Source organism: Ochotona curzoniae, unplaced genomic scaffold (genome assembly GCF_017591425.1).
Source record: "Ochotona curzoniae isolate NIBS_2020 unplaced genomic scaffold, NIBS_Ocur_1.0 contig_3527, whole genome shotgun sequence".
Lineage (NCBI taxonomy): Eukaryota > Metazoa > Chordata > Mammalia > Lagomorpha > Ochotonidae > Ochotona > Ochotona curzoniae.
The window spans coordinates 1301946-1372317 of NW_024465897.1; the positions used below are offsets into that span (position 1 = coordinate 1301946).

The following is a 70372-nucleotide window of genomic DNA, read 5'->3' on the forward strand; positions in this document are numbered from 1 at the left end:
AACTCACTCGGTTGAATTCAGCAACTGAGTCAAGTCAGAGCAACATCTTGATACCCTCCAAAGGTTTCCTGTGGAGACAGGTGCTTCCATGATTATTTCTTTTATCCATGTTATCAAGTTTCATGATTTGGTATTAACAGTTTGCATATATAGATTTTAGTATATTTCAAAGTATTTCAGTGCTATATTGTCATTATGATATTGCAACCTTTATTACATTATGTTTACATTGCAGTAATAGATGGACCAGCTCAGTGACTTATTAGGCTAAACCTCTGCCTGAAGTGCTGACATCCCCTTTGGGAACTGGTTCAAGTCCTGGTTACTCCACTTTTGATACAGCTTTCTGACTATTGCCTGGGAAAGCAGCAGAGGATGGCTAAAGTCTTGGGACTTCGCCTCCGTGTAGGAGATCTGGAAGAAGCTCCTGGCTTTGGATCAGCTCAGCTTTGGCCATTCTGGTCACTTGGGAAATTAATCAGCAGATGGAGGATCTTGCTTTTTTATTTTCCTACCTCTCCTTCTCTCTGTAAATCTGTCTCTTAAATAAAAATGAATAAATCTTATGAGTTTCAAGTCTCTTGATTGAGTCTTTTGGTTCTCCTATGTAGAGAATCATGTCAACTGCAAACAGGGAAAACTAATTCCTCAGTTCCAATTTGAATTCCTTTAGTTTGTTTTTCTTGCCTAACAGCTCTGGCAAGGACTTCCAAAACTATATGGAACAGCAGTGGTGAAAGTAGACTTTCTTTTCTACTTCCAGGTACTAATGGAAAAGCTTCTAGTCTTTCCCCATTTAGTATGATGCTGGTATTTGGCTTTTCATATATTGCTTTATTGTGTTGTAGAATGTTCCTTCTAAAGTTTTTAGCTCTGTGAAGATGCTGGAAACTCTTTTTCATCAACCTGGCGTCTCACTGATACCTTTGCTATATGTTTGTCAACCTCGTGTGGATAAAAGTTTATTATTTTTTTTCCTTTTTTCTATTATGTTCTTTTTTTTTCTCCCCGTGATGAGCTGTACTCAAGGGACTGCATGGAAGTTTAGCAGAAATCAATATATTCATAGGTGGAAACAAACAGAAGTATGGCCTCATGCGTGCAATACAAGGATGGACTCACAGTGACACAGCTAATAATCTCCTACATTATCAGGAGACACTTCAGTGGCAGCATGATGGACTTGTGAAAATTCACAAAAGACGTCCATTTTAAGACTGGAGGGGAGAAGAGTGGAAAGGGGAGGGAACTTGGGAGAAGGAAGGAAGATCCCAGTGCATATCATACGGTGTCATAAAACAAAAGCAAGCAAAAAAAAAAATCAAGGGAAACAATATGCTCCGTATACAGAGCATATACACTCTTAGAGTGCACATATGTACTGATAATAAGAGGAAAGAGCTATGTAAGGAAAAAAAATGGATCAAGGACTAAATCTTCACCCAGAAACCATTACTATTAGAGGAAAATATCGGAAGCACTCTCCGAGATACAGGAATTGGGACAGACTTCTTAGAAAAGTTACCCAAAGCACGAACAGTCAAAGCCAGAGTAAACAAATGGAACTGTATCAAACTAAAAAGCTTCTGCATAGCAAAGAATATGATCAACAAAGTGAAAAAGTAGCCAACAGAAAACCCTTGAAAGCATATTACACAACCAATAGGGGACTGATATCCAGGGTTTACAAAGAGCTTCAGAAACTCAGTGACAGCAAAACAAACAAGCCTGTGAAGAAGTGGGCAAAGATAATGAACAAATGTTTTTCCAAACAAATTCAAATGACTCGAGCTATTAGGAAATACCAATGAAAGACATTGAGGCTCCCCCTAACTCCAGTGAGGTTGGCCTACATTCAAAACTCTACTAACAACACCTGCTGGTATGAACGTGGGCAGAAAGCTACCTCCTTCACTGCTGCTGGGAATGTAGCATACAACCGCTTTGGAGGCCAGTATGAGACCCTGCCAGGAGAACTGAAAATAGACCCGCTGTATGACCCAGTTATCCCACTTTTGGGAATATATCCAAAGGAAATGAAATCTGCATATGAGAAAGGGATCTGCAATCCTATGTTTACAGCAGCGCAATCTACAATGGATAAGATATGCAAACAACCCAGAAGAGGAGTGGATGAAGAAACAGTGGTAAGGAAGATCTAGGGAGATAGACTTGTCATAGAGCCAATTACAGCGTCTTTGGTGGGTGTGGGATCTGTCGGAAGGCTCCCTCCTGCCCTCCCCTTCCTTACCCTTTAACCTGGAACCTGTAACCTGTGAGCAAACAAAACAAAACAAAACAAAACAAAACAAAAGACAGAAAGAAACAATTTACTGCATGCAATACTACTTAGCCATTAAAAGGAATAAAATTCTACCATTTTCAACCAAATGATATCAACTAAAGACCATTATGCTCAGTGTAACAAGTCAATCCTAAAAGGACAAACATCTTATGTCCTGTCTGGTATTAACCAACCTTCATTCAAAATATGAGATCAATAGCCCTTTCAATACCATTTTGGCTACATCTCATAGGTTTTGATATTTTTGTTTTTATTTTTAATTCATTCAAAAAAAACTTTTGTTTTTCTTATTTATTCACTGACTCATAGATCACACAAGCATTGTTTGCTTCAGGGTAGTCTTTGATTTTCTTTTTCATTTCTTCAGGGACATATTGGTTATTCCGTAGGGTGTTATTTAACTTCATATTGTAGATTTTCTAATTTTCTCTCTGCTATTTTTGTTTTATGGATTTTCATTTAAGGGGTTGTACAGTATCTGAGTAGTAAGGCTGTCACATACAGACATGAAGATGCTATGCAGTGTGCATCTCTACTTCCATATCAAAGATGGACTCCCAATGAAGCTGTCGAGTGTATTTTGACAATAGGATGCTTGGACTATCTGCCATTGTCCATACCTACAATGTCAAGATACCCTTAAATAGCAGAGTAATGGACTTATGTCTGAGTGTGAAGGACTATACTATTGTAATAATATAGGGGAAATTAGTGGGGAGAATTGGATTTGGGATGGAGGGAAAGGAATTCCAGAGTCTATGGAACAGGATCATGCAATAACAAAATAAGTTTTAAAAAACAAATAAAATTTTAAAAAAACCTTAAAAATAGTTGAACTAATGCCACAAATGCTGAGATTACCTGAGACATTAATATCGCACAAAGTTCACAGATTATGCTACAGTTTACTCTATGGTGTGTGGAGTATGGATTAGGAAAAATGCATTTTGTGCTGTGCTAAACATTAGAGTATCCTGGAGAGAATAAAGCTCACTGCCTCAAATGTCATCTGTGTTCTGTTCCTTTCTCCTTCTTTCCATTGATGTCATCGTTGTTTCATGATCTTCAGGATATTTCCTGGTTTAATCAGATGTTTCAGGCTGTGTTGTCAGGCACCTGAGAAGTGCTACAGTGCTGGATTCAGGGATGTGACATTTCTTTCCCCAGAAGGATCACGAATTGAGACTTTTTGGCTTATTCCATGCTGAGTGAAAGGAAGATCAATGGCATCACCCAAAGTCATTACCAGGAAATTTCAGGAGACTGGACACAGGACCTGGTGGATTTCTAAGTGTCAGCCTTCACCTAGTATTGAGTCCGCTCCCTCAAAGAGCTCCTTATTGTGTACACACTAACACTCCTCCCAATAGTTCCATAGACTAGCACCCTGCTGTTAGCTGGGCCATTCTGTGTCCTGCTGTGACAACAAAATCATTTCTAAACTGCCCTCTTCAGGGCACACAGAATTGAGGACAAGTATGCCTTTTGGGGAATTACTACTACAGTGACTGAAAAAAAACAAGCCAGTAATCCCATGATACAATTTACAAATGTGGGAACTTTAAAAGCAGTAGGAAAATGTGGCCAAAGAGAACACATGAGCAGCTTAATAAAGTTTATTCTTTTTTTGAAGGGCTATTTATTTTTAGTTGAAAGGCAGATTTACAGAAAGAGAGAGTGAGAGTAAAGGAGAGAAAGAGCATGTGTGTGCAAGAGCGAGCCTCTATCTGCCGGTTCACTCTCTGAATGGCTGCTGCAGCTGGAGCTGAACTGATCCGTCAGAATTGCTTTCCAGTGGTGGTGGGCTGGATCCAATGCTTATTCCTAATCACCCCCAAGTCAGTGCTGACCTCATTGTAATCCTTCCTCAAAATGTGACCCAGACAGAGCCAGATGCATGAGGACAGAAAGCCATAGAATCCAAGAACACCACCAAAACTTTTAAGTTACACCGCTGTGCAAAGCCATGTATCCCTGAGGTTGACCAAATGGAGCGTATTTATTTCCTTAATATTTAGTTTAGTGAGAAGCAAATAACCATACTGGCTGAATGAAGTTTAAAATGCAATGTGAAAGAAACCATAGGAACTCTTGAAATTGAAAACCTGCTGAAGTGATTGTAACTCAGCATCCTTAAAACAAGAAAGAATCCAAGGAAGTCCACATTTCAGTTTTCATAACTTTTAGTTTGCACCTCAGAAAGATCTCATATGTAACAGTTTTCCATAATTAAAGTGACAGCTGAAACCTTGTGTTTCCTATGATTGTAAGATCTCATCTGTACTTATCACCATAGTAAAATTTAAAATCTCCTGTGTTTCACTTTTTCTGACACATACCTCTGATTTAAAAAATTCCATTTACATGATACACTAGTGGCTCAATCCTGGCCTTGCATTCGCCAGGATCCCATATGGGAGCTGGGGAGCTGGTTCATATGCCTGTGTGACTTGAGGGTTGTGTGTGTGTGTGTATGTGATTATCTTTAACTTACTGTCTTCTTTCTCATGCTTCTTTTCCTCTTTTTCATCTTAATCCTGATCTTCCCCATGCTTTACTCCTCCTTCTTCCTCAAGGTTCCAATAGCTTTATAACTTCTAAGTCTACAAGTGTAATCAAGGCCTCCAATGTGTAATACTGAAGTCTTTCTCTGGAAGGCAGGCTTTCCTTATGCATACACAAACTGTTCAGAAAGTTTTCAACTTACAAGTATCTCCCTTCCACTTAAGCTTTTTAAACCACTTAACACCGCATGTTATTTCAAGTTAACAAATATATCGTGTATACATGTCTGAATATTTTTCAGTGTTTTATTGGCCTGTTAGAGTTTTGTGTTCAGAGGATGCTGCCATTTGCTAGTGGCTACTGTATTAGGAGAGAAGTGTTGAACAATAAATTTGGTGTCATTTTTTCACTGATGTTGTTGGCTTGTTTTTTGTGCTCACACAGATGTGGATTTGGATCCTGAAGGCAATCTCAAGGTATTGGACCCCTTTGAGCAAAACACTGGTATCTTTGAACTTCCTGTGTAGAAACTGTCACTGGCAAAGCTCTGTGAGTTCTTTCTTCAACACTCTATTGAAATAAAAAGCTGGGCGCAGCTCCCGCTGGTGAGCATGAGAGCCTAGCTATTTTTGTGCCTGATAGAAGATTCAGAATGGGTGTGATACTGTCTATGGCAATTTAACACATCCTCCCATTCAGTTATCCATCCATCCATCTACCTAACCAAGCAATCACCACCCCGATGGTTAGCATTTGACTGTGGAACCTTTCTCACACTCTGGACTCTGTTCTGTGCACTTTGGATTCAATGTAGGAGCAGCTCAGCTCTGTCCTGCGCTTCTCTGGAGCTCACTTTCTTTGGAAGGGGCCAGAAAAAAAAAACAAAAAAAAAAACAAGCTTCTGAATAAACAAGTGATACAAGAAAATGGGAATTCCTTCAACGGTAACTAAAATGACAGGGAAATGTTGAGGAAATGATGCATGGCCTAATGAAGGGAGCTCTGGTAAATTAGCAATGGAAACCATTAGCAGGAGGTGTCTGCTGTGCTGCAGATGAGGTCTCTGAGTGCCAGTGCCATTCACCCAGTGTGTCTCATCACTGTGGACGCTCCTGGGGATTGTTGGGGGATTTCAGCAGGGACTGAAAGACATGCAGAAACTTCCAGTCCACATCTGTGAGACGGAGGCTGGGCCAAGTTGCTTCATCGGTTCCTGCAATGCCAGAAGTTCGGGCTTTGCACTTCAGCCCTGTGTTTCTCCTCTGGCATGGCCACACCATATCTCTTCTCGCTGAGGTCAGAAACACCTGCTGCTTTGGCTCTTGCACTTGCTTGTGATACTGTAACATGTGTGGTACTCTAACACTTGTCAGGAAATCTGATGATGAAAAAAATGGCTTCTCAGTCTGTCTGTTCCTGGATATTGATTGTGAACTTCAGCAGCAGCAAATGCCGAGTTCGTATTGAGTACTGAAGAGTTTATGAGTCGTGAGGAGGAGCTCATAGCCTTGGCTGTCCATCGGGTTTCACTCTCATCACTTCGCTGTGCTTCATGCTGTCAGGGGCCAAGCCCTGGAACAACATTCCGACTGATCCAGGCTTGCCTTGCACGTGTCCGTGGAAGCTGCCACAACTCCACCACTCCCTCATTATGCACAGTTGCAAATCTGCATCTTTGGATGTCACCATGACCTACCCCTAACAGGATTCACATTGTGTCTGCTTCATCCTTTGAACAGCAGCCTCTGAATACTTCGCTGGAAAATCTGGAACATTCCAGTAGTCCAAAGATTTGCCTAAGATTATTACAAAAGAATCTCCTCTCCAGTACACAGGCTTTATTTTTCGGTTTCCCCAATGTCACTGACATTGGAGAAGGAAATCTCTGCAGGAAAACAGAGGAGGTGTGGCTGGAGTCCTGGCCCTTGAATGACACATATGATCACAGTCAGTAGAGTGAAATGGGAATTCTGGACATGCATCTGGGCACTACTGCTTATCTGTTTTTTTTTTTAATGTGCTTGGGCCAGAGCAAGTTTAACCCTTTAAGCCTCTTTTCATCACAGCTGCTTACTGTCAGTACTCAGTGGGAATGTGAGAATGAAATGAGGTTAAGCACATAAAGGGTTGCTCTGGATAGGAGCTGGTCCTTGTGCTGCCACTGATCCAATCCTCTCCAAATTCTGCCTGAAGTTTGATGTTGTCTGAATGCCGGGTCTTTTCTGTGTGCAGGTTGGTTGCCAGTCATCAAGGCATGAGCAATTAGGACCAGCAATGACTATTTCTCTAGGCCTGTGACTTGTACTTATAAGGATTCTTCCCTGGGAAACTAAACTTTTTCACCTCTTAACTGTTCATGGGATTGTGATGTGAGGGGCTGTTGGAAGATTTCTGAAATATGTTCAGGGTCTTTCTTCCACTGAGTTGTTGAATAATATAAGATCCCCTATACTAACTGCATGAGTAAATAGTTTCTATGATGGATTATGTAGTGAATTGGCTTTGCCTTCTTTTACAGTTAGATTACAAATTTCTAAATCTTTATGCTGTATTGCTATTGCTCCTGATTTGAGGCTTTTAAGTATGTTAAACAAGCTTGGACACCATTTTCAAGTTCAGTTTCTTACCAAGTCTCAGATACAAGACTGGTGCGATGGCCTAGTGGCAAAAGTCCTTGCCTTTCATGTGCCAGGGTCCCACTGAGGCACCAGTTCTAATCCCAGTAGCGCTGCTTCCCACCCAGATCCGTGCTTGTGGCCTGGGAAAGCAGTTGAGGATGGCCCAAAGTCTTGGGTTCCAGCACCTGTGTGGGAGACCCAGATGAAGCTCCTGGCTCCTGGCTTCTGATTGGCTCAGCTCCAGCTATTGCGGTCACTTGGGGAGTGAATCTTCCATTTGGAAGATCTTCCTCTTTGTCTCTCCTCTCTGTATATCTGACTTTACAATAAAAATAAATAAAATCTTAAAAATCCAAAGTCTCAGATACAATAAGGGCAGGTTTTTCACTTTGACATAATAGGAATGGTCTTTAGTCCCAGTAGAATTCTCATTTCCATTAGGAACATTATAGGCTTTGTTGTCCACATTTCTGTCTGCATTATGATTTTCTAGCTCTTGGTATCATTCTTTGTTTTGGATTCTAAACTTTCTCTAGCCTACTTCTCAACACTCCTTCAAAAATTTTAGTAGACCAATGCCTGTAGTAATGACGCCAGTTCTCACCCAAATTGTCTATATTAGTTTTCCCTTAAAATATATAAGGGAAGTTCCTTAGGAAAAAATGAAGACTTCTTTCAGCTCAGGATTTGGAAATTGACAGTTCAAGATTAAGTGACTGGTTAGTCTGGTGTCTTATCTGGAATTAGGGGAGCGTCATGAAGGAACATTCACATCCCTGAACCAGGAAATGAGCTGAGATGGGATTAGTTTACAAAATCAACTCTTCTGAAAACAGTAACAGCAAAGATTTGCAGAATTTGCAGAGGTTTGGTCACACAATAATTCTCACCAGAGGTGCTGCTTGCCGGCCTTCCTTTTTCAGGTGTGTCCTGGCACCCTGTGCACACCCATGTGATGATGGGCCCACGTTTTTGTGGGTTTTCTGTTGTTAAACCTTGTGATTCTGCTTGACTTTGTTCTAACAGCTTTCTGATAGTCTTTAGGTTTTACCATGCACAGAACCATTTCAACTACAAACACAGATATTTTCATGTCATCCTTTCCAATTTTTGTGATATTTATGACTTTCTCTTCTCTAATTGCTCTTGCTAATACTACCAATGCCACGTTGAGTAAGATTAGTTACAGAGGACATCCCTGGCTTATTTTACTAAGGGTAAATTCTTCCGATTTTTCCCATTTGGTACAGTATTGACTCCTTGTTTGCCATATACAAGCTTTATCATTTTTGAGGTGGACTCCTTCTACATGTAATATGTTGATAATTTTTATAACAAATAGATGTGGCATCGCATCAAACTGTTTTTGCCAGTGTCTGTTCAGATAGTCATATTGCTTCTGCTCTTTATTCTGTTAATGTGATTTATAACATTTATTGTATGTATTTATATTTTTATTGCATTTATTTATAACATTTATTGTATCCCTGAAATAACTCCAACTTGGTCATGGCGTATGATTTTTTGGGTCTTTTTTTTTTTTTTGGTGTGGTTTTGTACCGTTAGATTTCCTATTTGTGGCTTTTCTGTATTTTTTAGTATTTATTTATTTTTATTGGAGAGGAAGGTTTACAGAGAGAAAAAGAGACAGAGAGGAAGATCTCCTATCCAATGGTTCACTACCCAAACTGTTGCAATAGCTGGAGCTGAGCCAATCTGGACCCAGGAGTTTCTTCCCAACCCTCCCATGTGGGTGCAGAGTCCCAAAGGCTTGTATCATCCTCCACAGTTTTCCCAGGCCACGAGCAGGAATCTGGATGAGAAGTTAAACAGATGTGACACAAACCAGCATTTGTATGGGGTATTTTCCACCCATTCTTTAAATTTTTTTAATATAAAGAACAGATATCATGTGTTTCATATATGCATTTTAATAATCACACTCCCCTCTTTATCTCCTCTAAATCCTCCCTCCTTTTCTTTTTTCCTTTAATTTATTTATATAAAGGAAAAAAATTTATGTATTTCATACATGCAATTTTTTAAGAGCATAAAAACACTTTGGACCCAACCCTACCTTTCTTCTTTCATTCACCTTCCTTTTCTCCTCCTTCCTTTTCTCCTATCTTAAAAAAAAAAAAAAACTTTTATAAGTCACAAGGCTAATGGTCCACTAAAGAATTCAAGAAGCCGTAAGCAGAAAAATCATTATTTCTAAAGTATACATAATAGAACCATAAACAATAATCAAGTCTCAAAATGTAAAATTTGCTCATTTATGTTACATTTTTCAGTTCAAACAAATCAGGGAAGATATACATATGTATATATCTATATATCTACATAGATGCCCCTACATACAAATGTGTGTATGTGTCTGGAACTGTCTTATTTAAGTAGTGGAATGGTTACAAGTTCTATCCATTTTGCTGTGAAAGACAGCATTTCATTTTTAATGGTTAAGTCACATTCCATCACATGTATATGCCATAAGTTCTTTCTCCAGTCGTCAGCGGATGAACACCTGGGTTTGATTCCATATCTCAGCTACTGTGACTGCTATAAACACAGGAGTACAGAAAATCTGCATTTCATATTAAGATTTCATGAAATACAATATTTCATATTGTAGAACAGTCTACATACTGTCTTCCATAACAATTGTACGAGTTCGCATTCATCTCAACAATATATTAGGGTGCCTTTTCCCCCATATCTTCACAAATGCTTGTTGCAGTTATATATTTTCATCTTACTTTATACTAACAGACTAGTGTACTTCTAACCATAATGTTCATAAAGTAAAAGGTAGAAAGACCATTGCTCCACAGGAATATGGGCAAGAGCTTGAAATAATAATCAACTCATAATATGTCAGTTTTTAAAATTTATTTTTATTTGAGAGGTACATTTTTACAGAGAGACAAGAAGAAACAGAGAGAGGGTCCTCCACCCACTGGTTCACTCCAAATGACCAGAGCCAAACTGATGTGAAGCTGGGAGCCAGAAACCTCGCTTGGGTCTTGGAGTCCTTAGGACCTGGGCCTTTCTCTGCTGCCTTCCCAGGTATAATTTTTAAAGTTACTGAGACTTGATTTGTCACCTAATGGAATGTCTATCCTAAAGAAAGAAATGTATCATGTGATAATGAGAATATATATTCTGTAGTTGTTGAGTGAGAGGATTTGTGCTGTTTATCTTCTTGTTGAATTGATTCTCTTATCAATGTATGGCAAATTTCTGTGTCTTTTTTTTTTTTAAAGATTTATTTATTTTTATTGCAAGGTCAGATACACAGAGAGGAGGAGAGAGAGAAGAATATCTTCTGTCTGATGATTCACTCCCCAAGTGGCCGCAATGGCCGGTGCTACACTGATCCGAAGCCAGGAGCAAGATACTTCCTCCTGGTCTCCCATGTGGGTGCAGGAATCCAAGGCTTTGGGCCGTCCTTGACTGCTTTCCCAGGCAACAAGCACGGAGCTGGATGGGAAGTGGAGCTGTCAGGATTAGAACCAGCACCCATCTGGGATCCTGGTGTGTTCAAGGTGAGGACATTAGCCGCTAGACCACTGTGCCAGACCCTCTGTGTCTTTTGAAGCTCTTGTCTCAAATTGTTTTTGTCTGATATAAATACAGCTACTTCAGTTAATTTTTGGTTTCCCTTTGCAAGACATGTCTTTTCAACTCTTCATTTTCAGTTTTTGTAGTGAATTTTTTTGCATGCAGCATACAGTTTTTTGATTTTTTTAAGTCCATTTTTTAAAGTCCATTCCCCATTGACCTGGGAATATAAATTAATACTCAAGCTTAATATTGATAGATAAGAAGTACCTATTATCGTGCTAATTGTTTACTTACTTTATCTATTCTGATAGTGAATTGTCACTGTTTTTTCATGGTTAGTTCTAAAGGAGTTCTTGGATTTTAGGAGAGAATTGAAGACAATGGACAGCCCAAATCCATGGCCATTAGAAGTCTTTGTTCCCTTAATTACAGAAAACTGTTAATATGAGAGGTTTTTCTCATATTAATCAAACATTTAAATGCAAAGCACACATTTAAGGAAAGTAGGGCCCAAGTGATCACTAAATCCTTCCCTTGCAAATATCAGGTTCCCATTTGTATGCCAATTTGTGTTCAGGCTGCTCCAGTTTCAATCCAGTTCCTTGCTTATGGCTTGGGAAACCAGTAGAGGGCAGCCCAAATCTTTGGGACCCTGAAACCACATGGGAGACCTGGGTGAAATACTGGTTCCTGGCTTTGGACTGGTTCAGCTCTGGCAGTTGTAGCCATTTGGGGAGTGAACCAGCAGATGGAAGATCTTTCTGTCTTTTCTTCTCTCCATCCATAATTTTTTTAATTTTTTTATTGTTATTAACATTGTATTATGTGGTACAGTTTTATAGGCACTGGGGATTCCCCCCACTCCTCCCATACCCCTCCCCCCATGGTGGATTCCTCCACCTTGCTGCATAACCACAGTTCAAGTTCAGTTGAGATTCCTTCCTTGCAAGCACATACCTAGCATAAAGTCCAGCGTCTTATTGTCCAGATAAGTTCAGTGGCCTCTTGGGGAGACCCTCTCTGGTCTGAAGATAGGGCTAACAGAGTAAAGATCCGGTCAGTTAAAAGCCCCAACAAAACCTCAGTATCAATATACAACATTATGGAATTAATTGACATAGTATTGGGTAAACAATATGTTAAAAATAATGCAAGTTCCATTCTTCGAAACATCTGGGTTGAGACAGTATCAATGACAGGTTCAAAAAATAACCAACAACCAAACAAAAATTACAAGTTAAATCAAGGCAAACATGTGGTATCTAACCTTTTGGGATTCGCTCATTTCCCTTAGCATTATAGTTTCCAGTTGGGCCCATTTAGCCACAAAGAACTGCATATTGTTTTTTTTAATAGCTGAGTAGTATTCCATGGAGTAGATGAACCAAAGCTTTCTTATCCAATCTTCTGCTGATGGGCATTTCGGTTGCTTCCATGTTTTTGCAATTACTGATTGTGCTGCAATGAACACAGGGATGCATGTTGGTTTGTCGTAAGACAGGTGTTTTGGATATATTCCTAGGAGTGCTATTGCTGGGTCATATGGTATGCAGATTTTGAGTTGTTTGAGTGTTCTCCAGACTGATTTCCATAAAGGCTGTACCAATTTGCAGCTCCACCAGCAGTGGAGTAGGGTTCCCTTTTCCCCGCATCCTCGCCAGCAAGCGTCGTTGGTGTTCTTGTTTATGTGGGCCAATCTTACTGGTGTTAGGTGGTACCTCATCGATGTTTTAATTTGGATTTCCCTTATTGCCAGGGAGCTGGAACATTTTTTCATATGTTTGTTTGCCATTTGGACTTGTTCCTTTGTGAAATGTTTGCCCATTTCCCGTGCCCATTTCTTGAGTGGCTTGTTTGTTTTGGTTTTTTGGTTGTTTTGAAGTTCTTTGTATATCCTGGAAATTAGCCCCCTATCACCTATGTAGTGTGCAAAGATCTTCTCCCACTCTGTGGGTTGCTTTTTTACTTTGTTGATTGTTTCCCTTGCTGTACAGAAGCTTCTTAGTTTGATGAGGTCCCATTTGTTTATTCTGTTCTCAACTGCTATTGCTTTTGGTGTCCTTCTTAGAAAGTCGGGACCTACTCCTAGGTCTTGCAGGGTATTTCCTACATTTTCTTGCAAGAGTTTGAAGGTTTCTGGATGTAGGTTTAGGTCTTTTATCCATGTAGATTGGATCTTAGTGTATGGTGATAGATGTGGGTCTATCTTTTTGTTTCTACAGGCTATCAGCCAGTTGTCCCAACAACATTTACTAAAGAGGCCTTCCCACTTGCTTGGACTGTCATTGGTCTTTTTGTCAAAGATTAATTGGCTGTATCTGTGTGGGTTCCCTTTTGGTGCTTCTATTCTATTCCATTGATCTTCCTTTCTGTCTTTGTGCCAGTACCAGGCTGTTTTGATAACCACTGCTCTATAGTATGTCCAGAGGTCCGGGATTGTGATTCCCCCTGCTAACTTCTTATTCTTCAGGATGGTTCTAGCTATTTGTGGTTTTTTGTGCTTTCAGATGAACTTTTGAATCATTGTATCACCATCCATAAATTTTATCTGCCTTTCCAATAAGAATAAGTCTTTAGAAGAAAAAAGAAATAAGAAAAACAAATTTTGTGGGAGTTATTTTGTTTCTTTGTTTCAGAGAATCATCTGAAAGATTCTAAATGAAAATCAGCTCATCAGTTTTTGAAAATTGGTAGGTTATTTGTTTTGCTTCTTTCTCTGGTTTATCTTGATTTCAAAGCCTTGTTCAATTCATTGTGGGTGTTCTCTGTTCTCTAAGATAATTTTTAAATGCATATGTCACCCTAAGTGAAATTCTGTTTTTGATAGAACTCAAGCTTTTGGGCCCAGTGCAATAGCTTAGTGGTTAAAGTCCTCGCTTGCATGCCCAGGGTTCCCATGCTCTGGTTTGTATCCCAGCTGCTATGCTTTTCTTCCCATTCATCTCCTTGCTTATGGCCTGGGAAAGTAGTCGAGGATGGCCCAAGATCTTGGGACTGTGCACCCAAGTGAGAGACCTGGAAAAATGTCCTGGCTCCTGGCTTTGGATCAGCTCAGCCCCGGCCATTGCGGCCACCTGGGGAGTGAATCAGAAGATGGAAGATCTTTCTCTCCCTCTCTCCTTTTCTCTGCAAATCTTTCCAATAAAAATAAATAAGTACTTTTTAAAAAGAGCTCAAACTCTCATTGCCTGAATGGTGCATTTGATTTTTGTGGCTTATTCTTTCCAGGTATCTAGTCACATCTGCTTCAGTGTGAGGTAGACGACAATGAGTTCGAAGCACTACAGGTGTGGCCCAGGGCACCTACCAACACGGCGATGGTCACGATGTGTGTGAGCCACCATCACTGGAAAGCACTTCTCCCTGAGAAAAAAAAGTTCTTTTTTTTTTTAATCTTTATACTTTTTCCATTTCTTTATGTATTTGTAAAAGCTTATATTTACTACCCAACATTGTATGTGCTTCCTCAAATGTTTTCAACTCATACATACCATACAACGTGGCACAAGTGTTAACACACTTATTTCTCAAACGAGGTACATGACTCTCCAGGGATGAGCCATTTACTAAAGACTCCAACACAAAAGATAGCAGAGCCACCTGGGCCAATCCTGTCCAAAGGTTCACTCTCCCTCATTGCTCAGTCAAGGAATCCGACTTAGAAAGATTCAGCCAGCTCTTCAGAATCCCCACAAAGCATGCAGCCACTCCATTGAGATTTTAATAGATAAATGTATTGAAACAGCGTGTGACACTCCAGACTCTTCTGCCATAAAAAGGAATGAAGTGTTGTTTGCAACAAAATGGATGTAGTCATGCATCCTTTGTGATATGTCGCGGTGTTCATTAAGCTGTAGTTGAAGAGTAGGTTGAAATCATGCTTGCAAAAAAAAAAAAATGGAAAGGAAGGGAGGAGTGAAAATCAGCAGAAGGAGGCAGAGGAGAGAAATAGGACGACCTTAGATTGTAACTGTGAAGTAAATGAAGTCTGCTCTCCATGTGGGTAAACAATTTTGAAAAATAAATAATATTGTGAGTGGTTGAACTGTACAATGCATGATTATGTTATAGCAATAATTTGGAAAAAAAAGATCATAAGCGGGATACAGGGAGGGAGATAAAAGAGGGAGGAGGAAACCCCCTATGCTTCTAAATCTGTAGTGTGGAAAATGTCTTTCTCTCAATATTTCCTTGTCTCTGTAAAACTGGCTTTCTAATAAAAACAAATACATTATGAAAAAGAGAGAGAGAGAGAGAGAGAGAGAGAGGTTCTGGCACGATGCCTTAGCGGCTAAATTCTCACCCTGCAGGCCCTGGGATCCCATATTCCAATAAAAATTAATTCAAGCAACAGTGAAATGTCATCATTTTATATAAATTTTAAAACAGTGATAAAAATGCAAGCCCAAAAGCCATAATGGCATATGTCTATTGATCTTTAAATTAAAAATTATTAAAGAAATTCTGCTTGGCACTTCATTGAATTTGGAGTTTGGTTTGTGAGTGAGCACATTTTCAAATGTTCTGTGGTTCCTGTGGAGGAAGGTAATGCATCTATGGTTCTCTTTTTTATTCATGTTTAAATTTCCCGATTGTGTATTAACAGTTCACATATACCCATTTAAATGTTTTTCAACATATATTTTTTTTTGCTAAAATTGTCATTGTGTCGTTGGGATCTTTTCTCCATTATGCAGTGTTCTGGTAATAGTTGAACCAATACCATTAGTTGGCGTTATAATGAGATGCAAATAACATCCAATGTTCACAGATTACACAACTTACAAAATGGTGTACAGTTTATGGGTTTACACACATGTGTCCTGACTTGTAGGTAACAGTTGGTCACCCTACAGAAGAAAGTTACTACCCCGAATGCCCTCTTATTCCATCCATGCGCCTTTCTCTGTCCTTCCCGTGGCATCCACTTACCATTTAAGTCTTCATTGTGTTGCCATTTCTGGGTGGGATCAATAACAGATTTCAGGTTTTTACCAAACATCTGAGAGGTATTCAGGTGCTAAAATGATTACTTTGAAAGGATCATTAACTAGGATTTTGTTGTTGTTGTTCATTCTATTCAGAGCAGGAGCAAAGTTCAGTGTCATAATCTTCACACTTCACAAGGTGTCTAGCCAGTTTTATTCCCATCATAGCCCCAAGACCCTCTAGCAGAAGCAATTTATGGTTCCATCTCATAGGAAATGCTGAGCACTGGACACAGTACCTGCCACCTTTCCTTGCCCGAGTAAAATTTGGAGCTAAGAGGTCTTTCCTAACGTGTAGTGTTGCACCAGGTTCAGAGTTTTCTGGGCAATTATATCCAGATTCTCCTTATTTATTGTAGGGTATGCATTCCCATGACATCCTAGAATATGTAGGACTTTCAGCTTGGGTCTGATTTTTCCACAAAAGGAATGTGTCTGTGAATTACAGTTCCACCTATATGTGGTGAGGAAAGAATTCTTCAGAAGCTTCTGCTCTGCCTGCTGCCATCATTTCCTAGTCTTGGTTTCAAATTGAGACTGAAAGTGTGAACCTCTGCAATGAGTCCATGTCACACTTAAAGAGGTTGACTAACTTGTGAAATTGGTGCAATCAGGTGGGGCAGTCAAAGTCACCGAAAGCAGTTTCTGTTTAGCTATACTTTCTAGCCATGCTTTGAGGTATCTGTGCCGGTCGGGTGGAAACGGAGAGAGAAACAGGAAAAGGCATTCAGACAAAGGGCAGAGATTTTTTTTTGGATCTGCTTTACCTTGGCTTCGTGGATCCTCTATCTCTGTGCTTCAGTTTTCAGAATGCATTTGTGATTGCATTGATAGAACAAAGATAGATCCTTAAACTCTCAAATGCAAATGTGAGATCAAGAGATAAATTAGAGGATGCTCCACTGCACACATTGGGTACAGAGCAGATTTCTCAAGCTGAAGTCCAGTGTACACAGAGACAGTAGTATAGTATATCAGCTTCCCCTAAGGGGGAAAAAAAAAAGACTAGAAGCCAGCCCTTGTGACTTGGTACCTGTCCCTGTGGGCAGGGCCAGAGAGACTCATGAGATACAAAGTGTGCTGGCCTCCGGGGCTCCACAGTTCCTGCCGTGTAGTAAGAACGCCCTTCTTTCTCTAAAGCTGAGAACTCAAAGAAAGATTCACCACTATGAGGCTGTCTGTGTCTCTCCTGTTGGTCCTTCTGGCCCTTTGCTGCTATGAGGGTGAGTATCACTTGTGATGAGTCTCAGAGCAGCTTTCTCTGCATGCCAGGTGGGATGGTGTCGGGGTCCAGCACTTCACAATATCCCTAAGTTATTCCTAAGCCTATTGTAATAACAGCCTCTTTACTGCAGCCAAAACACTCATTTTTTTTCAATTTAATTTCAATGGAATTTGACAAGAAAAATCCCTGCAGGAAATTTCAGGAGGCCATCCTGAGCCACACTCCTTAACTGACACCTGTGTGCTCAGCCCAGTGCAATGGCAGCGCACGCCAGTCTTGTGGCTCAGGGCCAAATCCTGATGCTCTTACAGTCTCTCTTCATCATTCCTGTTTATAGTCAGCATCTTGAAGAGCTGTGAGAGTGAAGTGAGATTATGTGTGTTAGTGGCAGCTGTCTACAGGAAGCTTCTATCTACAACGATCAGACTTTCTCAAGTGCCGATTGAGCTCTCAATGTCTTAGCTCATGAGTTGAACACAGGTCAAACTTCATATCTGGAAGGATATCTGTGGAGCTGCTAGTCCCCAAAGAGCTAGAATCTGAAATTTCTTAATTACAAACCTTACAATGAGTATTGCCAGTCTTGGAGGAATGCCAGCAATAGTGGTGGTAGAGCAGGTCTAACAGTCCAAGGATTTTTATTAAATTAGAACTGATTGTATCTTCTCTTTCAACAATGCGATATTTTGCATATTTCCCTGTTTGCAGGATGATCCAAGACTGTTTTAGACTTAGTTACTCCTTTTATGTTTCAGTCCTGTCCGTCGTTTCCTGTATTGCCTCTTATTCCACTGTCTCCAAATTCCAATGAAAGTTATGTCTGAATTCAGGGTCGCAGTACATCCTTGTGGGAGTCACTTTGGGCTATAGACTAGTTCCATGTCCTAGAAGAAAAGTGCATCGACATCAGGAGAAATAATTTCTCTAGGTGTTTCAAACCACTCCCAGTGTTGTTGGGGGAATGGGACACAGTCCCTCCTCCCAGTCTCTCTAAGGATTCTATATACCCCTCCACAGCAAAAGAGCCTAAAGCACACTGCCCAGGGTGTGTGGGGAGACTCGCTGTCTTTGAATTTTAGCCTCTGAATCTATGTGTATCCAATACCATTTTCTGAGTTTCTCCAAATTTGTCTCAAATGTCACCTCTAAACATCTTAACAAATCCACTGACTCTTCTCCATTTACTTCTCAAATATTGTGGGGTTCTCCCTGCCATTCCCCCAAATCTATTCTTCTCCAAAAATTATCCAAGACTGATTTTGTATCATGAAATTTACAGATAACCTGAGTTTGTTTAAGGTTACAAAGATTTCAATTAAAGGGAAAGTTTCAGAAAATACTGAATGCTCATTTTCATTAAAAATAAATAAATTTAAAAAAAAACTACAAAAGCTAACTTAATGATTCGGAATTTGTCTTTTAGTTTGCTACTTACTGTGTAATCTTGAGGAATTCAGAACCATCAAAATCTTTCAGTGTGGCCTACACACTGGTAGGATGGAAGCACGAAGCCCTGAAGATTCCTTGTAGCTTCTTAAAGAAAAAAATCTCTATTTTTCGCGATACAGTTTCTTATACTCAGGGAACTCCCCTTACCCCCCTCTCTTCCGCCCCCACTGTTTCCCCCTATATTATTATAATAGTTTAGTCCCTCATAAGTCCATCATTCTTCTATCTAAGTGTATCCTGACACTGTAGGTATAGACAGTGGTAGAAACCCAGCATTTTATTGTCAAGATATTTTAAAGTTTCATTGGGAGTCTATCTCTTATTCAGAAGTAGAGACACATACTGCAGTGTATCTCTACTTTGTGGAACATTTGTCTCCATTATGCAGTTCCTCTAGATAAATACATGTAAATGCATGTTTAGCTATATATCTATTGATCTTGTATTTTGCATAGTTGCCTATACCAGAGAGAACACATCATCTTTGTCCTATTCAGAAATAAGCCAATCCCATATAGTTTCACATGAGAAGGCCTTGGGGGAAAGCTTTCCTCGTGTAACTTGCCTTCTCTCTGCTGTAGGTGATGCAACGGTCTGCCCTGCTCTTCTTGCTGAAAATACAGGGTATTTATATTTGCCTGAAGATGCGTTTAGAGCACAACTGGCCACATTTGCACCACCAGAAGAAGCAGCTGAGGCACTGATAACAGTGAAGAAGTGCACTGATGAAATGTCATTCATTGAAAGGACCCGAATCGCAGAAGCACTGGTAATTTCTTTCTCTTCTGTTCAGCTACATAGCTTGGCATGAGGTCAGCTTGCCACTCAATCGGGTTCCAGTGTAGCGGGCAGTAGTTTGTTGATCACCTCATGCAGAGTGGCCCCAGGTCACAAGGTATGTGAGAGCTCCACTTCTGCTGATTTAAACTCAGGTGCACTGACATTTCTGATGAAATTCTTCCTCAGATCACTCACTTGCTTCCTTGTTGTGTCCTATGAAGGACATTTAGGCTACAGGTAACAATGCTGAAATACCAAACCCTTCTGCTTCCCCACCTGGAGCTTCCCGAAGGCAAGTCCACTCAGAGGGCATTGGGAGCGTAGATGGGGACAGGGAGTGTAGTGGGAAATACCCTCTGGAATGAAGAGACAAAGGGTCTCTAAATTGTGTCTGCAGATTTGGAGAGACAGAAATCCTGCAACTTTCCCCTTATTGCCTCTGGCTATTCTTGTAATGCAGGGTAAAATGTGCCTTGAGGATTTCTCTCCTGCAGCGCCATGCCTTGCTAGAGCATCTGTGTGGGTCTCTGCCATCTCTCTATCTATGTCTGAGTTCAAATGGTGAAATTCAGTTTCCAAGTCCATTGAAATTGGAATTCAGTGTTGAGATTTCCATGGACTGCAAGGCAGAACCCATTCCCTGGGAGGCTGAGTCTTCTGGACGCAGAGCCTCCCAGTATCCCATGTCTCTCAGCTGCGGGCTTCCCACTGCAAGTGACAGCAGATTACACTATACTGCAACATTACAGAGGAAAAAAAAATCTCATGGTTATTTGTGTCCATTTATTTATTCTCTCCTTCCAATACAGACCTAAACCAAACACATGGGCCGTCTTTTTTCCTACTCTTCCATGATCTTGCAAAATACTCTGGTATTTGACTTACTTAGGAATGCTGTTCTGTGATCTGAATGGTTTGTTGTAATTTGTCCAGGTTTATGCCATCATTTAAGAAAACGCAGCTTTCTACTAATTTTAACCCAACTATGCCTTTCAAAAGCAAAACTCCACTGATGTATTGGTTTGACTAGGCTGCTACCTGAGGAACAGTCATGCTTGGACTTACCTCTCATTCCTGCTTTCTTTCTGTGGTTCAATTTCAGGGAGAAGTGGTGGGAGAATGCCCAGTGCTTGCTGTATGAAGACTACTGGGTCCTGGTTTCCAGAGCCTGTCAAGGATATCATATTTCTGAATTTAGAATATCCAGGTTTCAATGTCTTGCTTTAATAAATCATTTCCCTAGCATTTCTCTGTGTATCCTTGCGCTGTCCTACAGTCAGCACACGGGATTTGAGGTGCTTCTAACAAGGAAGGCTCTTGGCATTGATAGTAGCCGTTTGCAGAGACCCGATGCTCAAAGGCAGCAGAAGTTTCAGGCATCACAAAAGCACGTGACTTCACAGACTTCTGATTTGCGCAATCGTGAAGAACAATGATGGGAACACCTGCACAGAAATGACAGCGTTTTTGATGGTCTTACATTGGGGGACCTTCCTGGTCTCACACTCCAATCACATGGTTCACATTTGAACAGCAGAAGTGTGACACCCTCATCTCCACTGCAACCCTCTCCCCTCCCTCTGGTTAAAACCTATGTCAGGCCCAGAATTGACTACTTGCAATTTTCTGCGATTTAAAGTGAATCTGAAGGAGAGGTTGGAGGTGGCAGAGCAACGTCTAACGACGCTAACTCAAGCTGGCTTGGGATACCAAAAGCAGAGAGGAAGGACAATGCTTGTAGGAGTTTCAGTGAAGCTTTGAAACTAAACCAAAACTAAAACAACAAAGAAGCCTCCAGGGGTAAAGAGGAGAGCGGTTAGAGACATTGCCACTCCAAGGTTGGAAGAAGTCACTGCCCGGTTTTAGCTGAGATTGAATTCCAGGTACCCCCTGATTTATACTTCACCCCAGAGCGCTGTGGTCGCAGCCCTGCAGGTTTGGAGCAGGGGACCCACGTTGTTTTCTTCTCCCTCCTTCCCCCGCCCACCCAGAACACCCTTCTGTTCTATTTTTTTTTTTTTTTATTGGAAAGGCAGATTTACAGAGAGAAGCAGAGACAGAACGATCTTGTGCCCACTGGTTCACTCTCCAAAGACCTCACTGGCCACAGCTCTCCAATTGGCCACAACGGCCAGAGCTGAGCTGATCCAAAACCAGAGAGACAATTATTTCTTCCAGGTCTCTCATGCAGGTGCAGAGTACCAAGGCTTTGGGCCATCCTTGACTGCTTTCTCAGGCCACAGGCAGGGAGCTGGAAGGCAAGTGGAGCAGCCAGTACATGTACAGGCACCCATATGGGATCCCGGTGCACGCAAGGCAAGGATTTAGCCACTGAGCCTAACATACCACACTGTTCTGCTCCTATTAGCATTGTAACCAGAGTCAGGGCGAGCAAAGACAGATCCTCTGCATCCTGCTGCTGTGGGATTTGGGGGATGTTAGCCCCAGAGCCATGCTGACCCACCCGATGTGAGCAGGTAACTTACCTTAGCTTCTGGAAACTAAAACCAGAAGGAGCCCATTCAAATGTTCTCTCTTACTCTGAGAGATCTGGGTGATACATTATATCACACATGACCAGGACTGAAACAGTTGATTCTAAATTTCTGGACGGCACTGAAACACCCCCAATGGATATAAAAACTTACCTGCATTTCACCATTCCAGGCACATAAGCTACAGAGTAAAACCTCTGGTATACCTTATAGTTCCCCTGTAGGACTGGAATAGGTTTAATTTCCTATCTCCTAGTCCAGGACTAGCACAGCACCAGCTGGACTCTCCTAGCAGAACCTGATGAAGAGTTCATCCTTATCACACAGTCCTAGAGCCATAATAATAATTTGAGCCACAAGCCCCACCATCACTCAGACTTGCCCATGATTCCCCGGTCACCAAAAACTAGTCCCTGGATGTCACATTTGCCAGGGAGAATGACACCAAAGTCCCTGTGGGATAAAGATACACACTCAAAGAAGTCTTTTTTCATTTCAAAGCCACACTTCTTTCCCTGTGATAGGGCCTGGCATGATAGCATATCTGCTGAAGCCCTCACCTTGAGCAGGCCAGGATCCCATATGGGCACCGGTTGTATCCCTGGGTCCAATTGCAAAGGAGACCTAGGGGAGGCTCCTGCCCTTGGATCTGCTCAGCTCCACACACTGTGGGAGTGCATCATTGGGCCCAAACCTCTTCCTCCGCCCCAAACCATTTATTGCAGTAATGTGAACAATTAAGCATTTATGTAAACTTGATTTTCTGAACTATTCTATATTGCCTCGCTTCAGACATATCAAAGCCTATATATTTCCAGATTCTATCCCTACACTAAAGAGGCAATTTGGAAACTGTCTCATTGGAGACAGAAGCCAATGATCTCAGATCCTACCCAATGCAAACTGACCAAATCTATTCCAGAAACCACTGTAAAACACACAATATGAATCAAAAGAAATAACTAAGATAAATGACAGAAACAAGTTCTTGCACCACTTCGCCCTTTCAACAACTTGACAACAGTGTAGCTTCTACAAACCACACTCACTTACCCGTTTCTAACCTTACTATGCTAACCTACATACAACCAAATTAATTCTACCTTTGGTAACGACAAAATATCAGTCTCCGAAGAGACTGTCAAAAATTGCCAATGCCGACTATATTTCAAGTCGTCACGGCGGGGTATTGGGAAAAGTTTTCAATTAGCAATAATCGCGCCTCGGATAAACCTCATTGGCTACGATACTGCCACTGCGCAAAGCTGATCTGGCCTAAGCCCCGCTAACGTCCCCAAGCATTCAAGTTCCCATTACAAAAAGGAGAGTTTGAGGCACAGAGAAAAACGTCTCAATTATTGTTTGCGTTAAAATAGAACGCATTTACGAATATATTCACCAAAGTACATTGGCAGTTTCTGGAAATTCTGGTTGTGATTCTATTTAAACAGTGTTCGGTGTGGGCTGAATCAAAGCATTATGGGAGAGAATATGCTAATAGCCAACTCAGAGGCGGCGGCGGGTGGAATGTGGGGGTGGGGTGAGGGAAGTGCTACAAATGGCTGCCTGGGCTCGTCTCCCTGGGCTCTGGGAGTGGCTTTTCAGCGTCACGGTCCTCCTCCCAGAGGTGTTTTCGTTTCTGGAGTGGTGTCTTTTTTTTTTTTTTTTTTTTATCCTGCACGTAGTTAAAACGTGTGTGAAATGGCCGTCACATGTACTTTCCACATATAAATGTTAGTTTAGGGACGTGGGATGCAGTCACAATTCCGCGTTCCCAGTTGGCAGGGGCGGAGCCCTGGACCCCTGCCCTGCTGCTTTGGTGGATGTCAAGCTGTGAGCTGGATGGGAAGTGCAGCAGGAAGCACTGGACCCCGGGCACCTGTGGGCTCCCAGTGCTGCGGGTGAACCGGCTGTTAACTTCACAATGAGATCACTAACAGATTTCTCCTTTCTGAATTCCCAAGTTTTTTTTTTTTTTCCAGTCCAGAATTAGGAAATTTCAGCAGTTGTTTTGTTTCGCCCTTGTAAAGTGTGTGTGTGTGTGTGTGGGGGGGTGAATCTGAAAACGTGGAACCTAAATTTGTGACCCAAAATTTGTGGTGCTAGGTCTGCCCCTCGCGGTGTGATTATCTCAAGTCTGGCACAGCCTAACGTTAGCATAGTTAGGACAGTGAAACTCCAACTCAAGGCAACTTGAGGAGCCCGAGTTTAACAAGCAGGGGAGGACACACATTCTTTACATAACTTGCATTCCTGCTTTGATGCTCCAGTGAACTGAGCCTATCCAAGCCATTTCTGAAGAACCCTAAGTCTTAATGACCACGGGAATTCCATTCCATTTATTACAGCTTTCTGGATATTGTGTCTCCAGATGCTGTTTGAAGTGAAATTGAAAGTGAGTGGATGAACGGGATTATACATTCCTTTGTGAAAAAACTTGCAATGGAGGAAATAAAAGAGAAACAGTAAAGTCTTATGCAAAACGACTTGAAAGTGAGGAATGAGTTCAGCTTGCTGTTTTCTGTGTTGTTGGTGGAGCGGGCACCTGCCTGGCTTTTATCCATGCAAAAGGCCATCAGTGAATACTGCAATGTGTACGGAAAACCAAAACCCTTAATAGAAAAGCAGAACCCCGCCTCCTGTCTCCCTTAGCACAAGCGGTGCTTGCTTGCCTTTTATCAAGAAGAATTCACTGATTTAAGGGAGTGATGCAGCTGGCCTTATAGGCTACTAATCAACTGACTCAAGGACTCATTTTCTTCTCCAACAGACAAGAATGGTGGCTGGTGTTGTGCTGGAGTGATTCCTGGAGAGGTCAGCACAGAATGTAGCAGCTGAATTCGCTATAACCTGGCGACCAACTGGAGCCCATGTGGCCAACATAAATTCCCTCAAGAGCATGATATGACCAATCAAAGGGAGGCCATGAGATCCACTGACCAACTATAACTTGGACACTAGCTGATCGTGCAGCTCTCAGCCCCAGTTCTAGTACATAGAGCCTTCATTCCAACTCTTCAGGGAGCCCAGGAATTCAGCAGGGGCTCCCTGGCTTGTTCCTCTGAGCTTTGCACTAACCACCCCATGTTAGTGATTGGCTTTCTGCACAGTGGGTTAACCAGTTTGGGGGCTCTACTGTGGTGGGGTAGGCAGCTAGCTCAGGATCATGGGCTTGGAAGCCACTCCCCTACCACCACGTAGGTGTTCCCTCCTGCCCACCTGTGATGTTTGAAGAACCTAGGTGTTTTCTACTTTTGTGGTTTCTGCCTTGCTTGCTTGGCTTGGGGCTGTGTGAACTCCAGGCCTGATAGTCTACGTGACACCTGGCAGGTCACGTAGGCAGAGCACTCATCGGGAAGCAGATCCCTGGTGTGCTTGTTAGATAAGTTGCTCATTGCCCTATAGCCCACCAGTCTGTACTTCTTGAAAGTTGCTTGCTTCAAATCCACCAATTGAAGCCTGCCAACTTGTTCTTTTTAAAGGTTAACAGTTAAACTGACCAATCACAACATTGTGTGGAACTTGCCTGAAATGTATAAAAGCCCTGTGCTGTTGAACCTCAGCCCCTTTTTCCTTCTGGCCCTGTGCTGCTGATGCTGATTCTGCTGTTACTGATGCCTTTCCTTCTGGGCGGAGGTGATGGCTGGGAGCCTAGGCCAGCCTGAATAAACGGCCCTTAGGTGTTGGCACCGACTTCAGACTCATGATGGTTTTCTGGGGATCCCAAACTTTGGGCACAACAATGTTCACCTATTATCATCTGGAACCTCAGAGGGGGTGGCATTGCATTGTTGCATCACTACTCCTCTCACAAGCCCCAATAAAGGCTCCTGATGAGGAGAGGCTGGAGCTCTTGGTCCTGTGCTGGACTCTGTGCTGGACCCCAGTCTGGACTCTTGGCCTCTGCAGTACCTCTGAGGACAGGTGTCCCCTGAGCATGGTCCCTGTGTGTCTGTATTCCTCACCCTATGTCTACTGCTTATGTAGGACAATGAGGGTAGCAATGTTGTTTCTGATTTGTGTGCTATCAGGAGTTCCAGGAGAGGTGAGGCCTAGCAGCAGTGGAATGTGGGCAGAGAAGCCAGGGAAAAGAGAACATTTTCAGCTTTGTAAGTGTGTCTAGGCTATTTGTAGCATGTCTCTTAGGATAACTTCTGTTGTTGGGGAAGCTGGCACATAGATCTTCAGCTTAATGGATGGACTTCAGGGTGATGACTATCTGTTCCTCTTGGGGTTGTGATTGACTGGATTGCCGTAAGGACTTGTGATTTGCTGTCTCTAGTGGGCCCTGTTATCACCAAGCTTAGTTAATAAAGACTCCTTAATAAACTGTAGACATGTCTGGCATGATCTTGCTCACACCCCACAACAGTTTCACCAGGGACCAGCTTAAGGTGTTGTTTGGCAACAAACTGCTGTATTATATTCAGGTGTACACCACATTCTAGGCAGTTCCCTCTCAGGTCACAGGATGGGACCTTCCCTATGGTTTTCTGAAAAAGAACAACCTGGCCACAGATAAGGATGTTGGTTTGCATACCTTGCTGCCTGAGAGCTTCCTGAATGTGCACTCAACCCACCTCATGAGTCATCCCTGTGTTATCTCCTGGGGAGAGTTGGGAGTATGCAACTGGGCACAGAAGTGAGGAAATTCCAGTGCATTTCCTGTGAGACTGAGGCTGCAACTGGTGAAGTTTCTTCTCCGGTGTCTTCATATCTATAAGCTAAGTAAAGCTCCACGTTTCACTCCTTTACTTGCCATTCTCATATTTCTGAGTCAGAAATACTTGCTTCTTTCACCCCAGGTGAGGCTCTTTTGGGGACTCCCCAACTAGACTGCTGGACTTAGGCATTGGCCAAAGAGAAAAATCACAGGATGTGTATTGGGATTGGGGTTGTTTGAGAGGATCCAGACGGCAATTAGGGTCTCTGGTCCCTGGTAAAGTTACCTTTTTAGATATAAAATTGAGCTTCTCCCCATTTCTTACCCTCCCAAGAACATGTTCTCCCTTGAGCAGTGTGTATCAATCACCATATCTTAGAGTTGTTGTCATAACAAAAGCAAGCAGACAGACCATACTAATTCCATCTATGGCTTCTTATTGCCAAAGAGATGATGCCTGAGTTTTCAGCTTATTATCAGAATGGGAGGAGGAAGCCACCAGTCCCACCCTTTCGATGTCCTTTGGTTCTGGACAAGGTGCTGTATCACTGCCCACTGGGAATGGTTTCCTCTCCGCCCTTTGTCCCCCTCCCTGAGATGGTGCATAAGACCCTTCCACCATTTCCTCGGGACTTTGCCTTCCTTGGAGCTCCTTCCTGTCACCATGGCAGGACATCTCTCCCTCTCTTAAATAAATCTTGCCTTGCACACTAACATTGGACAAGGAACAAGGCTGCTGTTGCTTTTTGTATTAGATTTCCTGCAACACCCTCAGTTATTGATACCTGTGCAGTGGGCAGCATGTCCAGATACATGAGGGACATGATGGCTAGCTTATCCAGGCTAGCAGGAGATGTCAACGGTCTCATCAGAGGATGGGCTGGGATAGCCCAGACAATAGAAAATGACCACAGCAAGGTTAGGTCTTCTGAAACATTTCTGGGTCATGTGCATAACCTGACGTTTGCCATAATGTTGGCTTCTTAGAAAGTCCTGAAATAGAACTGAGAGTGCTTTGTCAGTCTACCTCATCATTCCAGAATGAGGTTCTTTCTTTTACAGCTCAGGTAGTAAGAGGCAAGCTGATTGACCCAAGTAGTTCTCTGTAAACAGAATTGGAAAGTCCTGTTCGTTACTAGAGGTAGTATGCAACTCTTACTGATTGGATGGCTTAAAATATATGGTGTTTAAATTGGATATCTGTGCTATGCCACTACATTTAAATGGATCACTTGTATCGTGCGCTGATGTGAGCTTGGTTTATTGGATGATTTGCATCATGTGCCAATGCTCTCTTAGCTGTTTGGATGATCATTGCTTAAGAAAACCCTGAACATGGCTGATTGGGTCAGACAGCTTCAGTGTGAAAAAGCCAGATTTATTAGAGATATTAAAGATGGAAACCTATTGCAGCAGGAGGGGGTTTGGCTTCAAGAAAGACCCTCCATTCTCAGAGTCTGTCTGTGGAAAGCCATATAGCAAGCAGAATGGGGAGGCTGAGAGTGATGGATTCAGGCAAACAAGAGCACAAGCCTCACTCTATCACCGACTTTCAGGGGGTACTTGGGAGGGGAGTAGTTACACAACAAGTCAATATAATTTCTATCAAAGATTTTTCTTTCTTGTTTTCACCTAACAGGGCAAGTTCCTTTACCTTCCTTGATCTTGGCAAGTGTCATCTATCCTCAGGCTTCTTTAGCCTTCTTTAAATACTTTCAGCATTTGCTCTTGGATGTCGCTTTCCAGTTGTCTGATTTTTGACACTACACTTCCTGCTACTTATGAGACCACTACTCATCAGACAATTTTTTATTTTCTCCGAATATGAGAAATAGATAAAGTTGGGGTGTCTGGTCCCTGGTGAAACTGTTGTGGGGTGTGAGCAAGATCATGCCAGACATGTCTACAGTTTATTAAGGAGTCTTTATTAACTAAGCTTGGTGATAACAGGGCCCACTAGAGACAGCAAATCACAATTCCTTATGGCAATCCAGTCAATCACAACCCCAAGAGGAACAGATAGTCATCACCCCGAAGTCCATCCATTAAGCTGAAGATCTATGTGCCAGCTTCCCCAACAACAGAAGTTATCCTAAGAGACATGCTACAAATAGCCTAGACACACTTACAAAGCTGAAAATGTTCTCTTTTCCCTGGCTTCTCTGCCCACATTCCACTGCTGCTAGGCCTCACCTCTCCTGGAACTCCTGATAGCGCACAAATCAGAAACAACATTGCTATCTTCATTGTCCTACATAAGCAGTAGACATAGGGTGAGGAATACAGACACACAGGGACCATGCTCAGGGGACACCTGTCCTCAGGGGAGGCCAGAGGAAGGAAGTACAGAACCAGGTACAGGACCAAAAGAGCAAGGCCCTCCTTGCCAGGAGCCTTTATTGGGACTTGTGAGGGGAGTAGTGACACAACAATGCAATGCCACCCCTCTAGGATGACAGGTGACAGTCACAGGTAGGCAGGAGTGAACAACCAGGTGGTTGTGCAGGGAAGCTGATAAGGGCTTTTCCCTGTCAGCATGGAATTAACATTCCATTGGCTTTAGGCCCCACCTTCAGGACAGAGGGTGAGGGACACAGACAAATTCCATTTGCCCACTGTCAGTGGGTGCTGGCTATCACTAGCTGCACCCATAACAAAGTCACTTTATGAAAATATAAAATCTTTCTTCTTCCACAATGCTTTTATTCTTCCAAGGGAACATTCTAAGTCTGCTCCTTGAAGGAAAGCAAAGGGAGGAAATCAGAATATCAGTTTCCATCTCTGAGTTATTGTGATGACAAAAGCAAAGAGATGGTACCTGATTCCTTAGTTTCTTGTAAGAATGGGGAGGGGAAGGCCAGTCACACCCTTTCAGAGTGGCCTTTAGTCCCTCTCCTGGATGTTGTTTAAAAGACACCACTTCCACCATTTTCTCAGGTCTTTCCTCCCTTAGAGGCTCTTCCTGTCACTGTGACAGGAGACCTCTGTCTCTTAAGTAAATTTTGCTTTGCACACTGAAATTGCCTGAAAATTTCTCCTTTCACATGACATAAGAATTGAGTTTGCTCTTTTATTTTGCACCAAATTCCATGCAGTTTTCACTTGAAAAGCAGATTTATAGAGAGGAGAGACAGAAAGAATATCTTGCAACCAATGGTTCACTCCCCAAAGGGCCACAGCTGCTGGAGCTGGGCTGATCCAGAGCCAGTAGCCAAGAACCCTCTCTGGGTCTGAATGGGTTGTGTATTTCTGAGGTGTGACTGCTTCCCAGAGGTGGAGTTCGATATTACACCTTGCTCAGCTTTGATGAAAGCAATATTGCAATATTGATGGTTGTGTATGCAGGTTGTGGAGTTCTTTGTATTTTTGAAGAAGGTGTAAAAAAAAAAAAAAACAACCCAGAAGAATACAATGAAGAAGCAGCAGAGAAGAATCAAGAGAAACAAGTAGATGATGTCTGGATTGGAAACAATGGTGGAAGCACGAGATGCTACAGCTGACTGTAATCACGTGCATCTCTAGAGTCCCAGGGTTCTGTCGGAATAACTAAAGCCTGGGAGAACTTAAATGTTGATGTGGTGATGAACATCAGTGCCCATGATCATAGGGAACAAAAAGCTTCGTCTCTTACTTGAATTGCAGAAAGCTATTGAGAATGGGAAATCTTTCTGTTAGGAAACAGACCTTATAACCTTACGGAAAATGAAATATGTAATTTTTGTTTGCATGTTCATTTTTAGGCAGTCACCTTGTTGTAATTTGACAAAATCTGTCCAAGAAATGAGCCAGAGGCAGACCTGAGAAGCTCAAGTGTCTTTGTGGGGATGGCAGCCCCACAAGATGTTGACAGACACCACCCGGAACCTCCCAAGTGAAGGGTTTATAATGCACAAAGCACCTTCTGGGTAACCAGAAAAACCAGGTAAGGCAGTAAAGAACAGGACACTGTCAATCAGATAAGGGCACAGAGAGCGCAAGTGGGAGCTGTAAGCAATTTACAGAAGCAGAAACAAGCTGTGTGGGAGAGGAGTACAGCCCCACAAGCCAAAGACAGTCAAAAACAGTCTTTTAAGCAGAACAAACATGAGTCATTGGCCATATATCTGGGACTTGTGTTTCAGCTCTTGCTCAAGAGGATAGGGGCTTGGGTCACCAGGAAATTAAGATGGAGTCAGGTTGTCTGTAGTGTAGTAATGCCCTTGTTGGGGTAGGGCTTCAGGGAGGTGGGCTATTACAACCTTTTAGATACTAAGCAATATTTAGGTTGTTGTTGTTGTTTTTTTCCCCAGCTGAGATGCAAAACGTCATTCAATCAATGTGAGGGTTCTTGCCTCCCTAAAATTACTACTGAAATAGAAATATGTGTGCTTTGTTTCAGCATTCTCAGTGGTACTTTGTTTGTGCAGGGCTGAATGTGGTGGTTTTCCTGAATTTCATGACTGCTTGTCCTACCCGTGTGTCTGGTTTCTTCTGGGTCACAGTGTGAGGCGGTTTTGAAATGAGTTCCATGTACTTGAAGCGTGGCTTAGTCTGCCTGCAGACTTCAAGAATCACCAGGAATAAGAGGGGCTGGCTACCATCACTGGGAGGAAACTCTCCTTTTGGAATATCTTTAAGTTAATATCAGTTTCCATGCCTGCTGGTGTCTCCTGTTGGACTTGTCCACTTTGCTGTGTCTGCCAAGCAATGTTTGATTAAGTAGACTACTTGGTATTCTGGAAGTTTCTACAGAGTGAAAGAAATCTGCTGGGACAATGATAGATCGGGCAGAGCAGAAGTGACTCCACCATCCTAAGTGGATATTTCCATCCAGGAATGTATGGAATGGTGAATCACCCTAACCTTGCCGCTGTGCAGAAGGTCAGCACCCTTCATGATGAAGACCCTGCCCTACGCATCACACGCATGCACAAACCGAGGAGCTGCTGCCTTCTCCCATGCCCCATGCGTCAGATGTATAAAAGCCCAGGGCTGTGTGCCCTGGCTGGCCATTTCCTTCACGTGGTCACCCCTGCCATGGGGACGTGGTCCTCGGCCCTCTCCCCTGACTAATACAATTCTCTGCACTAAAAGCTCCTCTCTTTCCCTCACTTCATCACCTTCTAAAGCCAGCAATGCCTGCATCTCCCTGGAAATGATCACTGACTTCCTTGGTCATGTTCTTCGAGTGTCTCAAATACAGCCCATGTGATCAGTGAATATTCCATTGAGAGAGAGATGGATTTGAGCGTGACATCTTCACGTGCTGTAATGATTTCCGTGTAAAAGAAAGATGTCTCCATGATGCTCTCTTTTATCTGTGATATTCAGTTTCATGATTTTGTCCTAACAGTTGCATGCATTTCAACATATTTTGGTGATGGTATCCTTTTTGTCCCTGACTTTTAAAGAAGATCATTTTATTTCTGTAAAGTGAATGCATTTCGTGAATCAAACTTGTGGGTATGTGAAAGATGACAGCACATTCAGTTGTTGTGTCACACAAAAGAAGAATTTTCATTCTGACAACTTCAGTGTGCAAAGTGAGATCAATTTAAGAGACAGATCTACTGCCATAGTGACAGGAGGGGGTTCCAAGGGAGGAAAGACCCGAGAAAACAGTGGAAGTAATGTCTTACTTTTTTATTTAAAAGATCTACTTATTTTTATTGCAAAGTCAGCTATACAGAGAGGAGGAGAGACAGAGAGGAAGATCTTCCACCCGATGATTCACTCCCCAAGTGAGTGCAACAGCTGGTGCTGAACTGATCTGAAGCCAGGAGCTTCCTCCAGGTCTCCCACATGGGTGCAGGATCCCAAGGTTTTGGGTGGGCTGTCTTCAACTGCTTTCCCAGGCCACAATCAGGGAGCTGGATGGGAAGTGGAGCTGCTGGGATTAGAACCGGTGCCCATTTGGGATCCTGGCCCTTACAAGCCAAGGACTTTAGCCACTAGGCCATGGTGCCAGGCCCTGAAACGGTGTCTTTTAAGGACAATTCTGAGAGAATTGAGTCAATCACACAGTCAGGAGACAATTGGGGTCTTTATGGGACCTGCTTTCCTCTACTTGTGTATTCCTTCAGCTTCCTGGGTCCTCTAGCCCAATCCTACGATTCTCAAAATGCACTGATGACCTTACTTTTACAGCATAAAGATAACCAAAAGCTCACAAGTCATTTGAGGACCAGAGGGATCATTCAAGGACTCCTGAGTGCACACTGGCAATACAGGACAGAGTTGCCTCCGGCTGTTTTCATGTGTGGAGTGAGAGGATGTGAAGAGTGACACTGATGGCTGGCCAGAGGTCTAACTTCCCAAGAAAGGACATTTGGAAGCCGGATCTTTTGTCCTGGCACCTGCCACTGTGGGCAGGACTAAGGAGAAGTCAAGTACAAATTGACCTGGGATCCAGGGCTGCAAAGCACTGCAGTAGAGAACTGCTTGTACTCTGATTTGAACAACTCCAAGCAAAATTCACAATATGAGGCTGTCTGTGTCTCTCCTGCTGATCACTCTGGCCCTTTGCTGCCATGAGGGTGAGTTTCCTTGTGACATGTCGGGTAGGAACTTGGCTCTATACACCAGGTAATGTTATTGTGGTTGGGCATGGGCCTGGAAAAACCCAATATTCTAAAGATTTGTGCTAATGCTCCATCCTCAGGACCCATGCTTATTTTTCAATTCCCAATGACCAAGAAACTTGGCAGGAAAACCTCTGAAGAAGATTTTAGGAAGTGTGGCTTGAGCTCTGTGCTTTGACTGGCATGTATGTTTCCAGTGGTCAGAGGTGCGGTGGGAGACCCAGGCATGACTGCCCTGCCTCATCTGAGACTTTGATTCTTTGACTAAAATGCTGAGTCTCTTGTGACCTTTTCTAGTCACTGGTGTCTACAGCCAGCACCTTAAGGAACTGTGGGAATGAAATTAGATTAGATGCATTAAGAAACAGAGGTCAAGGGCCCAATCTGGTAGTATAGTGGTTAAAGTCCTTGCCTTGCTTCCCAGCATCCCATATGGGTGCTGGTTCTAATCCTGGTAGCTCCACTTCCCATCCAGCTCCCTGCTTGTGGCCTGGGAAAGCAGTTGAGGGTCGCCCATGGCTTTGGGACCCTGCACCTGCATGGGAGACCTGGAGGAAGCTCCTGGCTTCGGATTGGCTCAGCTCCAGCCATTGTGGCCACTTGGGGAGTGAATCATCAGGCGGAAGATCTTCCTCTCCGTCTCTGCTCCTGTCTTTATATCTGACTTTACAATATAAATAAATAAATCTTAAAAGAAAAAAAGAAACAGTAGTCCAAAGGACCACTTCTTATATTTGCAGTGTCTAGAGAGTCTCCTCCCCAGAAACTTTCTGGTACCCATTGAACCCTCAACTTCCTAAGTCATGAGTTGAAGCAGGTGAAACTTTATACAGGGGAGGCTGTCAGTGTAGCATGCAATCACAGAAGAATCAGCACTTTTGGAATCTTAGTTTTCAGCCTTCAGATGAGTATCATTGGTTTTGTAGAAGTGCCAGCAATGAGGGTGAGCCAACAGATCTAAAAGCAACAAGATTTTGTGAAATTAGGATTGATTGTATCTGCTCTTATCACAATGGAATGCTTTGTCTATCTGCCTGTCTGCAGGATGTCCCAGGATGTCTGAGACTTACTTGTCCTTTGATTTTCTTTACTCATCACTGGACCTGTATGCTGCCTCTGATTCTGTCATTTCCAAATTCCACCCTAAGCTTGAGGTCTTTTTTTGTTTTGAAGATTTATTTTTTGATTACAAAGTCAGATGTACAGAGAGGAGGAGAGTCAGAGACATAGAGGAAGATCTTCTGTCTGATGATTCACTTCCCCAAGTGACTGCAACGGCTGGAGCTGTGCCAATCTGAAGCCAGGAACCAGGAGCTTTTTATGGGTCTCCCACGCAGGTGCAGGGTAAAGGCTTTGGGCCGTCCTTGACTGCTTTCCCAGGCCACAAGCAGGAGCAGGGAGCTGGATTGGAAGAGAGCTTCTGGAATTAGAACTGGTGCCCATATGGGATCCTAGCATTTGCTCAAGGGGAAAACTTTAGTTGCTAAGCCACGGTGCCAGGCCCTTGATGTCTTAGGTTAAGGTCACAGTAGATCCTATTAGGATCATTTTTTGGGTACAGGATAGACCAAATCCTAGAAAACATCGAACACAATGCAAGGAAAATGCAAGGTTTTTGAAATCTCGCACTTGGATACTCTTTTGTCCCCAAGCCATTCTAAGGATTCTGGTTGCCCCTTCATAATGTAAGAGCCCTTCAAATTTTCCTATATGAGCTTCTTAGGGGTGGGGAGATTGATGCTCTCTTTTTGAGTTTTAGCTACTGTTTGCATCTAATGATTTGTATTGAATTCCCCCCAAATCTACCTGAGATCAAGTTCAAACATCTTAATAAAACCATTGTCTCTTCAGCAGATTGGCGTTCAGTTTTCAGATCTGTGGCAATTTCTTTTTTATCACTCCCTTTCTTTTTTTATATATATTATTTTGTTATAATCGTACTTAGTTGATTAGGGTACAAATGGTCAAGGGCTACAGGAAAGTGGGTAAGACCATTGTTTCCACACTAATATCATCATTTTTCCCCCTTTACTGGGGGTGAGGGGAGAAACAAAGGGAGAAGCCCCACCCAGCTTCCCACCCATCCCAGGTCCCCAAGGTGAAGCATGCTCTGAGGGTCCTGTTCAAGCAGTTTTGATAGTTCAACAGTTCTGAACTGCTGCCAATCTCTCTGTGCCAATCGTGATGAAATCTATTTAGAATCCACTGGCTGACATATTCTTTTCTTTGTTGGGGTTCTGAGATTAGCAGTTCAGTTGGAGGGACTCCAAAGAAACTTCATCTGAGGTGATCCCAAACCTGATTCTTGTATGTGCTTGCCAGTACAGGGCCCGGCACAGTCCGTGGCCACAATCAGCTTATGCACATGCATGTGGTTGCAATTGCTGGGTCAGTTCTGTTTCCACCCCTGTCGTTCATGCGAACCAATGGGTGTTGTAGTCCAGCTCGATTCTGCCCCCTTCAAACTTGGCCCTCTCGCAAACCAGTGTGAGCTGCAGCCTAGTTGGGTGACTCCCCATAACTCCCACCATGCCTGCCCTCTACCCTGGTTCCATGCCTGCCAGTATTTACCTCAGAGTTGTTCGGTCTATCCCACATCCCATTTAGCTCTTGTACTTGTCAATGGGCATTGAAGCCTAGTTCAACCCAACCAATCCTACTATCCAGCCTATACACATACTGATGGGGGAGACTTTCAGTCCAGTTATCTCTTCCTCTGTCCTGGTTTTCGTGTTCTCCAGTGGGAGTGGTAACCCAAGATGGAGGTGCCCACTATTTCCTTACTAGGCCACTCCCACTCCGGGTTATGCACTTTCCAGGTGGTTCTGGAGTTTAACTTGACAGATTAAGTCCCTAGTGCCAGCCTCTGCCAATTGATGGTGTGCAAAGCCCAACAATAACACTCAGCCACTCTAATTTTTACTTGCATCAGTCAGAACAGTGAGCCCATCCTGGGCTTTCTCTGATCTAGCTCACATGAGGCCCACATAATTGTTGTAGTCCTGCCTGATTTGCTCTGCCCCCACCCCAACTCATGCTCTCCAGTGAGAATGGTTGTCCAGCAGGGGAGCCCACTTCCCCCCTTTGGCTTTGCTGCTTCTCTCTCTGGTTTTTACATGTGCTGTTTGGGCACTGCAATCACATCTGATACTGCTTACCCCACCTTGGCATTCCTTAATGTGCACTAGTTTGTGTTGCAACCAAGCCTGACTTGTCCCACACGTTTTCTGGTGCTCAGATTTGACAGTGGTTGATGTGAATGGATTCAGCCTGGATTGCCCAATACAGATGCCAAATGTATGCTGGTTGGTGTCTTCCTCTGGCCTGGTCTGAGTTGCTCCATATCATAGTTCTTATGCTTACCTGTAGGGGCTGTGTTGTGACAGAGGAGTTTCCAAGCTCCTCCTTCAGAACCTCTCCCTATGCCAGGTCTTTTGCATATTGGTGGTTCCATGGGCCAGCCCTCCTTGCTGGCCTTCAATCCATTCCAGTTCTTACTGTTGGATGTTTCACCCCAGTCAAAGGTTATCCATATCCAGACACTGCTCACATATGGCTCAGTAGGGGCAGAGACCTAGCCTAGTCTGTCCTATAGCTACCCAGGTTCTCCAGAGTGCCAGATGGTGCTGGCGCCTAGTTGGGATTGGTGCGCCCAGCCCCAGTCCACACTTGTGCCAAGGTAAATTGCAACTATATCCACACCAGAATATAGCCCCCTACTCTGGCTCCCGCATTCTCCTGTGGGAACCCCAACCTAGCAAGGGTGTACTCTCACAGCTCCCCAACCAAGCCTATTCTCAGCTCTAGATTATGTGCATGGCAGTGGTTACTCTGACCCAGTTGGCTTAGCCCCTCACCTGTCTCAGTTTTTGGCTTTGATGCAGTGGCCTAGTATCCCTGGCTGATGCAGACCAGTTGGTGTAAGTACCTAGTTTGGCATGACCTGTGCTCCATCCTGATTTCAGTTCTTCCTTGTGAGTTGAGGTTTGCTTGGCCCTGTCCAGTCTGTCCCTTCCAGTTGCAGCTCAGCCCACCCCACATCCTATTTTAAGATGCCTTTTCGGGTGCTACTGTTTTGACCTGCTCAGACTGTTGTCAGTTCCTTTAAGCATAAGTGATGGCAGGTGCCATGGTCACACCTAGCTCAGCCCACCACCATCCCAGCTTGTGAGCTACCCAGTGGGACTTGTATTTCCACAGGCTTGAGCTCACATTTCCCTCACAGAATGTACCCCCAGACCTGGTTCTCTCACATGCTGGTTAGTGTCTTGACCCTGCCAAGTGTGACCAGTCCACTGTTCCACCACCCAGTTAGGTACTGGTACCTAGCCCTGTCGGACAGGACCCCATGTATAGCTTTGGTGTGGAGTGGTGTGTGGCAGTCAGTCATGCTCTGTGCTAACAGCCCATCTCAGGATTCCCATTTGGGCTGGTGAATCAGTCTAGCTCAAATAGGTCTTTTGGACTCTTCTCTCCAAACCACTAGTCTCAGTCCGCAAGCTTATCTGAAATTTTTATGACCATGTTACTGGGAATCACCCAGAATTCATCCCTGGCCTACACTGATGTTGAGAGCTAAGGAGTTGATTAGTATTTGTTAAGCTTAGCTCCTGTAGGAAATGGGATTGAGGCTAGTGGCACATGGTCTGTCAGACTGATTAGCACCCTATTGTTCTGCTAGGGGATTGGAGGGAAAACTATATATGGCTGAATAAAGGGAGGCCAGAGAGACCTCTTCCACCATTACTGGTCTCCTGTTGGTGTTTCATTCCCTGACCTTGCCGTGTCCATGTTACTGGCTCAGATGGCCGGTACACACTCACACTGGCCTTATCCATGGGTGTCCCTAGGAAGCAATTACATATTCTAAAAAGCCCAAATCTTGCCACTGGGCGGCCAGCAGGCAGAACCTGGCACCACTTAGTGTGCTGGCCGCCTGAAGCCTAAGACTTGCTCAGTACCTTTTGGCAGTGCCTGAGTCTCAAGCATGGGGCCGGCCTGGATGGCACACCCCCCGACAGCCGCCACACTGCAGTGAGCTGCTTTTTCCCAACCCCACGGCTCAAACCCCTCCTCTCTCACTCACTTTCAAACTGGGTTCTCCAGGTTGTATTTTTGTTCAATATCCATGTTGATCACATGTTGTAATTGACAGGGAAATTTAGTTTGTAAGGAGAGAAATTTCAGAAAGCAATTCATGTGAGTTTGAAAACACCCAGACACCAGTTGAGTGATTCAAAACCTCATTTGATGGGCAGGGTCCTTCACTTTGATCAGGACAATCCTATAGTGGATGCAGAAACCTTGATGATCTTGTCTAGACTTACCAAAAAGCCACAGGGGAAAGATTTGATTTGTTTGTATTATTTCTACTCTTCTGTTGTAGGCAATGCTGTCGTCTGCCCAGCTGTTCTTGCTGAACACACAGTATTTCTGCTGGGTACTCAAACCCAGTTCAGATTACTACTGGCTAAGTTCAATGCACCACCAGAGGCTTCTGAAGCAATGATAACAGTGAAGAAATGCACAGACAATATCAGCTATTTGAAAAGGGTGCTTGTTGAAGAAGCATTGGTAATTTCTTTGTCCTTTCTCTGGTAGCAGTGCCTGTTCAGCCATACAGACAAGTCCAGATGTGCATGAGGTCATGTTGCCACTCTCTGAGGCACAAGAGAGATGAGCACCTGTTTTGTTGCTCACCTCACATAAGGTGACCCAGGACAAAGTCTGGATGCTTCCAGGACACATGCTGGATTAAACTCAGGCACAGCCCTCTTCCTGAGCAAGCTCCCCCTCTGGTTATCTACTTGGTGGTCAAGCACTTTGGGTCCTGAAAGGGGAAGTCTGTGCTGCAAGTGGTGATGTTCAATGGTTCAGCTCTGCTGCTCTCCCACCCAGCAGATTCCTCAGGGCAAACTCCGTTCTCCTAGGATGTGTCAGTAACTGTTGTATCTCATGGGGTTTGGGACTAGATCATGGAGTCAGACAGGGTGTGGAAAGGGGCATGTCCTCTGCCAAAAATAGGTAGTGGCAATCTCAGTTTCTGCACTAGAGTGCAGAGACAGAAATCCACTTACAGTTCTTATTACCCAATTCCCCTCCTCCTGGCCTCTGAGTCTCTTCGTTGTCACATGAACAGAAGATATCCTTGGTGCTGTATCTCCTAGGGTGCCACACTGAGCATTTACATGGGTTTTGTATTGACAACTACTGATTGAGGAGGATCTTTCCACTCATGTACATCTGGGTTTAGACTGTGAAATTCAGTTACAATCCTATAAAAAATGGAGTCCACTGGTGAGAATTCCATGGCCAAGTGGTAGAATTGGTACCCTGGGAGACTGGAATCTCCTGAGTATAGCAACTCCCAAAATCCCATCCCAATTCTGCTCTAGGTTTCTCAGCTATGGATGTCCTGCTGGAGATAGAAAAGATTCAACTGTATCCAACTGTGGTTATAATTTAGGGCTGAGAACGCTGATCCCTTGAGTGGATTTATTTATTCTGTTCTATTACAGACCTGAACCACATACTTCTGCCATTCAGGATGCCAGAAGAATTTTCAAGTCATACTGTTAAAAAAATCATGATTTGAAAATTGTTCCAAAAGAACTTTATTTTATAATTGCATTACTGTGTGTGAACTGCAGGTTTGCTTGCTTACCTAAGAGTCAGAGTAATAAAGAAGAAAGGACAACCAGTATGTGGTGGGGGAGGGAATTGAGGTCAGAGAGAGAGAGAGAGAGAGAGAGAGAGAGAGATGGAATCAGAGAGAGGGAAAGAGAGAGAGAGAGAGAGAGGGAGAAAGAATGTTTCACCCATCCTTCATTTCCCAGATGGCTGCAGTAGGCAGGACTGTGCCAAGTTCAAGCTAGGGAACAGGTGCTTCATCTAGGCCTCCCACTTGGATGGAAGAGGTCAAATGTCTGGAATAGTGAAAACATGTAGCAGTACCCACTGGGAAGCCAGTGTCATAAACAGTGACTTTATATGGTAACACCCCGATGCTGACCCCTCTGTGAACTTGTTAAAGTCCTTTATTTATTTTGGAAGAATCATTTCCAAATCTTGCATGTTTTGCTGTAAGTTTTTCTTTTTCCAGTTTTCTAGCCTAGATTTCACCCTGTTATGATCTCCCATTTTTTGCCAACCAAGTAATTTTTTTTATAGACAAAACTCCAATTACACCCTTGGTTTTTTTTTAACCTGATACTTTCAGGGCAATTATCTGATCTTATGTATTTTTTTTTCTGTGTCTTTCTGTGCTTCAATTTCAGGGAGAAATTTTGTTACAGTGTCCTGTCTGAGATGTGAAAAATATCAGATCCTGGTTTTTCAGGGATACCCTGATCTTAAGTTCAGAACATGAAGGTTTCCATGTCTTGCTTCAATAAATCACTTTCCTTGCATTAAATTGTGTGTCTTTCTTTGTTTCACTTTCAAAAATAAGATTTATTTAGTTTTATTGGAAAGATAAATTCAGAGAGAAGGAGAGACAGAGAGAAAATATCTTCCATCTGCTGGTTCATTCCCCAAGTGGCCTCAACAGCCGGAAATGCCTACTCCAAGGTGAGGAGTTAGAAGCTTTCTAAAGGGCTCCCATGTGGGTGCAGGGTTCCAAGGCTTTGGCCACTCTCGACTGTTTTCCTAGGTCACAAGCAGGGAGCTGGATGGGAAGTGGAGCAGCCAGGACATAAAGTGGTGTCCATATGGGATCCTGGCTTGTTCAAGGTAGGGATAGCCACTTCACACTGGGCCCCTGTGTGTCTTTTTTTACTAATGTAAAGTCACTCCCTTTGGTTGGAGGTAGTTTTAATAAAGTTTACCCAATTCGTATTAATAACAGGCGATTGCTGAAACCCAATGTTCAAAGACAGCAGAAATCTCAGCCATCATACAAGCACATGTTTGGCCAGGAAATCTCCTGTGTTACTTCATAGACCACCCCTTCTTGTCCATACTGATGATAAAAGTCAACAGCAGTTTGAGCACTGCTGATGGCCTCATTGTCTAGCCAGTGTCATCATTCACATCTCGAGCAGCACGCATGTGATGTCCTCATTTCTACTGCAGTCAGTTAGTGCTTGCTCCTCCTCTAGTTTTCACCTATGTCATGAGCAGAATTAATTATTTACAGTTGTCTGCAACTTGCAATGAGCTCCCAAGTGCCACACTTTAATTCACTCTTTGGATTTCGATGATTTTACTTACACAAAGTGAACACATTTCACAGTACAGATTTCAGAGCACAGTGATTCTTTCCACCCTACCGTTTCTCTCATGCACCTGGACCCGCACGGAGCCTTCTTTTGTGCTTCCCTGATTTTTACAGTGGCATATTTTCCTTTTATCTCACAGTTATAGGGTTAGCACTCCATTGGGTAAATATATCTACACATAGCAAATACTGAAATAGTAAAATACTTTAAAATCCTGTTATTGCTTTGGGTTTAGACAAAGGCTGTAAACAACAATCAAATCAAGAATCTCAAACTTGCTCATACAGATTACCTTTATGAAAAGATAATTTTAAAAAAAGGTTTATTTATTTTTATTGGAGTGGCAGATTTTGTAGACAGACGAAGAGAGAGAGAGACAGATCTTCCATCTTTTGGCTCACTTCCCAAATGGCTGCAAAGACTGGAGTTGAGAAGATCTGGTACCAAGAGTCAGAAGTTTCTCTCAGGTCTCCCACATGAGTGAAGGGTCCTAAGGCATTGGGCTATGCTCTGCTAATTTCCTAGGCCACAAGCAGAGAGCAGGATGGGAAGTGGAACAGCTGGGACATGAACTGATATCCATCTGGGACCCATGCGGTTGGAGGTGGTTTATTAGCCAATGGAACCACTGTGCCCGGCCCAATAGAGATTATTGTTTTTGCAGTTTGTGTATTAGTTATTACAGATCAGGAAAAATGTATGATATTTGCCTTTTCTAGACTGGCTTATTTCACCAAGTGTAAGGTTTTCCAGTGTGTCTGTTCAGTTGCAGATGTCAAGTTTTCATTCAATTCTATGACCAAGTAGTATTCCATAAGTGTATATATAGCATATTTTCTTTTTTAAATGAAAGATTTCATTCTTTTTTATTGGAAAGTAGGTGTTTTTAGAGAGAAGGGTAGACTGAGAGAAAGATCTTTCATCCACTGATTCACTCCTCAAATGGTTGTAATGACTGGAGCTGAACCTATTAGAAGCCAGGAGCCAGGAGCCTCTACTAAGTCTCCCACATGGGTTCAGGGTCTCAAGGCTTTGGATTATCCTCCACTGCTTTACTGCGGCCACAAGAGGGAGCAAGAAAGGAAATGAAGCAGTCAGTACACAAATTGACACCTGAATGTGATGCTGGTGCTTGCAGGCCAGTGCTGCCACTATGCTTTCCCACCACATTATTAATTCAATCATTCTAATGTTCTGGGCTGCAGGGAGATGGACTACCTAGAGCAGAATTAGAGTTAATTTCAGATGTCCAAGTTGGCCTGTGTTCTCATCTACTGAGTATTCTTAATAGGTTTAAAGTTTAAATTGACAACTGCTTTCTACGTCAGGAATTCTACGGCTCTGGACAGCAGAGATGGTGGTCCAGCACACCAGAAGAACCAGACTGGGATAGGGAAGCATGAGGCTGTGTGGCAGAGATACAAACCCAAGGCCCCAGACAGAAAAATTCATTCTTCCCACCTCAGACAATTTAGAATAGTGTAATGCTAAAATACGGTGGGGAGACACGGAAAAATAGAACCCTGGAAGGTTTATTTGTACTCAACTTTATTGAAAGTTCAGTCCACTGGTCAGGGCATGGGGAGAAGCCCTTACCCCAAAGCAGCCCTGTGAAGCTGTGGCAGTGAAGCACAGTGGATGTCCATGGTGGGAATTCTGCTCTGTGGGTCATGAACTTCCCAGCACTGAACTCTAGCTTTTAAGGGAATTTGCAGCTGACTTCCCAATCTAAACCCAAGGACAAACAGAGTGAGAAATCCCTTTCAATGATCACATGTAAGCGTCACAGCCCCATGAACGCATGCAGGGGATACATCTGGAGGGAATTCTGACAGAGATCACATGAAAGGAAATAGGAGGCTTAGTGACTGGGAGTGAAATTCTGTATCCGTAGCCACTGGTGGAGGAGGTCAGCCAGGTACAATCCAGTCTCACAGAGAATAAGCTGGAGTTTCATAGCTCTGCTTTGTCTCTCTCAGGGTCTCCACAGGGATGATGAGGATTGGATGAGTGGTACTCAGCCCCAGGAAGTCACAGGCAGTGAGGCAGCAAGCGGTGCATCCCAGCATTCTGGTTTATGACCATTATCTTTGTTCTCAGCCTGCATAGGCACTGTGGATTTCTTTCCTGTGACCTGAGAGGGTCAGATTTGCCCAGTATGCTGTGTATGCCTAGTTGAAGTTATCAGATATACGCAGAAGCATGTATGCCCCTATGGCCTGGTATCACGCTGCTACAAGGACAGAACCAAGACAGGCACCTTGTCTCTCGAGCAGCACATAGGCTAGCAAACTGAACTGGTTTCTTATGGTTGAACCTAAGTATAGATAGAATGAAATTGTTTTTCTCATCATAAGTTTGTTCAATAAAATATCTGATTATATGTATTTGTTGTTTTGTTTTTACACCCAAAGCATTTGAATGTGGGGTAAGGTTTGAAAAGTTGTGGGAACTCGAAAGCAACTTCTCAGTTGTTAAGGCGCCGGAGTTGTATTTTCCCGTGGACTAATAGTGCTAATGGCCATTCAGACCTTCATCATGGTGATTTCCTTAAGATCATACTGCAAGAGGTAGGCCTAGGACCAGAAAATCAGTTTCTTGATCACTACTTCAGGTTCTGTGTGTTCTTCTTTCAGCCACCATTGTGCAGACAATGACTCCAACACGCTAGGTGTTAGCTTGGAAGGACATGAAGAGCCGTTGCAAGAATACCTTTTGAATGCTGAATTTGTGGCTGAGCCTATGAATGTATTTGTTTCTGTAGTGTGCGTGACCTTGGGAGTTATTAATAAATATCTGTTGTAACAACTTAGGGAACTGGAGGATCCTAAAATTCTCTGGTTTGTGAACTTTGAACTTTGGTCAAACTTCTGTCAAACTATGAAGTAGCAAATAAATTGTAGAAGTAACACAATCTTACAAATCTTTGGTTGTCTTCCTTCTGTAAATTCTGGTTCACAAAGAAGCCTTACTGTAGACTGAGTTGCTGATGTTTGATTCACCAGAGAATGACATAATTAGATGCCCTGACAAAATACGGAATTTAACACATATTTTTATTGTGACTCCTGTACCTTGTACAGAATATTTATTCAGATGAGTAAGAACCATCTGGAGGACCCTCTATTTGGACAAGTTCAAATTATTGAGGCAGAAGCCAGAACCACATCAAGTCCTAGGCAAGTGATGATTTTTCCTTTCAATACCAGAGACCACTATTTCCCTTAGAAGTAACATAACTCACCCATGTCTGCTGGGTAAGAATATATCCACAGAATGCATCCCTCTCTACTAACCACTTCCACAATCAAGGGTATTCTTAACGAGAACAACTTAGGTGCCAACTGAGTGGTTTAAAGTAATTCAGATAAAAGAGTATATTCTTGAGTAATTTGAAATGAATCCATGTCTTGACTCTCACATGCATTGACCTTTTCACTTTTCAAAACCTATGCAATTTGTTTTCCTTATTAACCTTATAAAGGTTAATACCTTTATCTTGGTCAAATGAACTTGGCTGTGATTTCCATTAGATGGAGCTGTTTTTTCCTCTGATGACATTAAGTGGCCACTTTTCTTTACTGTCCTTGACTTAGGCAAATGCCATCTACCCCCAGGCCTCTCTGAACACGATCCTTTGGCCTTAAACATTTCCTTGATTTACTCTTGGAGATAACCTTCCAGTCATCCAAGTCTCAGTTCTAATGGCACCCCATTCTCCTGCTTGCAACTGCTTACAGGACTGTGCTTAATAGGTGGACTCTAAGTTCTTCCTCATTTGTGACAATCATTATTCTTGCAGGTTTTACCCGTTTATGAAATATCTTATTTGTGAGTTTTATCTTAGCTTCTTCCAAAGAGAGTTATCTCTCAAAAATCATGGATCAGATCAAAGTTGTTGTAACATTGAATGCATGGCACTCATAAAGGGGTTCAGAAGACAAGGCAGACTCCACAATCCATGTTCAGCCTTGCACATTACTTGTTTTGATGGATGGATGGATGGGTGTGTTGAAATTCCATCAGTGAAGAATCTGTCATTTATGACAATAGTCCGATGGGCTACTTTATACAAGTTTAACTTACATGTATATGAAAACTCAGGATTAAACTATGTACATTTTACAAAGGAACACAGAAAGGTCAGACACACCTGCACCATGATTTGCCCAATACAAACTTGCCTCCAGGTTCCAAATTCACAACTGTATAAGCATAAAAGTCATCAAATTCAGGCTGAGTATTTTCTTTTTTAAAAAAGATTTATTTATTTTTATTGCAAAGTCAGATATACATAGAGGAAGATCTTCCTTCTGATGGTTCACTCCCCAAGTGAGTGCAATGGCTGGACCTGAGCCAACCAGAAGCCAGGAGCCAGGAGCTTCTTCTGGGTCTCCCATGAAGGTGTAGGGTCCCAAAGCTTTGGGCCATCTTTGACTGCTTTCCCAGGCCACAAGCAGGGAACTGGATGGGAAGCAGGACTGCCGACATTAGAACTGGTGTTCATATGGGATCCTGGCACGTTCAAGGCAAGGACTTTAGCTGTTACTCTGCCTTGCTTGACTGTGATATTTAATCTTCACTTGATCTTATCCAAAAGGCCGAGAAGTGATTGTGATGTAAAATCTTAAAGTAGTGTCATATGAATGAGCAGATAGAAAATCAAAAAATTGGGGAATAATGATGCTACTCATTACTAATATTACTATACTAATATTAAACAGTACAATGTGTGAGTCTATTTTTAATAATTTCTCATCATTGTTACATCATGTCTGTTTATTGTTTTACCACAAAAAAGGGCATATGAACCATTTTATATGGAGAACATTTTATATATCACAAAATACAAAATTTGCTTTTTCAAAGTCTATAGATGATTATATTCACAGTGTTGGCTTTACCAAGTTCAGGCAATACACAAAATACCTGACACCTTTCCTTGCCCAAGTGAAATTGGAGCTAGGAGATCTTTCCTAATGCATGGTATGGTACTTGTTCAGTGTGTCCTGAGCAGGGTGCCCGCAATCTCCATTCCCATCATGGGAATCTATGTTTGTGTTCTCCTGAGATGCACAGAACTTTCAGCTTAATTCTCATTTACTATAAAATAACTTTGTCTATGAATTATGTGTCCATTTGTACGTTTGGGAGGCGAGAAGCCTCCCACCAGGTCTGTTGATTTCACAGCCAGGTCTTCACCTAAGGAATGAATATGTGAACTTCAGTGATGAATCAATGTCACACTTGAAGAAAGAAGTTGACTGGATTGTGGTAGCAATAACAGCACATAGAGAACCTGAGTAACCCCCAAAAAGCTCTTCATTAACATTTCACCCATGGCACAAGATAACTACATTGGTCAGGTAAAAATGGAAAAAGAGGCAAAGAGAAGAAGTACAGGAAGCCATGCAGTTGGGGCAGATGGCATGGGGTGTAATGAACATGGTTCCAAAGGCTATGAAGAGTTTCTGGCTGTGTGGCAAGGCCTGGCAGAATGTCTCTCTAATCACATCATTGCTCCCTCATCATGTTATATGGACACTTGATTACCTCTCTGGTATTTCATGGAATTTTCTTGAGGGTGTTGTTTTTCTGCAAATATGAAATAATTTCTATAACTGATTTAATATCGGAATTTGATTGTATCAATCATGTTATGGTAAAAGGGTCTTTAGCAACTTAAGATAATGGGACACAGCTAAAAGCATATGGTAGCACAATTGAGCCTTATATTGTTCCCAAACGTCTTATTGTGTGCCAACTTTTGACCTGGAACTTAAAGATGCGTGATGTTCTCCATAAGAAATGGCTGATAACATCTTGAAACAGCTGGCAATCATGGAGGTACAAAGTTTGTTTACTGTGAATTCTCAAATTGTTACAACATATGAAATGACACATTTTGGATTCTCATCACAGAAAGCACAAAACACACGGGGCATCTTCTAAAGGGAGAAAAATGTTGTGATCCCCCAGAACAAAATGGTTTAAAACTTCTACCTTATATTGGCACTTATATTTAAGGAAAGAAAATAGTTTGAAAAGATAAAAAGAAGTTTTTATAAAGGCCCTCTGTTCATAAAAAGGCTGAGTTGCCTTGATGCTTTTCACTGCCCTTTAACAAAAGAATGAAAAACAATTGAATCAGTACAGGGTGAAGGTGATGGTAATTAGTGTGTGACTGGTTATAAGATTTAATAAAGAATTTATGATATATGCTTTTATAAACTCCTTTCATTTAATGGTTTCTTTTTAAATTTTGCTTTATTGATATTTTAAGTAATATAGGTTAGGTTTAGTGAAAGTTGAATTTGAATATAAGTAAACCACCTGTCACTATATAACCGCATAGTGCTGTCAACCAAGGAGTTCCTGGCTTCAGCCAGGCAACTGCAAGTTTGATTGAGTAATGGTTTGCTGAGAATGTTTTCTTTGAAGTAAAGTGATTGTAATGTTTTTAAAATTATCTTGGTAATTATTATTTTAGCCATGAAAAATGAAACAATTGATGTTGTGCAAAAGCTTGTGATGATTTCGGTATAAATAAAGAAAGCAGCTTTTCTGAGTTGTCCGTTATGAGCATCATGTCATAGTGGTCCACGTCTCTTCTTGACTTCTTTCCTGCTGATATACACAACCTTCCTGAACTCTGAACTTGGCTGGAGCTAGTCTCCAGCAAAGAATCATGCAGTGTAGACAGGTATTGTACAAGTGGAAGACTCCCTGTCTTCCACACAGGCAAGGAAGGACAGGGTCACTTCTTGTGGATGGGATTTCCCATAGCAAGCGTCTACTCTTTCGGCTTCCTATGTACCTGCACTCCTGTTCTTGCGAATACACAGTGGTTTTCCTTTGATGGAACGAAAACGTAATCAGTCATCATAATCTCAAAAAGCAAACAGAGGGTTATTGCTGGAATGCATGAGTGCACATCTGGAGTGCTGAGTAAAGATCACTCTGGCTGTGGCTTTGTTTATAGAAGAGGGGCTTAGGAATTAACGAACATGGAAGGAATCAGGCATTCGAGCGAAAGGAGTACTGGAATCCAGGACTGTGACCTGGCACCTGACTCTGTGGGCAGGACCAGACAGACTCATCGAGTATATAATTCGCAGGTTTCCAGGGCTCCAAGCTGCTTGGGTGGAGTACAAGCCTGACTTTGCTTCCTAAAGCTGATACCTAAAGCATAATTCACCACCATGAGGCTGTCTCTATGTCTCCTGATGGTCATTCTGGCCATTTGCTGCTATGAGAGTGAGTATCACTTGTGATGAATCTGGGAAGAGTCTTCTCTGAACAGCAGATGACCCTGCATGTGGTAAGATGGAATCTGGAACATTCCAGTAGTCCAAAGATTTGCCTAAGATTATTACAAAAGAATCTGCTCTCCAGTACACAGGCTTTATTTTTCGGTTTCCTCAATGTTACTGACACTGGAGAGGGAAATCTCTGCAGGAAAACGAAGGAGGTGTGGCTGGAGTCCTGGCCCTTGAATGACACATATGATCACAGTCAGTAGAGTGAAATGGGAATTCTAGAATGCATCTGGGCACTACTGCTTATCTGTTTTGTTTTGTTTTTTTTTTTAATGTGCTTGGGCCAGAGCAAGTTTAACCCTTTAAGCCTCTTTTCATCACAGCTGCTTACTGTCAGTACTCAGTGGGAATGTGAGAATGAAATGAGGTTAAGCACATAAAGGGTTGCTCTGGATAGGAGCTGGTCCTTGTGCTGCCACTGATCCAATCCTCTCCAAATTCTGCCTGAAGTTTGATGTTGTCTGAATGCCGGGTCTTTTCTGTGTGCAGGATGGTTGCCAGTCATCAAGGCATGGGGAATTAAGACCAGCAATGACTATTTCTCCAGGCCTCTGCATATCTCCTAGTGTGGTCCAGAATGGGGCACGGATTTCTTGTCTCAGTCCAAGGGTTCTGAATTTATCCACAGAGGGCAAGAGTTCATGAAGTGTCATGTACATGGTTCTCTCCTGGTTGGGGACTATTTCTGGAGGAAGCTTAGCTTGTAGCTGTTCATCATCCAGTGGTGTATGTTGGATTCCCAAATTTTGAGTAAAATGATCCTATTTAGCCATTCAAGAGCCTGCTGGCTCAAATCTGGGTTATCTTTCACATCTGAATTCTGTGGTAAGATTCTGACTCTTTCACTTCGTAATTGGTTCCATTAACCCTGGCTCAATGAATAAATCCTATCTTGCACTCTCTGGGATCCTGCATGGGTCCTGGTTCATATCCCAGCTACTCTACTTCCCATCTAGCTCTTTGCATGAGGCCTGTGAAAACAGTAGCGAATGGCCCCAAATTTTGGGAATCTTTTACCAATATGGAAGACCCAGAAGGAGTCTCTGGCTCCTGGCTTTGGATCAGCTCAGCTCTGGCCATTGTGGCAACCTGGGGAGTGAATCAGTGGATGAAAGATCTTTCTGGGGCCCGGCGCAGTGGTGCAAGTGGTTAAAGGTCCTCACCTTGCACGCCCGGGATCCCATATGGGCGCCGGTTCTAATCCCGGCAGCCCCGCTTCCCTTCCAGCTCCCTGCCTGTGGCCCGGGAAAGCAGTCGAGGACAGCCCAAAGCCTTGGGACCCTGTACCCGCGTGGGAGACCCAGAAGAGGCTCCTGGCTTCGGATCGGCATAGTATCGGCCCGTTGCGCTCATTTGGGGAGTGAATCATCGGACGGAAGATCTTCCTCTCTGTCTCTCCTCTCTGTATATCCGCCTTTCCAATAAAAAATAATAAAAATAAATCTTTAAAAAAAAAAAGAAAGATCTTTCTGTATATCCTTCTGTCTTTAAATCTGCCTTTCTGATAAAAATAAATAAATCTTTAAAAAAGAAAAACACCAAATTGATTGTTCATTTCCAACTTTCTGCACTAATCAGGTGTTCTGCAATTGTCAGAAAAAGAGTTTTTCTTAGAGTTAGAAATGGAAATTTCAGTCAAGGGGAGAATCTTAGGGAAAAAAAGTGGATGTAAAGAATCACATAGAATCTAAATGAATGATTGAGAAGCAGGTATTCTCATTCAGTTCTGCTGCTTCCTGTGAATACTCGACTCCTTGCATGGTCTTTCCCTTATAATCATCTCAGTCTTAGAATGAACACATAAAGCCCTGAGGATCTTAGGTGGATTCACAACTGAAATCTATGTAAGAAAGTATTTCGCTACTTAAATTGTGTCTTAATGTGTGTTCTAGGCAATGCAGCCGTCTGTCCATCTGTTCTCAGAACAAGCTTTAAATACCTTTTTGCTCCTAAGCCAATACTCAAACTTCACCTGCTGAAATATGGAGCACCTTCTGAAGCTTCAGATGCAATGGTGGAAGCGAAGGGATGCACAGATCAGATGTCCTTTCCGGACAGAATTCGCATTAAAAAAATACTGGTAAGTTCTCTTTTTCTTAAAAAAAAAAAAGATTTATTTTTCTTATTGGAAAGGTAAGTTAACAGAGAGAAGGAGATAGAGATAGAAAGATCTTCTATGCACTGGTTCACTCCTCAAGTGGCAGCAACGGTTGAAGCTGAGCTGATCTGAAACCAGGAGCCAGGAGCCTCCCCAGGGTGGCATAGGTTCCCAAGTCTTTGGGCCATCCTTTAATGCTTTTGGAGGCCACAAGCAGGGAAATGGATTGGAAGTGGAGGAGCCAGGACTCAGATTGGTGCTCATTTGGCTTCCTGGCATTCAAGGAGAGGATTTAACCACTATGCTATTGCATCAGGTGTAATTTCTTCTCTTTCATGTTATGGGCATTTGTTCAGTCATAGCACTAGGCATGAGGCCAACTTGCTACTCCATGGAGGGAAAAATCTGCCAGCATTCCACTTACCTTGCTTTTTCCCCCCAAAAGAGGTGGCCCGAGTTCATAGGGTGGATTCCGCCAGTCCATCTGTTGAATTAAACTCAGGGACACAGATCTACCCTGCACGTTCCTCCTTCTCAGGTCACTCATTTAGTTCCCACTGTCCTCATGGTGTCCAGAGTCGGAGTCACAGGGAGTGATGTTGAAAGAGCAGGTTCCTCAGGTCCACTCTCCCACTCTCCCACTGCTTAGTGTCAAGGGGAGTTTCTTGCTGTTGGACATGAGGTCAGAGGGAGGATAAAGTCAGGGGTAGGAGATTTCCTCTGCGAACTGGAGCCACTGGTTGATGGAATTTCTCTGTTGGCATTGACAAAGCCAGGAGACCAAAGCAGCACCTTAGGACCCATTTTCCCCTGCTTGACTCCAACCCTATTCCCTGTCACAATCATTGTAAGTTACTCTTGTTGCATGATCTTCTGTAGTGTTTATGGAGAAGGAGAAGTTACATGTTCCTTTGTCATGATATCTGATTATTTAGTTTAGAGGCCATTTTCAGCTGGGGTTAGAATACCACATCCGGGCACCTGCATCCATTAAGTTTTGGGTTTAATGCTGAGCATTATTGGACCATGAGATAAAATAATCCACCATCTTGTGCAACAAATGGGTGCTCAAATATCCTGAATGCAGAGCTTCAGATGGACCCTTTACAGTTATGTTTCAGGTCTCTCAAGCTTGATCCATTGCAGGTAGTCTGTTGTCCTTGGACATCAATGAAAACAACTCCCTGGCACCTGTGTCCACTTATTTACGCATCCTCTTCCATTAGAAACCTGAGCCACATATTTGTGAAATCTCAAAATGTCAGATATCAAATCATATGAACAAAAAATTATGCATGATTTTAATAATGTATATCCAAATTACACACACAGAGAAAGAGACACTGCAAGAGTGAGCTTGTTTCCACTTTCCAGAGGGCTGCAATAATCAGGGCTGGGCAAATCTGAAGCCAGAATCCAGGAGCTTTTTCTAGGTCTCCCACATGGCAGTAGGGGCCCAAATACTTGGGCCACTTGCTACTTTTTCAGGTCACGTAATAGGGATCCAGGGCAGAAGTAGAGTAGCTAAGGCATGAAGTGGTGCCCATACATGTTACCAGAATCACAGGCACTTCACTGTTTCCTGTCATCTATGGTTTGTTGTATTTTTTGCAGGTCTATGTCCTAATTTCATACACACCTATTTGTATTGCATTGTAACCTGAAGAAAGAATTTTCAAAGGCAAAACTCCACTGACTTCTGTTTTTTTTTTTTTTAACTAATTATCACCAGGATAATCATTACCTAATTTCTTTCTCTTTTTCAATTTCAGCTACAAATTGTAAAAGACTGTTAAGCTAGAGGTGAAAATTCAAGAGTACTTGATCCCGTTTTCGGCTTTCAAGGATACCTTAATTTTCAGTGCAAAATGTAATGGTTTCAATGTCTTGCTTTAATAAATCATTTTCTCCCGCACTTCTTTGCATGTCTTGTTATTAAACTACTGGGGCTGGGAGCAGGCCTAGCAGTGGAACTTGGGGAAATCCTCTGCTAGGTTGGAGTTCCCACTGAGGAACACAGTAGCTGGGGGTAGGGGTTAGGCCATGCAAGGTTGTAGCACCTGTAAGCAGGCATGTGGGCCTGTCTGGGGGTGAGCCAGGCTGGGCTTGACTGTAGCATCTGCTGGCAAGTGCTGGGAGTGAATGACAGTTGTTTTAGGCTATACTGCAGTACACCCTAGCAAACACAAGACCTGTGGTTGGGAGTGGTCCTGCTAAGAGAACTGTGGGCACTCTCTCGCTGGGCTGCAGTTCCTGCTGGTGAGCATGAAAGCTAAGGCTGGGGTCAGGCCAGGTTGGTCAAGGCAGCAGTAGCAGCTGTCTGCATGTGTGGGCTGGACCTGGGTGGGGGGTTAAACTGAGCTAAGCTGCAGTACCCCATGGGTATGCATCAAAGCCAGATGGATGCCGAACAGAGTGGATTAGACTGGAGCTCATGGTGGGCCTGGTGAGGGTTATGGGGGTTTCCCAGACTAGGCTGTAGTTCCTGCTAGTGTGCATGAAGACTGGGCCTGTGTGGGGCTGGACTGGTCTAGGCTGCAGCATCTGTCAGTTTGCATGAGAGATGGGCTTGGGGAGAAGCTGACCATGCAGCTGCATGTACAGACCTCACTTGGGGCAGGTGGGATTTAGACTCTGGTGACAGGGAAAAAACAAATGACAGTTTATGTGATCTGAACTTGGAGTGCATGTGTTGGTACTAGGCCTCCTCAGTTGCTCATGCCTGTGCTAGCCTGTGCAGTGGACAACATGTCCAGATACATACGGGGGACATGACAGCCAGCTCATCTAGGCTGACAGAGGACATGGGGTTCCTCATCAGAGGATGGGAAGCAGAACAGGTTGGACAACTTTCCTGGCCAAACTTTGTAGCATTTTCCTGGGTCTGTGGATTCACACTGAGGTGTACTTGATCTACTAAGAGACCTTGTAAAGATTTTCTCAACCCTGGTGCAATGAAGCTGACAATGACTCAGAATTATTTAGACCACTCAAGTAACACCCTCAGAATGCTCTTCCCCACATCAGGGTGTCTAAAGGACCATGCCCTATCTCTGATGCTCCCCTCACCCCTGCAGACTAGGAGAGTAAAAAAAAAATTATCCTGCATATCTCAACTCTACCCACCCTAATTGGAGACCCACATGGGTGTACATCCCTCTCAGTTATAGAAATAATACTAAAAAATAAAAATGAAACATTAAAAAAATACCTCATTGAAGGAAGCAAACAAGAAAAGATTTGAATGTCAGAGATTCTTGATTGGTTTAATCTAACTTTCTACTTCCCGATTCAAGGAGCTCTGGCTATACTGTGGGTTGAGCTGTTATAAACATGGCAATGCTGATTTCATTCCCTTTGGATACAATAGCTGGAGCATATGGTTAATCTAATTTTAGCTGTTTGAGGAATCTCCATTACTGTCTTTCATAATAGTTGTACAATTTTGCATTCCCACAAAGTGTGTTAGGATCCATTTTTATCTACACATCTATTTTTTTTTAATTTGCATGATAGCTATTCTGTCAACACACAAAAGTCAGTAGTGTTCTTATAAGCCAATAACATTTTGAGAACAAAACTCAGAAGATCTGTCACATTCACAATAGCTACAAGCAAAATTTAATTACTTGGGATAAACTTAACGAGGAGTAGGAGAGTGCTCTGCAATGAAAGGTGCAACACATTATGGAGAACATTAGAAGAAGACACACATGAAAAATAGAACAACTTTCCATATTAATGGAAGAATTGGCATAGTCAATATGTTCATAACACCAAACAAACTTACAGGTTCAATGCAATCCCAATAAAAATATTAAAAATATTCTTCCCAGAAGTTGAGGAAAAAAAGTCTTCAAATTTATGTGGGAAAGGATAAATATTCCAAACAGCCAAAGTGATTTTAAACAGTAATAACAGAGCTGGAAGCATCACAGTACCAGATATCCTGCAGGAGTATTGTAACAAATTAGTAGATTAAAGTAGAATTAAGTAGACAGATGAACAGAATAGAAACCGTGGAACTAAGTCCTTACATAAGCAATCAACTAATACTTGACAGACGGGTGAAAATATGCCCTGGGGAAAGGAGAGCTTCATCGACAAATGGTACTGGAAAAACTGTATTTAGGCAGAAGTTTGAAGCAAGGCACCTACTGTAAGCTCGATGCAGTAAAATGAATTTGTGATAGATGAAGTATCTAAACATAAGATTTGAAATTACTAGGGAGGAAACAAGAGAAATGCTGCAACACATTGCTCCGTGTGAGGAGTTGTTGGCTGACTCCAGAAATGCAGGAAACAAAAAGTAAAACCTAGACAAATGGGATTACTTCAAGCTAAGAAACTTAGATGCAGCATAAGTGACAACAAAGTGGGGGCTGGCTCAGTGGCACAGAAGGCTAAGCCTCTACCCAGTGGCATGTGCATCCCATGCAGAGCCAGTTTGTGTTTCAGCTGCTCTGCTTCCTCCCTAGCTTCCTGCTAACGACCTGGCAAAGCAGCAAGGGATGACTCACATACGTAGAACCCTGTACCCAGGTGGAGTTCCCAGCTTCAGATCAGCAGAGCTCTGGCCCTGGTGGCGACTGAGGAGTGAATCAGTAGATGGAAGACTTCTTTCTGTCTCTTCTTCTCTCTCTGTGAAATCTACTGTTCAAATAAGAAAATTAGCAAGAATGTGAAGAGGCACTGCAAAACAGGTGATAAAATATTTGCAAACTTTGTACCCAATAAAGTATTAATAATTTTCACTGGGAGATTTGCTATTGTTTCCTACCTTTATCATCATTTGCAAATTAAAATAGTGAAAACTATCAAAAATTGGAAAAGAGGATTGAACTGGAAGGAAAAAAAATGTGGTCAAGGGCAGCAATTTCCAAGAAAGATATTAAAATCCTACAAGTATCGTCAGGTCAAGTTTTAATCTACCATGTGTTAACTCTACAAGTTGTTTTATTTTGTTGAGAAATATCATTATGCTCTTAAAATCATATATATGAATTTTGTTCCCTTTCCATAAAATAAAATTGATACAAAGCAAAGCAATGATTTTTATGATTTCATAATTTTCATAATTATCAACTTTAATGATAAGAAATAGAAATGATAAAGCTGTAATGTATATCACCAAAATGAGGCTTTTCCATGAAAAGAAAAAAATTTTTAAAGATTTATTTTACTTTTATTGGAAAGACCGATTTACAGAGAGAAGGAAAGATAGAAAGATCTTCCGTCCACTGGTTCACTTCCCAAGTGGCTGCAATGGCTGGAGCTGAGCTGATCCAAAGCCAGGAGCCAGAAACTTCTTTCCTGGTCTCCCATGAGGATATAGGATCCCAAGGCTTTGGGTCATAAACCACTGCTTTCCACAAGCAGACAGCTGGATGGGAACTGGAGCAGCCAGAATTATAACAGGAGCTCATATGGGACCCTGGCCAAGGTGAGAACTTTAGCCACCAGGCGATTGGGCTGGGTCCTGAAAATAAATTCTTATTTAGATTCATAGTGAACTACATTCCCATGAAGGATATGTTCAATCAGAGTGGAAGACCAGGAAGATGAGCCTGCAAGGCAGGTGCAGTCAATGTCCTCCAGGTGTGTCTAGTAGCATGGTGGGTAACTGCATGTGAGGCTGAGTTCAGCATAGAGTAAGATCACAACGTCCATTTTTTGGCCCATCTTTCTTTTGTGAATGCCACAGCCAGTTAACTAGCTAGACTCAACCTTGGGAGCAGAGGCATTAAGGGTGGATGTTTTTTCATAGTAGGAGGTGAACTTTTGTACCATGTTTAGCAACATCCTAAATTTCTATCCATGGATACCAGGGCACACCCATCTTCTTTTGTTGTGACAACAAAACTATGCTTATATCCTCAATATTGGCAGCACCGTAATGTAAATGTCTTTTTTTTTTCAGATTTATTTATTTTTATTACAAAGTCAGATATACAGAGAGGAGGAGAGACAGAGAGGAAGATTTGCGTTCGATGATTCACCCCCCAAGTGACTGCAATGGTCAGTGCTGCGCCGATCCAAAGTCTCCCACACAGGTGCAGGGTCCCAAAACTTTGGGTTGTCCTCGACTGCTTTCCCAGGCCACAAGCAGGGAGTTGGATGGGAAGTGGAGTGCTGGGATTAGAACTGATGCCCATATGGGATCCTGGCACGTCCAGGGCGAGGACTTTAGCCGGTAGGCCACAGTGCCGGCCCGTAGATGTGTCTTTGTTGAAAATTAATTCCCCAACAGTTGAAAAAAGAAAAAAACCACTCAAGTTCTCTATAACTCACATAGATGTTTCACAAGTGTGAGAATCTTTTTAAAAATAATTCTCTCCATATTCACAGACTTAATTTGTCACTAATTATAATAGGCAACAAATCAGAAGTAAAAAGACCTTGCATTCCTGTAGCATGTGGAGATATTTAAAATTAGTTAAAAAACACACACACACACACATGGCTAAGGAAAGGAGATAACATCATGAAATCTGTTCTTGATGAAGTGAATCAGATGTCACACAGAACAGGGTTAAGCTTTTAACCACACATTGTAGGAAAATGTCAAGTTCAGTAAAGTTCAGTGTTTCCGTGAAGAACCCGACAATGAGCTGGAGTCTGACCTTGACCCGTGTTCTGATGCCAAGTTCAATTCCTGACTCATTAGATACATCTGAATTAGATCATGCTGTGGTAACAGTCACCTGTGGAGGAGACAGAGCTAGAGCCCCTGGACTTCCTAACTGCTTTTTCTCTCCATTCTGAAATCCGAACTCCTAACTCAGGTTGTAAAAGGTGGTTTCAGTGACCAGCAGGTCATGGTGATGCCTAGTTTTAGAGGCTGATTTCATCTCTACCTTCATTAAAATGTAAAATTCCATGACCTTTTTTCTTGACAGACACAGAATAAAACATGTAATATGGTGGAAATGTACAGCAATCAATGCGACTATCACATTTAATTTAAAGGGGCATTTATAGAGACTATCGCAGAGGTCTGTAAGCAATCCAAGTAGTCCTATGAGTTTAGTAAGGGAATTCTGTCAGTGCCCATCATATGAGACTCTGTAACACCTGCTCTCCCTTCTCTGGCATGGTTCTCACACTTGTTCTTTCTTTGTCCTCCCAAATGTGCTTCTCCTTTTGCATATTCAAAAGTGCTCCAGCCTGGAGGACATCACCTCCTATGCCTCTGGTTGGTATAAAAAGTACACCTAAATTTACTTGTTTGCTTTTATTTGTTGAACATTTTCTCAGTCCTGCTGAGTGGTTATCTTTGTTTGATATCTTGTATTGGCTCTTTGTTCTTGACTGCTTGCTTCGTTTCTTCTTCTTCTTGGGAGCTGGAATGACTTAGTTGTTGAGTTTTCACTTCCATTTACAGTTACTTCACTGACAATCAGTGCAAAGGAAATCCCACAGATCCACTAGAAAAGCAAAATAATTAAATAAAAAATGTATGTAATTTTATTGGAAAGCCAGATTTACAGAGAGAAAGAGAGACAGAAAAACCTTCATCTGCTGGTTTACCCCTCACCAAGTGACTGCAACAGCCAGAGCTGCACCAATCCAGAGCCAGGAGAATGGAGCCTCTCCCAGGTCTCCCACCTGGGTGTAGTGTCCCAAGGCTTTTGGCCATTCTCAACTGCTTTCCCAGGCCACAAGCAGAGAGCTGGATGGGAAGTGGGGATGCAGGGATAAGAACTGTGCCCATATAGGATCCTGGCACTTGCAAGGTGAGGACTTTAGTCACTAGGCTACTGTGCTGAGCCCCAAAATCAAATATTTAGGAACAAATGTAACCAAAGAAGTGAAAGATGTCTATAATGAAAATTATTCATCACAAAAAGTTGAGTAACATTCCTTGCTCATGAATCAGAAGAATCAATATCATTAAAGTCCCTAAACTACCTAGAGGAATCTACAGATTCAATTCAATTCCTATCAAGAAACTAATGACAGTTTATAGAATTAAAAAAATCCCAAAATCCATATGGAATCACAAAGGACAAAGAATATGTAAAGTCATCCCGAACAAGTAAAGTCAAGCTGAAGGCATCTCAGTACCTGACTTCAAAGCATGCTGAAGTCTACAGGAATTCACACAGCATGATATTGGCATAAAACTGATCAGTAGAATGGAATAGAGAGCACATAAATTAGCTCACATACATGCAGCTTATGGATTTGTGAACAAAGTGCTCACACCATCTAATGCACTAAGGCTAATGTAGTGAATAAACCATGCTGGCCAAACTGTATGTGTATATATAGAAGAATAAAATTGATCCTTGCCTCTTATCATATACAAACTCAAAATGGATCAAAGACCTAAATTTAAGACTTGAGACTATTAAGTTGCTGGAAGAAAAAGCTGGGAAAACCACTCTAAAACACTGATGAAGGGGATGGTTTCCTGTAGAAGATCTACCCAAAACTCAGGCAGCAAAAGTAAATGGAAATACTATGCAAAACTTGAAAGTGTTGCACAACAAGGAAAATGCCCAACGGAATGAAGGAACATCCTCCATAATGGGGAAAAAAACTTACAAATCACCCATCTATTGAAGGATTGATAGCCCAAATATATCAGCTACTTAAAGAGCTGAACAATTACAATGAAAACAATGCAGTTGAGACACATGAAAAGGACTTTGATAAATAGTTTTCCAAGAAGGTAATACAGTGAATAAATGCATAAAGAAATATTCAGCATCAGTAACCCTCAAGGAAATGCAAATTAAATACACAATCAGATATCACCTCAACTCTGTCCGAGTGGCTAAAATCCAAAATGCAGAGAGTAAGAAATGCTGGTGAGCGGGTGGCACAATGGCTCAACTAACGAATTCTGCTTTGCAGTGCCAGCATCCCGTATGGGCCCCAGTTCACGTCCTGGCTGCTCCACACTTCCCACCCAGCTCTCTGCTTATGGCCTGGGAAAGTAGCAGAGGATAACTCAACTCCTTGGGACCCTGCACCCACATGCGAGATTGGGAAGAAGCTCTGGGCTTGTGGCTTCAGATTGGCTCAGCTCTGGTCATTAAGGCCACTAGAGGAGTAAATCAGCAGATGAATGATCTTTCTCTTCATATGTCCTTCTTTCTGTGTATCTGCCTTTCCAATGAAAATACATTTTTAAATAAGAAATACATCTTTAAAAAAAGAGAAATGCTGATAAGAATGTGAGAAACATGAACACTTAAACTTTAAAAAAATTTTTAAATTATTTTATTATTGTTTTATGATACAGTTCCATAGGCTCTAGGATTGTCCATCCTGCTCCCCAAGTTCCCTCCTCCCTTCCTGATAGATCTCGCCTCTAGTACTACCATGGGTGGTCCTTCATGAACAGTCTTATATCCTCTATTGGAACAGTTTTATGGGAATGTAAATTAATGCAGGCACTGAGGAAAACAATGTGGAATTTAGTTAAAACAAAAAAAGCAAACCTAGAAAAATGACTTATCACATGATCCAGAAATTCCACTGCTAGGTACATACCCAAAAAACTTGAATGCAACCTTTTTTGGAAATTGGTATTATCCTTAATTTTCAGTATATGGATTTATCTCATGGATATATGTCATCTTTCTTTTCATTTTATGCTTTCTTGTCATGCATTTGATAATTAAAGCCTTGATTAGCTCATTAATTGAGTAAAATGTATCTCACATCAGGCTTACTAGATCTTAATTCCAATCAACATTGTAACTTCTTCCTATAAAGTTTTACTCTGTTGTGCTCATACTTTTTTTTTTTGCTCTTTTTCTCATATCCTGACATTTTATTTCATTTCTGTCTTCCAAAGTGTTTATTATTTGATTCAGCAGAGAATAGTCACCGCAAGTTATTCTGATAAAACATGGAGATTTTATAATGACCATCAGGGGAAATGTGTGGTTTTTTTTTTTTTCCGGATGAATTAGGCAAGTGCATAAGGATTTGCACATGTGGCACATCCTCCTTAAGTTCCGGCAAGGAAACTACATGTCTTTACATTCACAAAAGCATTTAGTGTCTTGGCATTGAAAGGGGTCATCCAAGGAGAGCTATATGAAGGTATCTGCATAAGCAGCCATCACTTCCTTTCTGACTGCTTCCAAAATCAAGTGTGACCTCTATAAAGGTCAGCCTATGCTCCATTAATGTATACTAAGATAGGTAATCCCAACGTCAAACAATTTCTTCATGAGTAATTAGGAATTAATTTCTCTGGCTCTCATAGATATTCCTCTTTATTTAGCACATAAGGCGGCTTTGTTTTTGTATTTTCCCACACAATTAACTTAATCCCTAAGTAAACTTGGCTGGCATTTCTATCTTGTGTGGTTGAGGTTTTCCTCTCTTGATCCCCTATGGCTACTTTCTCTGCCTTGCATGACAGTGGCAATTCTGCTAGTATCATAGATGATAGCATTATAAGCTATGCCAAAACACCATGAAGTTGTGTGTTTCCTGCCGGTCACTTGGCCTTTGTTGCTACGTGAGTATCATTAGTGATTAATATGTTAAAATCCATCTCTGCATGCCATGTAATCCTATTTGATCACAGTTTCAAAATTGTCTCTTAACTTAGTAGCACAACTCCTAATAATTCATAGTAATACCTAGCAATTTTGACAAGAAAGCCATCATAGGCAATTTCAGGAGAGTAACTAGAGCATCACTCCTTGACTGGCATGGGAGTTCTTGCAGCAGTAGTGGGCAGTCTGGGTACTAGTCTAAGCTATGTCACACTTCAGCTTCTTTGAAGATGTGCAAATGTCCAACTTCTTACAGCCCCTCTTATCCTTCCTGTAGTTAAGAATGAGTGAAAATTAGTGATATTAAGAATGTCAGGAGTCCAGTGGAGAGTAAGCTTCTAAATTGTTCTCATATAGGCAGATCCATGACATCTGAATACAGGAAAGATCTCTGTAGGACATCCACTCCAACAACAGCCAATCATTTCTGGTTTTTTAAGATCTACTTCCCATCCAGCTCCCTGCTTGTGGCCTGGGGAAGCAGTAGAGAATGGCCCAAGGCCTTGGGACCCTGCACCTACATGGGGGATCCGAAAGAAGCTCCTTGCTCCTTTAGATAAGCTTAGCTCTGGCTTTTGTGAACACTTGGAGAGTGGAACCAGTGGACAGAAAATCTTTCCCTGTGTCTCTCCTCTCTCTGTAAATCTGACTTTCTAATACAAAATTAATTAAAAATAAAATCCCTCAAGGGGATGGTTAAAATTAGTAAGTTCTCCCTAAAGCTAAGCATTTTCTGGATTGGTTGTGTATGTGTGAAGGATATCTATCTCCCAGAAGAACAGGTCAGTATTATGCTATGTTCAGCTCTGAATATTTCAGGACAAATAGACATACAGATTGTGAAGCTATTTGCACCCTGAAATAAATGGAGGAGAGAAGCAAGGAGAACAGTTACGATGAAAAAGAAGCAAAAGTAAGAAGAGATGATGCTAATGACAATGAATAAACAAGGGTGACAAGCTCACACTGCTATGTTTGGTGTGTGTCTTCGGTATGTGCAGACTCACATCCTGCATATCTCCATTTCATGGTTGTAACTTGAACTGCCTGATACCCAAACCACTGACCATCTTGGGAGAATCAATAGGAAAAAATGTTCCCAACTGAATAACAATACTTTAGCAGAGGAAATAATTCCATCATGTCCCCCGGGTAACTTTTCAAGAGTTCTCAAAAGTGTGTGTTTTCATGCATCGGTGGCTACAGTAAATAGAAAAGTGCTGACACTGAGGTGGAAAAAAAAGATTCCCAATTCACCTAGTTTAATCTTCCAACCATGTTCTCCTGAAGAGTCCAGTAGGAGTTGGCTGGGAAGTTTGACTGCAATGTGAAACTCAGGGCCAAAGACTGAGCCTTGTTATATGTGTCTATCATTTCATTACATGAAAGAATACATAAACCATTTTATATGGGTAAAAGTTTATATATCACATTTGTTTTTATTGAAGTCTGTAGATTACTGTATTCACAATCAGTGCTCTGCATCATCACATTCATGTGCTGGGCAAAGGCCTGACACCTTTCCTTGCCTGAGTGAAGCAATGAGGTAGGTTTCTGTGCTATATGCTATTCCATTCCTTTAGGGTATCCAGTGCGAGGACTGCTAGATTCTCCCTACTTAATTGTGGGGAATCTTCTGGGTGCACAAAACCTTCAACTTGACTCTGTGTCTGTGAATTATGTCTCCATCCATGTGTCTGGAGGGTAGGAGTCTCATATTTCTTTTGACCACACCAGGCTTTCACCTGAAAGGACTGAAGATGGGAACCTCTGTGATGTATATCCATGTTGCATTGAAAGAAAGAAGTTGACTGGGCTGTGTGGTCAGTAAGCACAGTTGGAGAAAGGCTATTTCTCAAAAGAAGTTCTTCAGTAAGGTTTTTCACCTAGGTTCAAGGTAACCATGTCAGTTAGGCAAAAATGGAAGGGGAGGCAAGGAGAGGAACCATGCTGTTCAGATGGGTTGTTTGTGCATGTGGAAGACTCCCGGTCAGATACCACACAGACAAAGGGGGTCATGGTCGACTCCTTAGCTTCCTGTGTACCTATATCCTGTTCTCAGAACACATAATGGTTCTCCTTAAGAGAACAAGATGCAATTAAGCAGCAAAATATCAAAAGCTACCTGACGTTCAGAGGTCATTTCCGGGAAGCCTGATCACTCCAGCTATGCTTATGTTTACAGAGTGGAAGTGTGGAATTTGGCACTGAATGTTGGCACCAGCCCTCCAAGAAAAAGGAGTTCTGAAGACAGGACTATGACCTGGCACCTGACTCTGTGGGCAGGGCCAGACAGACTCATCGAGTATATAATTCGCAGGTTTCCAGGGCTCCAAGCTGCTTGGGTGGAGTACAAGCCTGACTTTGCTTCCTAAAGCTGATACCTAAAGCATAATTCACCACCATGAGGCTGTCTCTATGTCTCCTGATGGTCATTCTGGCCATTTGCTGCTATGAGAGTGAGTATCACTTGTGATGAATCTGGGAAGAGTCTTTGAACAGCAGATGACCCTGCGTGTGGTAAGATGGAATCTGGAACATTCCAGTAGTCCAAAGATTTGCCTAAGATTATTACAAAAGAATCTCCTCTCCAGTACACAGGCTTTATTTTTCGGTTTCCCCAATGTCACTGAAATTGGAGAGGGAAATCTCTGCAGGAAAACAGAGGAGGTGTGGCTGGAGTCCTGGCCCTTGAATGACACATATGATCACAGTCAGTAGAGTGAAATGGGAATTCTGGACATGAGGGATCTTCCATTCATTTGTTCACTCTTAAATTCTCACAAATGCAAGGGGCGAGCCAGGATAAACCGGAAGTTGGGAAGTTCATCAGTCTCTCCTGTGGTTGAGCAGAGTCCTAATTACTTGGAGCATCATCCACCACATTCCCTGGTCGTAAAGGAACCATCACAGGACTCCAGTGAAAGATTAGCGTGTCATGGGCATCAGCTTGTGCAGCCAACACTGGCCCACCCTCATCATTCAGTTCATAAATTCAACTACTTGGAATGCCCATACATAGCAAGAACTCTGTAGAGTTCCTAATCCAAAAAGAGAGTGTATTTTAATGTTTAATAACAAACTCTCAAATGACTATGATGAGGATGAGAACTGCTGCCAATAATGGCAGAACTAGATCAATGTGACCAAGACTTTTGCTGAATTAGAGTCCATTCTAACTGCTATTTCAACACACTATTTTGTATATCTCTGTTTCTGGAGGAAGCTTAGCTTGTAGCTGTTCATCATCCAGTGGTGTATGTTGGATTCCCAAAATTTGAGTAAAATGATCCTATTTAGCCATTCAAGAGCCTGCTGGCTCAAGTCTGAGTTTTCTTTCATATCTGAATTCTGTGGTAAGATTCTGACTCTTTTACTTCCTAAATGGTTCCTCAAACTCTCCTTTTCTCCAGTCTCCTGAACTGACCAGCTATCTTTAACTGCCAGAGAAACCGATTTTTCGGATTGAGAATATGGGATTTTATTAAGAGGGAATTCTTACAAAAAAAAATGTGGATTTGGGTTAAGAAATGCAGAGAATCTAAATGAGTGAGTTACCACTTGCTGTGGAAACCCGAGGAAGCTACTTTATCCAAGGTCTTTCCCTAGAGTCAACTCAATTCTAGGGAAAGAATATAAAAACCTCAGAGTCCTTTGTGATCACCCTTCAGAAATCCATGTCAAAAATGGTTTATGAACGCAAATTATGTCTTTTCCTATGTTTCAGGTGATGCAGCTGCCTGCCCAGAACTTACAGTTGCAAGCTCAAATTATCTGCTAACTCCTGAAAAACCATTCAGATTGTACCTGTCGAAATTTGGGGCACCTGCAGAAGCTACCGAGGCATTTGTGGAGGCAAAGAAATGCACGGATCAGATCTCCCTTGCACATAGATTGCTAATTAAAGGTGTAGTGGTAATTTCTTCTCTTTCATGTTATGGGCATTTGTTCAGTCATAGCACTAGGCATGAGGCCAACTTGCTACTCCATGGAGGGAAAAATCTGCCAGCATTCCACTTACTTTGCTTTTTTCCCCCCAAAAGAGGTGGCCCGAGTTCTTATGGTGGATTCCGCCAATCCACCTGTTGAATTAAACTCAGGGACACAGATCTACCCTGCACGTTTCTCCTTCTCAGGTCACTCATTTAGTTCCCACTGTCCTCATGGTGTCCAGAGTCGGAGTCACAGGGAGTGATGTTGAAAGAGCAGGTTCCTCAGGTCCACTCTCCCACTCTCCCACTGCTTAGTGTCAAGGGGAGTTTTGTGCTGTTGGACATGAGGTCAGAGGGAGGATAAAGTCAGGGGTAGGAGATTTCCTCTGCGAACTGGAGCCACTGGTTGATGGAGTTTCTTTGTTGGCATTGACAAAGCCAGGAGACCAAAGCAGCACCTTAGGACCCATTTTCCCCTGCTTGACTCCAACCCTATTCCCTGTCACAATCAATGTAAGTTACCCTTGCTGCATTGTCTGTGATGCTTGCGGAGCAGAAGCATTCACACACACCTTTCTTTTTCTCTAAATGTGATGAATCAGAGTAGACTTCAGGCCACCACCATTTGTTAATCATGAACTCCATTTACCATCAACTTGAGTTCAAAGCTGATTCCCACCATGGGAACTGGAGGCTCCTGATTGCAGAGTTTCTCGTAGTTCTATTCCAGTTGTGCTGCAAGATTCTCTGACCTGTGTCTCCTCTTGGATATGAAATTAGGCTCCACTGTTCTGAGACATCGAAGAAAACAGTGTCCATTTATGTACTCACCACCTTCCATCAAAGGCCTGAATCACATATTTGGGATGTTTCCTGAGTAAGAAGGCTCTCCAAATCACATGATTAAAGGAAATACTATGCAAGATTTAAATGTTGTTCTGTAATAAACCTATTGCATTTGCTTCTTCATGAAAATTTTTAAAGTATCCTAATATTTGACTGATTTTGGAAGGGCAGTTTCCTAACGTGCATGCTTTGTTGTAAGTTTTCAGATCTAAATTCTAATTTTTCATGGACACATCCTTCTTGCATTTTATACTAACAAACGCCTTCAAAGGCAAAACGCCATTGACATAGTGGTTTTGTTAAGCTGACTCCAGAAAAACCATGGCTGACATTGTCTTATTTTCTCTTTTCTCTCTGATTTTCAATTGCAGGCAGAAATCATAAAAGCTTGTGATGTATGAGCTGCATATCACGGTTAATCCTGGTTTCACCATCCATCAAGGAAAGCCTGGATCCTCAGTACAATGCAAAGGCGTCAACAATTTGTTTTAATAAATCACTTTCCCTGCACTCCTCTGTGTGTCTTGCCATTTAATGACTTTCATTATTGACCCTTGGGGCTTTAATAACAAACTTAACTTTTACACGTTGGTGATAACCCATTGCTAAGGGCTAAAATTGAGAAGCAGAGGGAGATTCAGGCATTATAAACAGACACATGTGGTCAGGAACTCTCTTGCCTTAAAACACAGACTCCCCACTTGTGTGATCATGAGACTGACAGTTAGGGCTAGATAGCAGTTGCACCATGCTTGACGGTCACGTACTTGAGGATGACCCCAGTCTCACTGTCCATGGTGGACTGTACGCTGGAGTATGAGGACTTCACTGTCAAGGTGCTTACTCCCTTTCTATGGTTTACCCGATGTTTCCTATCAATTCCTGCTGAAGGCTCAAGGCAAGGATTCCATAATGCTGGCTTCCAATGTCTGAGGACTGATAGCAGTCCTTTCCTCATGGCCTCTTCCCTCCAGCCTAGTCCTCCATAATATGTTCTTTCCTGTGAGTTTGTTCACTGTAAACCAATGCTAATTCTGTTCTTCTAAAATGTTTGGGGTGGTTTTAGGAATCCTGAGGCCATTCAGCTCAATCCTCACATTGCAAAGTGCTTCACTTATAGGCAGGTGCCCTTTTTAGATATATTGGGAAGTTTTCAAAGCATTCAGGATGTAGAGTGAGGACATTTTTATAAAGGAGATTATTCTGCAAACTATATCTGCAGGCAGGAAGGTAGGTAGGTATAATGTGAAGTATCACTATGCTCCTAAATCTGCTTTGTGAAATTAGGTTATCTTATACAAGTGAAAGAATTTTCAAAAAGCAAAGGCCACTGAGTTCTTGCCCCTAATCTGTACTGCATCACTTCAATGGGTCCATCCTGTCCTTTCCTTCCCCACCAGCACAGTCATAGCACACACCTCATTTTTCTTGGTTGAGATGAAATTCTTTCAAATAGGCTCCAAGCTCCCAAGAAACCCCTCTCAACATACACCTAAAATCACAATCTAAAATTGGAAATGACATATCAAATCTTTATCAACAACCTTAAGAAATTGGGGATCACATGTTGTCATGTGATTTTTTTAACTAATTTTTTTTCTTGATTTTTGATAATCTTTACATAGTTAATTAGGGCACAAAGGTTCAAGGGCTAGGAAAGTGGGTAAGACTATTATTTCCTCATCATTTCTTCCTGTTTCTGTTTTCCAAGTCCCTGATGTGGAGCATGCTCCAAGGGTCTTGCTGCTCAAGTGGTTTTGATAGTTCAATGTCATGTGATTTTTTAAAGACTAAGTATGGTGGATATGCTATATTCACCTTCAAGAGATAGCAGTTAAAATTACATGACTGAACATACTATAGGGCAGTGGTTATTAAAACAGTCTGGTACTGGCACAAAGATAGAGAGGAGGATCAATGGAGTAGAATAGAAGCAGCAGAGAGGAACCTACAAAGATACAGCCAAATAATCTTTGACAAAAACAAACAAACAAACAAAAAAACAGACGACAATCCAGGCAAATGGGAAGGTCTCTTCAATAAATGTTGTTGGGACAATTGGTTGATAGACTGTAGAAGCAAAAAGTTAGACCCACATCTTTCACCATACACTAAGATCAAATCTAAATGGATAAAAGACCTAAACCCACATCCAGAAACCTTCAAACTTTTGGAAGAAAATATTGGAAACACCTTGTAAGATTTAGGTGTAGACCCTGACTTTCTAAAAAAAAAATCTCCCAAAACAATCTACTCCATGGAATACTACTCTGCTATTAAAAAACATGAAATGCATTGCTTCGTGGCTAAATGGGCCCAGTTGGAAATCATTATGCTAAGGGAAATGAGCCAATACCAAAAGGTTAGATGCCATGTTTGCTTTAATTTAAGATGAAATGATGTCAATCGTTAAAATTCCCACACAACCCATACCAGTGCAGAGCACATTCCACTTGCGGACATGAAGATGCCCCTGATGGGCCCATCTCCAAGGTCACTGCCCTTTGCCCACTCCATGACTCTGAGGAAAATGCAACTTTGAAGTGAAGTGAAACTTAAGCCTACTCCCTGACCTTAGGCCTATCATGGTGTCAGTCCTGTTCTTTATGCAGCAAAGCCAAGCAACAATTACGGAAGCCAAACATAGTATGCTAACAGTTAAGAGACTCCCTTAGCACTACTCAGCACTCATGTATTGCTACTACTATTCTATGTTTAACTAGTCTTACCTCTAGACACCAATTTACTATTTACCCCAATAACCTTTTAACACTATTGTTGTTAAGAGTAAATATCTGCTACACAGCCTTGCACTCCCAACTCCACAAAAATACATACTTATCTTTTGGGGACTGGCTTCTTTCACTAGGTAATGATATGTAGTTGTATTTGTTTTGCTGCAAAAGACATGGTTTCATTTCTTTGTATGAGTGAATAATATTCCATACTATATATATATGTATGTGTCTTTATACATTTATATGCCATATTATTCTAACCATTTCACTCTTATTTTATTAATATAAAGAGTACACATTTTATGCATTCCATAGGTATAGTTCCAAGAAGAAAAACCACAGTTCGCTCACTCCCCTGCTGCCCACAATACTTTAAAGAAGTCTTTCTTGCTGTAGCTATGCTACTTTTGTGCACTATAGAAGATTTTACTCAAATCCTGCTATTTTTTTCCACTATAGTATTTGCTTATTTTCTAGATCTCCTTGCCTGTTGTTAGTAAACCACAGAAACAGTAAGATATCTTCATAATGTGGGCTTTCTTAGGCACACAGCAAACAATACACATGTGATAAAACCTGTAACAATTTTATAAACTTTCTCAATCCCTCCTGTTTCTATTTCCCTGTATTTCAAATTTTAGACAGTAGATTTAATTAAGTAGACGTGACATAGTACACTGATAGATGAAGCAAAAAATGAAAAAAAAAAAGCATATTTTGAAATAACACTAGGGGCTGGCACTATGGCTTAATAGGCTCAAGTTCAAGTTCAAGTTCTGGCTGCTGTACCTCCAATCCAGCTTCCTACTAATGGAACTTCTTTGGGTCTCCTACTTGGGTGCAAAAAAGATCACTTTGGGTCATCTTTGACTTCTTTTCCAGGCCACATGCAGGGAGCTAGAAAAGAAGTGCGACCACTGGGACACAAATCAGCTTCCCTATGGGACCCTGGAGCATGCAATGTGAGGACTTTAGCCATTAGGCCATAGTGCATGGCCCTGTGCTTTTTCTCAAGAAAAAGTCCCTAGGAAGTTGTTAAAATACCAGAATCTTCAAAAAATAACAAGTGAAGTGATTACATGAAGTTATTCTATTTGGGAAGCCAACAGGTGTGGGGAGGGTCCAAAATAATGTTCTTTGTTTTAGCTAGCTTGAAGGGGTGTGAGGGTTGAGGGGAGGGTGGTTCCTGGCAGACTGAGATGGAAAATAACTACCCAATTCCTGATTTTGGGGGGTGGGGAGCAGGTGAGCTCATCCTCTGGGCTTGGATGGACAGACCTCCTGGCAGCGTGGTGGCTGCCCGGGAAATCTGAGCCAGGTCAGATGCAATGTGTGGGGTCCTAGCTCCATCCACTGCTTCAAGGCAGTGGGTGAATCCATCACCTGTTGGCCACCTGGCAGTGAGCTCTGGGTTCCTGGGGATGCCGAATTACTGCCTAGGAACATCCATGGATAAGGCCACACTATACGTAAGTCAGGAATGAATCCTGAGGGGCTCCCAACAACAGGGCCACGGCACTTGCAGGTAAGCGAGGCGACTGA

General features: G+C 42.3%; 4 protein-coding genes, 2 long non-coding RNA genes and 1 other non-coding gene across 7 annotated transcripts; 4 read left to right on the forward strand and 3 right to left on the reverse strand.

Moving 5' to 3' along the window:
- The first annotated feature begins 17076 nt into the window (after nucleotides 1-17076).
- LOC121157641 (secretoglobin family 1D member 2-like) lies at nucleotides 17077-20679 on the forward strand. The gene is made up of 3 exons (XM_040981969.1): nucleotides 17077-17203; nucleotides 19236-19423; nucleotides 20537-20679. The coding sequence occupies exons 1-3, from the start codon at nucleotides 17149-17151 to the stop codon at nucleotides 20573-20575; spliced, it is 282 nt and encodes a 93-aa protein (XP_040837903.1). The 5' UTR covers nucleotides 17077-17148; the 3' UTR covers nucleotides 20576-20679.
- On the reverse strand, nucleotides 19638-20586 carry LOC121157650. Its single transcript, XR_005884085.1, has 2 exons — nucleotides 20500-20586; nucleotides 19638-19790 (listed from the first exon to the last, which is right to left on the reverse strand). It is a non-coding gene; the product is annotated as an uncharacterized LOC121157650 (long non-coding RNA).
- A 2347-nt stretch (nucleotides 20680-23026) lies between the features above and the next one.
- On the reverse strand, nucleotides 23027-43790 carry LOC121157649. The gene is made up of 3 exons (XR_005884084.1): nucleotides 43780-43790; nucleotides 42752-42755; nucleotides 23027-23194 (listed from the first exon to the last, which is right to left on the reverse strand). It is a non-coding gene; the product is annotated as an uncharacterized LOC121157649 (long non-coding RNA).
- Nucleotides 23056-23196, reverse strand: LOC121157675. The gene has a single exon (XR_005884094.1). It is a non-coding gene; the product is annotated as a U4 spliceosomal RNA (small nuclear RNA).
- LOC121157643 (secretoglobin family 1D member 2-like) lies at nucleotides 32984-40566 on the forward strand. The gene is made up of 3 exons (XM_040981971.1): nucleotides 32984-33107; nucleotides 38539-38726; nucleotides 40430-40566. The coding sequence occupies exons 1-3, from the start codon at nucleotides 33053-33055 to the stop codon at nucleotides 40457-40459; spliced, it is 273 nt and encodes a 90-aa protein (XP_040837905.1). The 5' UTR covers nucleotides 32984-33052; the 3' UTR covers nucleotides 40460-40566.
- A 4702-nt stretch (nucleotides 43791-48492) lies between the features above and the next one.
- Nucleotides 48493-52703, forward strand: LOC121157645 (secretoglobin family 1D member 2-like). Its single transcript, XM_040981972.1, has 3 exons — nucleotides 48493-48628; nucleotides 50583-50770; nucleotides 52561-52703. The coding sequence occupies exons 1-3, from the start codon at nucleotides 48574-48576 to the stop codon at nucleotides 52582-52584; spliced, it is 267 nt and encodes an 88-aa protein (XP_040837906.1). The 5' UTR covers nucleotides 48493-48573; the 3' UTR covers nucleotides 52585-52703.
- Nucleotides 52704-63633: 10930 nt separating this feature from the next.
- On the forward strand, nucleotides 63634-66602 carry LOC121157642 (secretoglobin family 1D member 2-like). Its single transcript, XM_040981970.1, has 3 exons — nucleotides 63634-63773; nucleotides 65042-65229; nucleotides 66464-66602. Exons 1-3 carry the CDS (start codon nucleotides 63719-63721, stop codon nucleotides 66491-66493), a joined length of 273 nt encoding a protein of 90 aa, XP_040837904.1. The 5' UTR covers nucleotides 63634-63718; the 3' UTR covers nucleotides 66494-66602.
- Nucleotides 66603-70372: the final 3770 nt, after the last annotated feature.

Coding starts and splice junctions, on each gene's coding strand:
- LOC121157645 (XM_040981972.1), top strand. CDS start 48,574: ATGAGGCTGTCTCTATGTCTCCTGATGGTCATTCTGGCCATTTGCTGC. Junction 48,629..50,582: donor GGCCATTTGCTGCTATGAGA/GTGAGTATCACT, acceptor TGTGTGTTCTAG/GCAATGCAGCCGTCTGTCCA. Junction 50,771..52,560: donor TTCGCATTAAAAAAATACTG/GTAAGTTCTCTT, acceptor TTTCAATTTCAG/CTACAAATTGTAAAAGACTG.
- LOC121157642 (XM_040981970.1), top strand. CDS start 63,719: ATGAGGCTGTCTCTATGTCTCCTGATGGTCATTCTGGCCATTTGCTGC. Junction 63,774..65,041: donor GGCCATTTGCTGCTATGAGA/GTGAGTATCACT, acceptor CCTATGTTTCAG/GTGATGCAGCTGCCTGCCCA. Junction 65,230..66,463: donor TGCTAATTAAAGGTGTAGTG/GTAATTTCTTCT, acceptor TTTCAATTGCAG/GCAGAAATCATAAAAGCTTG.
- LOC121157641 (XM_040981969.1), top strand. CDS start 17,149: ATGAGGCTGTCTGTGTCTCTCCTGTTGGTCCTTCTGGCCCTTTGCTGC. Junction 17,204..19,235: donor GGCCCTTTGCTGCTATGAGG/GTGAGTATCACT, acceptor TCTCTGCTGTAG/GTGATGCAACGGTCTGCCCT. Junction 19,424..20,536: donor CCCGAATCGCAGAAGCACTG/GTAATTTCTTTC, acceptor GTTCAATTTCAG/GGAGAAGTGGTGGGAGAATG.
- LOC121157643 (XM_040981971.1), top strand. CDS start 33,053: ATGAGGCTGTCTGTGTCTCTCCTGCTGATCACTCTGGCCCTTTGCTGC. Junction 33,108..38,538: donor GGCCCTTTGCTGCCATGAGG/GTGAGTTTCCTT, acceptor CTTCTGTTGTAG/GCAATGCTGTCGTCTGCCCA. Junction 38,727..40,429: donor TGCTTGTTGAAGAAGCATTG/GTAATTTCTTTG, acceptor CTTCAATTTCAG/GGAGAAATTTTGTTACAGTG.